The sequence below is a fragment of the Oncorhynchus tshawytscha genome, linkage group LG01 (genome assembly GCF_018296145.1).
Source record: "Oncorhynchus tshawytscha isolate Ot180627B linkage group LG01, Otsh_v2.0, whole genome shotgun sequence".
NCBI classification, from domain to species: Eukaryota; Metazoa; Chordata; class Actinopteri; order Salmoniformes; family Salmonidae; genus Oncorhynchus; species Oncorhynchus tshawytscha.
In genome coordinates this window covers 19,429,306-19,501,394 of record NC_056429.1, presented here as the reverse complement: position 1 = coordinate 19,501,394, position 72,089 = coordinate 19,429,306, and the positions used below count along the sequence as shown (strand labels likewise).

Genomic DNA, 72,089 nt, shown 5'->3' with positions numbered 1-72,089 from the left:
ACCCCCACATTGGAGCCTTGACAGATGGAAAACCTACCGCTAAGCAGTGTTTCCCAACTCCCAAGTGTTAAACAAATCAAAACATATTTAATATTTGAGATTCTTTAAAATAGCCACCCTTTGCCTTGGTGACAGCTTTGCACACTCTTGGCATTCTCTCAACCAGCTTCACCTGTAATGCTTTTCCAACAGTCTTGAAGGACTTCCCACATATGCTGAGCATTTGTTGGCTGCTTTTCCTTCACTCTGCGGTCCAACTCATCCCAAACCATCTCAATTCAGGCTCCCGAGTGGCGCAGTGGTCTAAGGCACTGCATCTCAGTGCTAGGGGCGTCACTACAGACACCCTGGTTTGAATCCAGGCTGTATCACAACCGGCCGTGATTGGGAGTCCCACAGGGCACTGCACAATTGGCCCAGCGTCGTCCGGGTTTGGCCGGTGTAGGCCATCATTGTAAATAAGAATTTGCCTAGTTAAATATATTTTTTTTTATTGGGTAAGGTTGGGTGATTGTGGAGGCCAGGTCATTGATGCAGCACTCCATTACTCTCCTTCTTGGTCAAATATCCCTTACACAGCCTGGAGGTGTGTTGGGTCATTGTCCTGTTGAAAAACAAATGATGGTCCCACTAAGCCCAAACCCGATGGTGTATCGTTGCAGAATGCTGTGGTAGACATGCTGGTTAAATGTGCCTTGAATTCTAAATAAATCAAAGACAGTGTCAACAGCAAAGCTTCCCCATACCATCACACCTCCTCCTCCATGCTTCACGGTGGGAACCACACATACAGAGATCATCCGTTCACCTACTCTGCGTCTCACAAAGACACGGCGGTTGGAAACAAAAATCTCACATTTGGACTGATCAGACCAAAGGACAGGTTTTCACCAGTCTAATGTCCATTGCTTGTCTTTCTTGGCCCAAGCAAGTCTCTTCTTATTGGTGTCCTTTAGTAGTGGTTTCTTTGCAGTAATTCAACCATGAAGGCCTGATTCACGCAGTCTCCTCTTAACAGTTAATGTTGAGATGTGTCTGTTACATGAACTGTGTGAATTTATTTGGGCTGCAATCTGAGGTGCAGTTAACTCTAATGAACTTATCCACTGCAGCAGAGGTAACTCTGGTTCTTCTTTCCTGTGGCGGTCCTCATGAGAGCCAGTTTCATCATAGCGCTTGATGGTTTTTGAGACTGCATTTGAAGTTCTTGAAATGTTCACAATTAACTGACCGTCATGTCTTAAAGTAATGATGGACTGTCGTTTCTCTTTGCTTATTTGAGCTGTTCTTGCCATAATATGGACTTGGTCTTTTACTAAATAGAGCTATCTTCTGTACCACCCCTACCGTGTCACAACACAACTGATTGGCTCAAATGCATTAAGGAAAAAAAAACACAAATTAACTTTTAACAAGGCACACCTGTTAATTGAAATGCATTCCAGGTGATTACTTCATGAAGGTGGTTGAGAGAATGCCAAGAGTGTGCAAAGCTGTCATCAAGGCAAAGGGTGGCTACTTTGAAGTATCTCAAATATAAAATATATAAAACACATTTGTTGGTTAATACATGATTCCATATTTGTTATTTCATAGTTTTGATTTATTCACTATTATTCTACAATGTAGAAAATAGTATAAATAAAGAAAACACTTGAATAAGTAGGTGTGTCCAAACTTTTGACTGGTACTGATTGTATTGCTATAGCTTCACCTCAAACCACTGTCCACTTGTACATTTGCACTGCCCTATTATTTATCTTCATTGATTCATTGACAGTCTGCACTTCAAATTCCCAGCCAGAATTCATATAGAACTAACTCAGTATTGAAGTAGCTGGTCTGTCATGCACATTTGCAAGCAAGATCCTTGAAAATGCATTGAATGTGGAAAAGAGGCATATTCTTCAAAAGATGTTGGAAGGCCAAATAGAGGAAAATAGGGATAAGGGGCACTCATATTACATTTCCACAAACAAATATTGAGTTTACTGAAATTCATTACAAAAAGTAAAGGCCAATGATTCAAATGAGCCTTTCCTATTTTCCCATGGTGCAATTTAATATCACATCATGTCATCTGGACAAATGTGCATGTTTGTAAGTGGTGATGGTCTGGAGCAGAGACAGGCTTGCATTAAAAACAAGCTACTCCCATCTTATTCTCTACTACGGTGTTATAATCAGTATAAACTGGAGAAAGTGTTAACACAAAAACTTAAATCTGACTCTTTCACAGTCCGCCAGCTTTATAAGAATTGTCTCTAAGGGCGCACATATTTGAACTTTCTATTTTTTTTAATGAAGAGTAGGCCGACAGTTCGACTCAACTATGTAATCAAAAGTGACTAAATCAGTTAAATATACAGTAAAGACGTTGTCATTTGCCACATACATTAACCACGAGGAGGAATATTATGTTGGTAACAATCTGTATACCTTTTCCATTTCATGCCCAATGGATTTTCATCAGTCTAAAATTAAAATTACCGAGGCACGGACACGGTAGTCCCAATGACTGTATGTGAATAGATCTGATTACGTAGCCTGCCTAGTATATAATCCTGTCTTTGTTCAAGCGCAGTGTGAAATTGATACACTGTAGCTACTGTACTTACCCACTACCACGCACAGCACGTCCACGAAGACATACAGCTTCTTTTTTCTAAAATCCGTCATTTTTCCTTCTGTGTTTGATTTAAAACTTTTTTCAAAACTTACTTTACGAGTGCCGTATGCAAACTGCCAACCTGTATCGCGAGTTCTTCCGGAAGGCTACTTCCCTACCTGCCCACAAATGCTGTTACCTTGGAATGCAATTTTGAAATCCCAAAGATGTCTTCCGAACTCAGACTCTAATCATCTCAATCGGCCACAGTGTTAAAACTATTACGCCCTTTGCCCGCATATTTTGGTTACGGACTGAAAAAGAAAACGTTTTTATATTAGTTGAGGCGTCTGACAAACCAACGCAACCCTCTCAGTGCACCACGCCACTGATCCCTCCTTCCCACTTCCTTACAGTATTTTATGCGGCGTTCAAAACAACTGGGAACTCGGAAATAGTTACTTAAATGTGCGAAATTTGAAAGGTAAGAATTGACACAAGCCAGGTTTCCAGCCAACCTTTTTATAGATATAAAGTACATGTCGGATAAAAAATGTCACGATGGTAATAGCAAATCAGTAAACTTTCCAAATGTTGACAAAACAAAATATGCTAGAAAAGGTGTGATTTGTTTGCGTCGGTAAAATAAATGATTCGAGAAATTGTGGTGGAAACGACATTATACTCAAATATTGATAGCCTATAGGCCTAATAACCATCATATCGTAGTACATTTTAGGTGACGCGATGACGTATGGTCTTCCCACTATGACTCGGGAAAGCATGCAGTTTAGAAGGCTGCAGCTGAAATAAATTATGAACTTTACAGGGTGGTGAAAGTGCACTGTGATGAGTTTAATGCTCCATTCCAATAAATATGGGGGATCTAATTCTGGTGACATGATCAATGCTTAATTGGCTCCAGTTTGAGAAATAAAAACGATCCCGCTCTTATCCATAATATCATAATGTAGGCTATACCAGCACTGTATCTGCGAGCTGTAGGCTAGAGCTCACTATCAAGACCAGACTGGGCACATTTGCTATATAATGCAACAGTTTGAGACAAAACCATCGGCAGAGTTGAAAACGCATGGAAACCCATTTAAAATGGATCCGACACTTTTTTTTTGCAATTTTCGCCTAAAATGCCATACCAAAATCTAACTGCCTGTAGCTCAAGACTTGAAGCAAGGATATGCATATTCTTGATACCATTTGAAAGGAAACACTTGGAAGTTTGTGGAAATGTGAAAGTAATGTAGGAGAATAGAACACATTAGATCTGGTAAAAGATAATATAAAGAAAAAAACATGCGTTTTCTATTTTTTTCATCATCTTTGAAATGCAAGAGAAAAGACATTATTACATGTCATGATTTTGGCCAGTAGATGGCAGCAGTGTGTGTACAAAGTTTTAGATTGATCTAATGAACCATTGCATTACGATTCAAAATGTTGTATAATGTGCCGAATTCGTCAATTCATAATTTTTCAAGTACACAACATAATAGAGAACATACAAAAATTATATGATAATACAACATTTAAGTTTACACACTCCCAGGAATGTCATAAATTATGGATAATTAGCTTCCCTACAGAAAAGACACCAACCTTCACACATCTAGATGGGGTGAGGGGGGCCAGACACAGCAGGGATTCAAACTGTAGAACCCAGTTCCTACATTTGAATATAAAAATAGATTTGATCAAACAAGACTATTCTACATTTTATCTCTGGGACCATCAGGATGACAAATCAGAGCAAGATTACAAAAATGACAAAAACGTAAGTATTTTATTTACCTTGAGAGGTCAAACCAGTTGCCGTGATAAAAGTTTTTTGTTGTTGTGCATTCTCCTCAAACAATAGCAAGGTATTTTTTTCACTGTAATAGCTACTGTAAATTGGAAAGTGCAGTTAGATTAACAATAATTTAAGCTTTCTGCCCATATAAGACATGTCTATGTCCTGGGAAATGTTCTTGTTATTTACGTCATGCTAATCACTCAACCATCCCGTGGTTCGGTGGGTGGGGGTTAGGGTTGGGGGGCGGACACCGAACCCGTAGAGGTTAAAGGAAAACTCCACACAAAAACTCTCGTAATATGAATTTCATTTTTCCATTGTTGATATTGTCTCAAAATGTTTTGTATCTCAGCAATTAAGTTTTCAAGATATGTAACTTTCAAAATACAGAAATACAGCCTCTATGATGCATTTTGAATCATATGATCATAACGGCTGTATTCTGTATTTTGAAAGTTTTGGGGTGGAATTTTCCTTTAACTTATATTTTTTATTTGGTATATGGGAATTTAACAGCAAAAATTATTTTTTGTGCACTACGTCATCATGCACATCCTTTTATTCACAACAAGTCAATGGAAATGATGGAAACATCTCTTGTGGGAAAATGCACATATTGTTGTTATGCAGATTTTTGAATAACTTGCATGAAAATCTGTTCCCAATTGGATGGAAACCTACTGTAGCTACTGACAGCAACAATAAAGGAAAGCAGAGCAGAAATCATCCTTGCGCTCTGAACCAGCCCCTGTCAGTCTTGCTGGTGGTAAAGCAGTTAGTTTCTCAGAGTAGTCTACAGTGCACACAGTGGATAGCATCTGACTATTGGGGAGTTGCCTGTGTTACTGACTGACTGTGTACATGTGCCATAAAACTTATGGGGATATTTTAGGGCATTTCCATAGATCAGTGTCTACTGGGATTTTGGGGGGAAATCCATGGCACTCTACATTAATGGTGACATATTGATAATAAAGACATTTTTATATATTTTATATGTTATATGATTAGTCTAAAGTGATCAGTCACAGAATTCAAGGCAAGTAATTATTTACTAAATATAATTCTAAACATTGTAATAACATTATCGTTACAAATTCAGGGGTAGCCCCAATCAGGACTCGAACATGGGTCCAGTAACTGTGTAGCCAACACCTTAACTGTGACACCATGAGGTCGTATACTCTTGACTAGCTCACTAGGTGTTAAGTTAAGGTCGCTACAACATGACATGACATCCATGACAACCAAACTCCATCCACTCGAGCCAGTAGGCTACAGACCTCAGCAGGCATCGCATGCAGCGTTTTCTTGTCCAGAGCCAATACTGCATTCTTGAAAAGCATTTGCATAGTTTACCATGCAGAGCCGGACCCTTAATTCAGTATGCAGTATTTAACAACATGCTATCCTCCCAAACTGTCAACCCCTTCTGTACCCGCTGTTGAAAAAGCAAAAAACACCAGGGATGCTGACTCACACATGACTGGGGTTGACCGGTTGACACTGGGTAGTAAAAATAAAATAGGGTTTAAATGTGCCATAAGTTGTGGGCATTATTCAAAGCTCTAAAAAAGTGTGTGTGGGCGTACTGGACTCAGTATGTGGAAAAATTAAAACTCTATGAGTTACAAAAGCAAAGGGAGTTTTATAAGTCCTGCTGGGACTGTAGAATTAACATCACCAAGCAACAGTAGGACTCAGAGGAACTGGGATAACTTTTTGTTTCTTCATCAGCACTAGACCTGGGGCTAGATGTTCTAGCCTGGTTTGACAGACTTATAGCCTCTCTTATAACACAGCAGCTCTTAAAAGAAACTGCAGTAAATACGTAGACACGCATCAGTAGATGATACGATATTACAGCATATAAAGGATATATATAGAACAGATGAAACATATATTACTTGAATTACTTTGCAAGTGGCCTTATTTTGACTTGCCAGGTCACAATGAAACTTGATTGGATAAAAACAATATTCAAAGTACTGTACAGATGCCAATGAAAACCTCACAGTGTGTTATAACATAAACAAATTCAGAACATATAACAGAAAAACAAAGAACAGGGTTCAGACGTCATAAGAAATTATATTACCACATACAATCAACATCAATAGTTTTCTGCCCCCTGCTGGGGGAGTGGGGACACTGGGGCTTTATTTGAAATGGTGTTCTCTCCTCTGAGATTCTGAAAAATAAAGAGAATAACTTAGAACATGTTTTTTTTGGTTAGACAAATAATATAGCATAAACGTGCAATACAGAGTAATCAATCAAACAAAAATGCTTCACTAAATTAGTCCTACTCTGTGTATTTTTATGTGGACTTCCAGAGATCTTCAATGAGATCATTGTCTACAGATATGTACAATAGAAATCTGTGTTTTTCCATTTTTTAGGGCACAGTCCAATTTTGCCATCGGGTATATAAAAGTATGCAATTGTGGATCCTTGTGACGTCCCTACTCTAAACCCTAACCCCTACCTGCATGACCCCTCTGACCCTCATGCAATGACTGACTTGGTGGCTCATTACAACAGTGAACTATCCTCCCACCTGGATGTTCTTTTCCCCCTTAAAAGGAGGGTGGTCTCCTTCAACATCCCAGCGCCATGGTACAATCCTGAGTTGCGTGCCATGAAAGCCACAGGATGACAACTAGAACGGCTCTACAAACGGAACAGGGCTCATTGTCCATAAGGAGGCCTACAAAGACCACATTCACAACTGCAAGGACTCACTTGCCACAACCTAATCTGCCTATTTCTCCAACATCATAAGGAATGAACATGGAAACCCAAGGAAACCCAAGAGAGCTCTTCTCAAACATCAACAAACTTCACCATCGACCTTTATGTCAGTTTTCTGGCCTCTTTTCAAAACAAAGTCGAGGCTATCTATCCAACAGCTGCAACAGTCTCACCCTTTCTTAATGGTACGGGACACCCAAGTGCACACACACATTTATTTTTATACTACAACAATTACAGGGTAGCTTACTCTGTTGACACTGACAAACAGATCAATAAAAACCATGTTGTCTGATCCATATAATCGGCCTACGAAAAGTGGCGACACGAATACAATATGACGTCCATCTAACCTGAAGGAGGAATTTATTGTCCAAAAAGAAACAAAAGTGGCACTGACCCAATGATAAAGACAGTGAATATGCACACTCACAGGGGATATGGCCGATGTTCTCCGCTGGTGCCAATAAGATAGGCTACTGTTTGCTCAATTAACTTAATCATTTTGATAACTAAAAGACAAATTGGAGTCTTTTCAATGTCATTTTTTTTTACAGTAATAGCCATTTGCTTTTAAAACAGTTTTTCCATTCATGTATTTTTAAATATTGTGATATGCCTGGCTGGATCTCTGCTTTTCACTGACAGTCATAACTCAACAATCATCTATTTGGTATTTGCAGCATGAGCTGCACAAATTGCGGGCCCTTCAGACTGTAGGTTATGTGATTTAAAACAATCCACATCTTTTTTTTATGAAGCTAATGATCCCCTGTGGCAAAATCATCATATTTTCTGGTGTAGTAGCCTATTTTTAAGGATTTTATTTATTTCTGTTTTCAGTGCATTCGGAAAGTATTCACACCTCATTACTTTTTCCACATATTGTTACGTTCCAACCTTATTGGAGGTCGGTAGCCTAGTGGTTAGAGCATTGGGCCAGTTACCGAAAGGTTGCTAGATCAAATCCCTGAGCTGACAAGGTAAAAATCTGTCACTCTGCCCCTGAACAAGGCAGTTAACCCACTGTTCCTAGGCTGTCATTGTAAATAAGAATTTGTTCATAACTGACTTGCCTAGTTAAATAAAGGTAAAAAAAATATATTTATAAAATTGATTAAATTGTTTTTTCCCCTCATCAATCTACACACAATACCCCATAATGACAAAGCAAAAACAGGGTTTTAGAAATTGTAGCAAATGTAAATATAAAAAAGTATTCAGACCCTTTAGTAAGTACTTTGTTGAACCACCTTTGGCAGTGATTACAGCCTCGAGTCTTCTTGGGTATGACGCTACATGCTTGGCACACCTGTATTTGGGGAGCTTCTACCATTCTTCTCTGCAGATCCTCTCAAGCTCTGTCAGGTTGGATGTGGATTTTTCAGAATGCTGTTCATTGACTACAGCTCAGCAATCAACACCATAGTACCCTCCACACTCATCATTAAGCTCGGGCCCTGGGTCTGAATCCTGGACTTCCTGACAAGCCACACCCAGGTGGAGAAGGTAGGAAACAACAACTCCACTTCGCTGATTCTCAACACAGGGGCCCCACAAGGGTGCTTGCTCAGCCCCCTCTTGTACTCCCTGTTCACCCATGACTGCGTGGCCATGCACGCCTCCAACTCAATCACCAAGTTTGCAGACGACACAACAGTAGTAGGCGTGATTATCAATAATGACGAGACAGCCTACAGAGAGGAGGTGAGGGCCCTGGGAGTGTGGTGCCAGGAAAATAACCTCTCACTCAACGTCGACAAAACAAAAGGAGCTGATTGTGGACTTCAGGAAACAACAGAGGGAGCACGCCCCCAAACACATGGATGGGACCACAGTGGAGCAGGTGGAAAGCTTCAAGTTCCTCTGTGTACACATCACTGACAATCTGAAATCGTCCACCCACACAGACAGTGTGGTGAAGAAGATGCAACAGCACCTCTTCAAACTCAGGAGGCCAATTTTGGGGGCTTGGCACCTAAAACCCTCACAAACGTTTACAGATGCACAATTGAGAGCTTCCTGTCGGGCTGTATCACCACCTGGTACGGCAACTGCCCAATGCTTCATCGGGGGCAAACTACCTGCCCTCCAGGACACCTACAGCACCCGATGTCACAGGAAGGCCAACAACCACCCGAGCCTCTGCCTGTTCACCCCACTATCATCCAGAAGGTGAGGTCAGTACAGGTGCATCAAAGCTGGGACAGAGAGATTGAAAAACAGCTTCTCAAGGCCATCAGACTTAAATAGCCATCACTAGGCGGCTTCTACCCGGTTACGTAACCCTGCACCTTAGAGGCTGCTGCCCTATATACATAGACTTGAAATCACTGGCCACTTTAATAATGGAACACTAGTCTCTTTAAAAATGTAACATATATACTATATTCTATTCTACTGTATTTAGTCTATGCCACTCCGACATTGCTCATCGTAATATTTGTATATTCCTTAGATTATTTGACTTTTAGGTTGTGTGTATTGTTGTGAATTGGTAGATATTACTGCACTGTTGGAGCTAGAAACAAAAGTATTTCGTTACACCCGCAATAACATCAGCTAAAGATGTGTATGTGACAATTAAAAATGTATTTAAGATCACCCCCAACGTGCAGGTTAATCTCAAGATTGAACCCAACATGGGGGGACTGTCATGACGTTGGCCTGTGGGTGAGGTTTATGACCCCACCCCATAAATACCTTTCTCCCTTTCCTCTCTCTTGACTCTACAGAAGGACTCTTGAAAAGCCTTTGTTAAACATATAGAGTCTGGGAACATCAAAAGGTGGGGGGAAAGGAACCATATTTCGGTAATCCAACCAGTTGAAAATATGCATTGGTACTTAATGAATATGATGCCAGATCAGGTGGCGTCTGAGACATTCTTACTAATGATAGGATGACATAAACTGTATCTTGGAAAGTCTACACATTATAGTTATCAGATTCACATGGAATTGTTGTGCAATTTAAATATTTAAATATGAAACTATTTATGAAAAGATCAAATGTAATTTTAGGTTAAAGCTCTGCTCACTCAGTGGCCCCACCCATGTGAAGAGACATTGGTTATAAACTATGAAACACGCCCTTCTCTCCCCTTCTATATAAAGTCCTTGACGAAAATGTAACTTTCTGATCCGAGGACGAGAGGACGACGGTCTCCACGTTGAAAGGGCTCAGATAATAACCTAATGAAATTAGCATTAGCACCTAACGAAATTAGCAAATTTCAACATGAAGACCCTGCCGCCACGGTTAGTCTGTCATCATGTTTAGTATTCTCCATGGTTAGTCTGTCATCATGTTTAGTGTTCTCCATGGTTAGTCTGTCATCATGTTTAGTGTTCTCCATGGTTAGTCTGTCATCATGTTTAGTGTTCTCCATAGTTAGTCTCTCATCATGTTTAGTGTTCTCCATAGTTAGTCTGTCATCATGTTTAGTGTTCTCCATAGTTAGTCTGTCATCATGTTTAGTGTTCTCCATGGTTAGTCTGTCATCATGTTTAGTGTTCTCCATGGTTAGTCTGTCATCATGTTTAGTGTTCTCCATAGTTAGTCTGTCATCATGTTTAGTGTTCTCCATGGTTAGTCTGTCATCATGTTTAGTGTTCTCCATGGTTAGTCTCTCATCATGTTTAGTGTTCTCCATGGTTAGTCTGTCATCATGTTTAGTGTTCTCCATGGTTAGTCTCTCATCATGTTTAGTGTTCTCCATGGTTAGTCTGTCATCATGTTTAGTGTTCTCCATGGTTAGTCTGTCATCATGTTTAGTGTTCTCCATAGTTAGTCTGTCATCATGTTTAGTGTTCTCCATGGTTAGTCTGTCATCATGTTTAGTGTTCTCCATAGTTAGTCTGTCATCATGTTTAGTGTTCTCCATGGTTAGTCTGTCATCATGTTTAGTGTTCTCCATAGTTAGTCTGTCATCATGTTTAGTGTTCTCCATGGTTAGTCTGTCATCATGTTTAGTGTTCTCCATGGTTAGTCTGTCATCATGTTTAGTGTTCTCCATAGTTAGTCTGTCATCATGTTTAGTGTTCTCCATAGTTAGTCTCCATGGTTAGTCATCATGTTTAGTGTTCTCCATGGTTAGTCTGTCATCATGTTTAGTGTTCTCCATAGTCTCTCATCATGTTTAGTGTTCTCCATAGTTAGTCTCTCATCATGTTTAGTGTTCTCCATGGTTAGTCTGTCATCATGTTTAGTGTTCTCCATGGTTAGTCTGTCATCATGTTTAGTGTTCTCCATAGTTAGTCTGTCATCATGTTTAGTGTTCTCCATAGTTAGTCTCTCATCATGTTTAGTGTTCTCCATGGTTAGTCTGTCATCATGTTTAGTGTTCTCCATGGTTAGTCTCATCATCATGTTTAGTGTTCTCCATAGTTAGTCTGTCATCATGTTTAGTGTTCATGTTAGTCTGTCATCATGTTTAGTGTTCTCCATAGTTAGTCTCTCATCATGTTTAGTGTTCTCCATGGTTAGTCTGTCATCATGTTTAGTGTTCTCCATAGTTAGTCTGTCATCATGTTTAGTGTTCTCCATAGTTAGTCTGTCATCATGTTTAGTGTTCTCCATGGTTAGTCTGTCATCATGTTTAGTGTTCTCCATGGTTAGTCTGTCATCATGTTTAGTGTTCTCCATAGTTAGTCTCTCATCATGTTTAGTGTTCTCCATAGTTAGTCTGTCATCATGTTTAGTGTTCTCCATAGTTAGTCTGTCATCATGTTTAGTGTTCTCCATAGTTAGTCTGTCATCATGTTTAGTGTTCTCCATGGTTAGTCTGTCATCATGTTTAGTGTTCTCCATGGTTAGTCTGTCATCATGTTTAGTGTTCTCCATGGTTAGTCTGTCATCATGTTTAGTGTTCTCCATAGTTAGTCTGTCATCATGTTTAGTGTTCTCCATGGTTAGTCTGTCATCATGTTTAGTGTTCTCCATGGTTAGTCTCTCATCATGTTTAGTGTTCTCCATAGTTAGTCTGTCATCATGTTTAGTGTTCTCCATGGTTAGTCTCTCATCATGTTTAGTGTTCTCCATGGTTAGTCTCTCATCATGTTTAGTGTTCTCCATGGTTAGTCTCTCATCATGTTTAGTGTTCTCCATGGTTAGTCTCTCATCATGTTTAGTGTTCTCCATAGTTAGTCTGTCATCATGTTTAGTGTTCTCCATGGTTAGTCTGTCATCATGTTTAGTGTTCTCCATGGTTAGTCTCTCATCATGTTTAGTGTTCTCCATGGTTAGTCTGTCATCATGTTTAGTGTTCTCCATAGTTAGTCTGTCATCATGTTTAGTGTTCTCCATGGTTAGTCTCTCATCATGTTTAGTGTTCTCCATGGTTAGTCTCTCATCATGTTTAGTGTTCTCCATAGTTAGTCTCTCATCATGTTTAGTGTTCTCCATGGTTAGTCTCTCATCATGTTTAGTGTTCTCCACTGGTTAGTCTGTCATCATGTTTAGTGTTCATGGTTAGTCTCTCATCATGTTTAGTGTTCTCCATGGTTAGTCTCTCATCATGTTTAGTGTTCTCCATGGTTAGTCTCTCATCATGTTTAGTGTTCTCCATAGTTAGTCTGTCATCATGTTTAGTGTTCTCCATAGTTAGTCTGTCATCATGTTTAGTGTTCTCCATAGTTAGTCTGTCATCATGTTTAGTGTTCTCCATGGTTAGTCTGTCATCATGTTTAGTGTTCTCCATAGTTAGTCTCTCATCATGTTTAGTGTTCTCCATGGTTAGTCTGTCATCATGTTTAGTGTTCTCCATGGTTAGTCTGTCATCATGTTTAGTGTTCTCCATGGTTAGTCTGTCATCATGTTTGGTTTTATACACTTACTTATTTTAATGTGTGATTTTATTGCCTTTAATCCTTCTGATTTTCTTGTGTATGTAAAGTGACTTTGGGTGTCGTGAAAAGCACTTAAAATAAAATGTATTATTACTCTAACCTTAACCATTTTAAATGTAAACTTTAATGGGGTAGGGACGTCCCGAGGATTCCGGATGGGAAGGATCATAAAAGTACTCACCCCCCCCCAGTGAAAACGACTGTGGTGTATTTAGTCTCTGTGTTCCAGGTGGACAGGCTACTATGTGCAGGGTCAGGGACTGTAGGCCAGAGATTCTGCTTGATCCTGCAGAGAACAGACACTGTTATCAGACTCACAGACTAAGTGGAGGCATCTGCAGTCTGCTGCTAATCAGCCAGGGATACATGTGGGTCTGGAAAAGTGCAGCAGGCTGTCAAGACATGGGGACAGTTCCACTTCAAGACCTCTACTAGTAGGCTTCCCTCTCTGTGGCTCTCTCACCTCTGTCTCCACTGTAGGCAGTTCAGCAGTATCATGACGGTGAGCATTGTAGGAATGCAACACCACAGGATGGTGTCCACCAAAACAACGCCCCCTAGATTGGAACACACACACACGCACACACACAAATGAATGAACAACTGTCCACTCCAATGGAGGTAGGTCAGTAGAACAGTTAAAACATCTCAGCCTGTATTAGTCCTCACCTACAGCCACATCAAGCATTGGACCAGGAGGACTCCCTCCTGCATCAGTGTGAGCCACCATGTGGATCCTGTACAGTCCAGACAAACCACTCAACTGGTACCTCAGGCTGTCTCCTGGCACCACTACAACCTCTGGAGTTTCTTCTTCACTCTGGATGTAGAGGGTGTAGTAGCGGATGAAGCCATGCCTCTGCTCCAGAGGAACAGGCTCCCACTGCAGGACAACAGCACTGCTGCTCAGCTCCTGCACCACTGGCTTGGGGCCAGCAGAGGGAGCTGAAGAGTCAGTGTAAAAGGGTGAGTAAAAAGGTGTACAACACATCCACATAAAAGGTTATTCATTATGGTGGCAGCTATTGACAAATCAATGAATTAGCTAAAGCCTAGGATATAAAGTAAGTTGTTGTGGTGTGTGTGTGTGTTTGACCTTCTTGCCTGGTGTAGGCTTCTACTGACAGCTCCTCCCCAGTCTCTGCATCATACTCAGGCCTCACAGTCACTTTGTAGCACAGTTTCGGCCACACGCCCTCTGACAACAATGGGTATTTGGTCGCACATTACTCACACCCATCGCCAGAATGTAATCCCATGCAACAAAACATACTTGTCTGTTAAGTCTTTGTAGATACAACATACAGTGCCTTGCGAAAGTATTCGGCCCCCTTGAACTTTGCGACCTTTTGCCACATTTCAGGCTTCAAACATAAAGATATAAAACTGTATTTTTTTGTGAAGAATCAACCACAAGTGGGACACAATCATGAAGTAGAATGACATTTATTGGATATTTCAAACTTTTTTAACAAATCAAAAACTGAAAAATTGGGCGTGCAAAATTATTCAGCCCCTTTACTTTCAGTGCAGCAAACTCTCTCCAGAAGTTCAGTGAGGATCTCTGAATGATCCAATGTTGACCTAAATGACTAATGATGATAAATACAATCCACCTGTGTGTAATCAAGTCTCCGTATAAATGCACCTGCACTGTGATAGTCTCAGAGGTCCGTTAAAAGCGCAGAGAGCATCATGAAGAACAAGGAACACACCAGGCAGGTCCGAGATACTGTTGTGAAGAAGTTTAAAGCCGGATTCAGATACAAAAAGATTTCCCAAGCTTTAAACATTCAAAGGAGCACTGTGCAAGCGATAATATTGAAATGGAAGGAGTATCAGACCACTGCAAATCTACCAAGACCTGGCCGTCCCTCTAAACTTTCAGCTCATACAAGGAGAAGACTGATCAGAGATGCAGCCAAGAGGCCCATGATCACTCTGGATGAACTGCAGAGATCTACAGCTGAGGTGGGAGACTCTGTCCATAGTACAAGAATCAGTCGTATATTGCACAAATCTGGCCTTTATGGAAGAGTGGCAAGAAGAAAGCCATTTCTTAAAGATATCCATAAAAAGTGTTGTTTAAAGTTTGCCACAAGCCACCTGGGAGACACACCAAACATGTGGAAGAAGGTGCTCTGGTCAGATGAAACCAAAATTGAACTTTTTGGCAACAATGCAAAACGTTATGTTTGGCGTAAAAGCAACACAGCTCATCAACTTGAACACACCATCCCCACTGTCAAACATGGTGGTGGCAGCATCATGGTTTAGGCCTGCTTTTCTTCAGCAGGGACAGGGAAGATGGTTAAAATTGATGGGAAGATGGATCAAATCAAATCAAATCAAATTTTATTTGTCACATACACATGGTTAGCAGATGTTAATGCGAGTGTAGTGAAATGCTTGTGCTTCTAGTTCCGACAATGCAGTAATAACCAACAAGTAATCTAACTAACAATTCCAAAACTACTGTCTTATACACAGTGTAAGGGGATAAAGAATATGTACATAAGGATATATGAATGAGTGATGGTACAGAGCAGCATAGGCAAGATACAGTAGATGGTATCGAGTACAGTATATACATATGAGATGAGTATGTAAATAAAGTGGCATAGTTAAAGTGGCTAGTGATACATGTATTACATAAGGATGCAGTCGATGATATAGAGTACAGTATATACGTATGCATATGAGATGACTAATGTAGGGTAAGTAACATTATATAAGGTAGCATTGTTTAAAGTGGCTAGTGATATATTTACATAATTTCTGTACTGACCTCGCCTTCTGGATGATAGCGGGGTGAACAGGCAGTGGCTCGGGTGGTTGATGTCCTTGACGATCTTTATGGCCTTCCTGTAACATCGGGTGGTGTAGGTGTCCTGGAGGACAGGTAGTTTGCCCCCGGTGATGCGTTGTGCAGACCTCACTACCCTCTGGAGAGCCTTACGGTTGAGGGCGGAGCAGTTGCCGTACCAGGCGGTGATACAGCCCGCCAGGATGTTCTCGATTGTGCATCTGTAGAAGTTTGTGAGTGCTTTTGGTGACAAGCCAAATTTCTTCAGCCTCCTGAGGTTGAAGATGCGCTGCTGCGCCTTCTTCACAATGCTGTCTGTGTGAGTGGACCAATTCAGTTTGTCTGTGACGTGTATGCCGAGGAACTTAAAACTTGCTACCCTCTCCACTACTGTTCCATCGATGTGGATAGGGGGGTGTTCCCTCTGCTGTTTCCTGAAGTCCACAATCATCTCCTTAGTTTTGTTGACGTTGAGTGTGAGGTTATTTTCCTGACACCACACTCCGAGGGCCCTCACCTCCTCCCTGTAGGCCGTCTCGTCGTTGTTGGTAATCAAGCCTACCACTGTTGTGTCGTCCGCAAACTTGATGATTGAGTTGGAGGCGTGCGTGGCCACGCAGTCGTGGGTGAACAGGGAGTACAGGAGAGGGCTCAGAACGCACCCTTGTGGGGCCCCAGTGTTGAGGATCAGCGGGGAGGAGATGTTGTTGCCTACCCTCACCACCTGGGGGCGGCCCGTCAGGAAGTCCAGTACCCAGTTGCACAGGGCGGGGTCGAGACCCAGGGTCTCGAGCTTGATGACGAGCTTGGAGGGTACTATGGTGTTGAATGCCAAGCTGTAGTCGATGAACAGCATTCTCACATAGGTATTCCTCTTGTCCAGATGGGTTAGGGCAGTGTGCAGTGTGGTTGAGATTGCATCGTCTGTGGACCTATTTGGGCGGTGAGCAAATTGGAGTGGGTCTAGGGTGTCAGGTAGGGTGGAGGTGATATGGTCCTTGACAAGTCTCTCAAAGCACTTCATGATGACGGAAGTGAGTGCTACGGGGCGGTAGTCATTTAGCTCAGTTACCTTAGCTTTCTTGGGAACAGGAACAATAGTGGCCCAAATACAGGACCATTCTGGAAGAAAACCTGATGGAGTCTGCAAAAGACCTGAGACTGGGACGGAGATTTGTTTTCCAACAAGACAATGATCCAAAACATAAAGCAAAATCTACAATGGAATGGTTCAAAAATAAACATATCCAGGTGTTAGAATGGCCAAGTCAAAGTCCAGACCTGAATCCAATCGAGAATCTGTGGAAAGAACTGAAAACTGCTGTTCACAAATGCTCTCCATCCAACCTCACTGAGCTCGAGCTGTTTTGCAAGGAGGAATGGGAAAAAATTTCAGTCTCTCGATGTGCAAAACTGATAGAGACATACCCCAAGCGACTTACAGCTGTAATCGCAGCAAAAGGTGGCGCTACAAAGTATTAACTTAAGGGGGCTGAATAATTTTGCACGCCCAATTTTTCAGTTTTTGATTGGTTAAAAAAGTTTGAAATATCCAATAAATGTCGTTCCACTTCATGATTGTGTCCCACTTGTTGTTGTTTCTTCACAAAAAAATACAGTTTTATATCTTTATGTTTGAAGCCTGAAATGTGGCAAAAGGTCGCAAAGTTCAAGGGGGCCGAATACTTTCGCAAGGCACTGTATACTGTAAAAGTAGGGCCCCAGAGGTTTTCCTGATCACGTCACCAAATATAGGCCATTTTATTTATTTATACTGAACAAAAATATAAACGCAACATGCAACAATTTCAAAGATTTTACTGAGTTACACTGCATATGAGGAAATCACATGTCTAGTGAGGATGCAGGTCATGGAAGAACGGGGACATTTTCAGCTTCCAGGAATTGTGTACAGATCCTTGCAACATGGGGCCGTGCATTATCATGCTGACATGAGGTGATGGCGGAGGATGAATGGCACAACAATGGGCCTCAGGGTCTTGTCATGGTACAGTATCTCTGTGCATTCAAATTGCCATCGATAAAATGCAATTGTGTTCGTTGTCCGTAGTGTATACCTGCCCATACCATAACCCAACAGCCACATTGGGGCACTCTGTTCACATCCTTGATATCAGAAAACCACTCGCCCTCACGATGCCATACACGCCGTCTGCCATGTGCCCAGTACAGTTGAAACCGGGATTCATAGTTGAAGAGCACACTTCTTCAGGGTACCAGTGGGCATCGAAGATGAACATTTGCTCACTGAAGTTGGTTACGATGCCAAACTGCAGTCAAGACCCCGATGACGAGCATGTAAATGAGCTTCCCTGAGGTGGTTTCTAAAAGTAGGTGCTGAAATTCTTTGGTTGTGCAAACCCACAGTTTCATCAGTTGTCCAGCTGGCTGGTCTCAGACGATCCCACAGGTGAAGAAGCCGGATGTGGAGGTCTGAACTGGCGTGGTTACACACGGTCTGCGGATGTGAGGCCGGTTGGACGTACAGCCAAATTCTCTAAAACGACGTTGGAGGCAGCTTATGGTACATAAATTAACATTGAATCCTCTGGCAACAGCTCTGGTGGACATTCCTGCAGTTAGCACACCAATTGCACGCTCCCTCAAAACTTGAGATATCTCAGGCATTGTGTTGTGTGAAAAAACTGCACATTTTACAGTGGCCTTTTATTGTCTCCAGCACAAGGTGCACCTGTGTAATGATCATGCTGTTTAATACGTTTCTTCACATGCAACACCTGTCTGGTGGATGGATTATCTTGGCATTGGAGAAATGCTCAAATACACGGATGTGAAATACGCTTTCTGTGCGTTTGGAATATTTCTGGGATCTTTTATTTAGGCACATGAAACATGTTGCCAACACTTTACATGTTGCGTTTATATTTTTGTTCAGTACATATTTTTAGGGTAGAAAAAGCAATGTGCTGCCGCACTCAAATGGGTAAAGACCAGTGGAGGCTGCTGAGGGGAGGACGGGTCATAATAAGTAGCCGGCTACCGCCCTGTTACTTGGCCCCATGTTACTCAACCCTGCACCTTAGAGGCTGCTGCCCTATATACATGGACATAGAATCACTGGTTACTTTAATAATGGAACACTAGTCATTTAAATAATGTTTACATACTGCTTTACTCATTTCATATGTATAAACTGTATTCTATTCTACTGTATTTTAGTCAATGCCACTCCGACATTGCTAGTGCTAATATTGATATATTTCTTCATTCCATTCTTTGACTTTTAGATTTGTGTGTATTGTTGTGAATTGTTAGATACTACTGCACTGTTGGAGCTAGGAACACAAGCATTTCGCTACACCAGCAATAACATCTGCTAAATATGTGCATGTGACCAATAGAATGTGAGTTGATTTGAATAATGGCTGGAATGGGGACAATGGAATGATATCTAACACATCAAAGACATGGTTTCCATTTGGTTGATACTACTCCATTGACTCCATTCCAGACATTATTATGAGCCGTCCTCCCCTCAGCAGCCTCCACTGGTAAAGGCTGTAAGGCCATTGGAAATTTGGTAGAAGGTGCTCTTTGCAAAAGGTGGACTATGACTGGCATTAAAACAAAAAGTATAATGTCCACAACTTAGCAAGTGAAAAATGTAGAAAAAATAATAATTGGGCTGACTTTTCACATCAAGGCATTTTTGAAGGGGGATGATGTAAAAAGCCTTTATTGTCTTGTCATTTTGGCTTGTCATGTTTTTATACGGTATAATAAAAAACAGAACCCGAAATGCCTAAGTGTTTGGGTTTGGTACAAGCCTTCATTAGGGTGTAAAAGGATCAACAAGTTCATCTCTCCGTTTTTTTTCAAGAGTGCCTTGATGAGGAAAAGTAAGACCCACAATAAATGTTCCGCCATTTTCAGTTTACTAAGTGGTGGATATTATCCATGGATATTGGCCATATTTTGTGGAGTATTTGGAAGTTATATTGACAGGTATAGGTTAGAATATGAGATGGGGAAATAGATAGGAGAGACCACTGCCACCAGGGGCATACCTGGTCGTGGCGGGGGCAGCAGGACAACCACTACAACATCCCCTGGCACACATAAGAGTAGGAGGCTCCTGTGACATGTGACCTGATCAGGGAAAACTCTGTATCCTAGTCATAGGCATGACAATTATCTAGCTGAATGATGCATACAATCAACCCATTTACCTGTGATTATAATTTTGCTTGCATTGTGGCTCAGTCTTTGCCAGTATGGAGTATAGCTAGCTGCCTCAGATAAAGCCCACCACTCCACCAGGAAGCTGCTTAGTGATGGGGACTCTAGAGCTGTCCATCGTACCTCCAGTCTGAAATCATCCAATGCTGTGACACTGACATCCACCAGAGCCTTGGGTGCTGGTGATCATACCATCAGTAGGTTATACTCTCATTTTACAGAGGATATGCATTGGACACAATACAACTAAAATGATGCAAAAGTTTCTGGGCATTTCTTCAAATTCATATCAATATATACACTGCCACACAATGCTATCATCTTAATATGTCGCAATGCTATTGACGTCAATGGTCAAATAGAGTCAGAGTCTGTGTACCTGTGTCCGTGGTGTTGGGGATTGTGATGGTAGCTGGAGGAGAGATGCCGGCAGGGTTGGACATGCTCAGTGAGCAGGAGCAGCGCTCAGGGGGAAGGGTCAGATGACAGGAAGTGTCAGACACACTAAGGGCATTGCAGTCCCATGTATGCAGTGCATTCTGGGAACCCTCAGTACAGCAGGATACGTTAAACCATGGGACTGAGCATTTCACTTGACTCCTGGGTGGGGACTGCAAGACACACAAGGACAACAACAACTCAAACTGAATGTTTATAGAAGAATATCCATATAGACACTACAATGGAATAGACCTGAGAGAGCAGAATAACTAGCCCTAGTGTCACCTCAGAGAAAGTTGGTGGGAGGAGCTATAAGAGGATGGGCTCATTGTAATGGCTGAAATGGAACTGAGTCAAACGTGGTTTTCATATATTTAATGTGTTTGATACCATTCCATTCCAGCCACTACAATGAGCCCGTCCTCCTATACCTCCTCCCACCATCCTCCTCTGTGCCACCTTACCTTCCACAGCAGAGTCACTCGTCTCAGGTCTGCTCCACCTACAAGCTGAACGGTCCTCCATAGCTGAGGGACAGTAGAGGGTGCTAGAGGGGAGAACACAATCAGATAGCGCAAACCTCACTAGTATCTAGAACACACTCCTAACCACATCCATTCAAAAACCTTGTCACACATGTAAGGTGATGTATAAAATATTCATGGACAATAATGTGCTCATTTAAGCAGACAATTCTGTTCTTATCTACATATGATTTATGGTCTGCCCAGACAACATTTCTCACATGCCTGTGCAGCCAAGGAGGAAGCACACTATGGCCAACTTGGCTTGGTTTTCATTTTCACCTAATGTGTGACTTTTAAAGGGGCAATCTGCAATTTAAACAATAACAAAGTGGTCACCCTGCTTTCATTAAACAATTGAGTGATGGGGCTGGAGAAACGTAACCAGTCTCAAATTCATAGACAAGAGTTATGGACTGACTAGAACCAATTTTTTTAATCATATTACTCCAGTGCTAGCCTCCCTACACTGGCTTCCTGTCAAGGCAGGGGCTGATTTCAAGGTTTTACTGCTAACCTACAAAGCATTACATGGGCTTGCTCCTACCTATCTCTCTGATTTGGTCCTGCCGTACATACATACACATACGCTACGGTCACAAGACGCAGGCCTCCCAATTGTCCCTAGAATTTCTAAGCAAACAGCTGGAGGCAGGGCTTTCTCCTATAGAGCTCCATTTTTATGGAATGGTCTGCATACCCATGTGAGAGACGCAAACTCGGTCTCAACCTTTAAGTCTTGACTGAAGACTCATCTCTTCAGTGGGTCATATGATTGAGTGTAGTCTGGCCCAGGAGTGTGAAGGTGAATGGAAAGGCTCTGGAGCAACGAACCGCCCTTGCTGTCTCTGCCTGGCCGGTTCCCCTCTTTCCACTGGGATTCTCCGCCTCTAACCCTATTACAGGGGCTGAGTCACTGGTTTACTGGTGCTCTTTCATGCCGCCCCTAGGAGGGGTGCGTCACTTGAGTGGGTTGAGTCACTGATGTGATCTTCCTGCCTGGGTTGGCACCCCCCTTGGGTTGTGCCGTGGCAGAGATCTTTGTGGGCTATACTCGGCCTTGTCTCAGGATGGTAAGTTGGTGGTTGAAGATATCCCTCTAGTGGTGTGGGGGCTATGCTTTGGCAAAGTGGGTGGGGTTATATCCTTCCTGTTTGGCCCTGTCCGGAGGTATCATCGGATGGGGCCACAGTGTCTCCTGACCCCTCCTGTCTCAGCCTCCAGTATTTATGCTGCAGTAGTTTATGTGTCGGGGGGCTAGGGTCAGTTTGTTATATCTGGAGTACTTCTCCTGTCTTATCCGGTGTCCTGTGTGAATTTAAGTATGCTCTCTCTAATTCTCTCTTTCTTTCTCTCTCTCTCTCAGAGGACCTGAGCCCTAGGACCATGCCTCAGGACTACCTGGCATGATGACTCCTTGCTGACCCCAGTCCACCTGGCCGTGCTGCTGCTCCAGTTTCAACTGTTCTGCCTGTAATTATTATTATTTGACCATGCTGGTCATTTATGAACATTTGAACATCTTGGCCATGTTCTGTTATAATCTCCACCCGGCACAGCCAGAAGAGGACTGGCCACCCCTCATAGCCTGGTTCCTCTCTAGGTTTCTTCCTAGGTTTTGGCCTTTCTAGGGAGTTTTTCCTAGCCACCGTGCTTCTACACCTGCATTGCTTGCTGTTTGGGGTTTTAGGCTGGGTTTCTGTACAGCACTTTGAGATATTAGCTGATGTACGAAGGGCTATATAAATAAATTTGATTTGATTTGACCATTAACGATATCAACATTATAGTTATAACCATGTTTTGAGGATATACAGTGTTTGTTTACAATTACATAGTTTAAGGAGTTAAACAAGCTTATATTTGGGGTTCTTATGGGGTTAGTTGAACTAAGCTCATGGGGCATAAGTTAAATTCGTAAAAAATCTCTGGGTATATAGCATTAATTTAAAATGCAGTTTGCCCCTTTCATGTGCTAAGGGGAAGCTACACTGCCACTACCTCCCTCTCCAACCAACGGTCATGAAATGATCATGAATACAACTCTTCAGGGGTTGTTGAATTTCCTCTTCCCTTCATTTGAATGTTTATGTTGACTTTATTTAACTAGGCAAGTCAGTTACTTATTTACAATGACAGTCTACCCCAGCCAAACCTGGATGACACTGAGCCAATTGTGCACCGCCCTATGGGACTCCCAATCACAGCCGGATGTGATGCAGCCTGGATTCAAACCAGGGACTGCAGTGATGCCTCTTGCACTGAGATGCAGTGCTTTAGACTGCTGCGCCACTCAGGAGCTAGAATGTACTAGAAGTCAACTTCTGTTCTAGCTTAACAGGTAAAATGATTCTACATGAGTAATTTGAAAAGCCACACAGATCTATATGAGGGGAATAGGAGGAATTGGGGTTTATCAACAGTTTTAGATTTGATGTGATAAAAGATATTCCCAGATCATTGTTCCTTGACCGTTTCATAGTCCTAGGAACAAAGCAGACTACGCTGACAATATAATGTTCTACTCTACATCCCTTCTTTTCTTTTTCTACTAGAAAGCACATCAAACTCTCTCATGTCACATGGTTTCCCTCTCCTCTCCTCGCTTTCTTTTTTTCTTTTTCCTAAAGGAATAGGGCATTGGAATCCATGCTGCAGCTGTATACAGTGGGCTCCAAAATTACTGGCAATGCACAAACAATACTTTAAAAAATATAAACAATATAATTATAGAGATAAACTCAAGATACCAACATGTGAGAATAGTGTACTTTATTAATGTTTCAATGGAACCCACCAAAATCAATTATTGGTTTAATAAAGAATCTATGACCTCCAAATCAAGGTTTCACAATTAATGGCACCCTTAAAGATTATTGTAAATAACATCTACCAAAATTAAACCTGGAATTAAATTCCACTTATTTAAGTTTATCTAAGTCTTAAGGAACTATATTGAGCCATTAAATCACTTCCTGTTTCACAAGGATATAAAAATAAGGTAACACACATGCAGTATCCCTCTGTCGTCCAACACCATGAAGAAAACAAAAGAACTAGCAGTTCAAAAGAGACAGATGGTCGTAGACCTTCATAAATCTGGTTATGGCTACAAGAAGATCCACAAACGATTGAATATACCACTGAGCACTGTCAGGGCAATTATTATTTTTAAATCTAAATATATGGAACAGTTGTAAACCTCACGGGTAGAGGATGCAAATGCATTTTGCCCCCCAGGATAGGGAGGAGGATCGTGAGAAAAGCAAAAAAATCCCCAAGAATCACTGTGAAAGAATTGCAGGCCTTAGTGGCGTCTGGGGTCACCAGGTTTCAAAAAGCACCATCAGACGCCACCTCCACAACCACAGGCTCTTTGGAAGGGTTGCCAGAAGAAAGACATTTCTGACCCAAAAACACAGACGCAAGCGCTTGGAGTTTGCCAAACGTCATTTAAATTATGACTGGAAGAAGGTGCTCTGGTCAGCAGACACCAAAATTGAACGTTTTGGTCAGATACAGCATCAGCATGTTTGGTGTCGAAACAGAGATGCATACTAGGAGAAGCACCTCATACCCACGGTGAAATATGGTGGTGGGTCAGTGATGTTTTGGGTGGGTCAGTGATGTTTTAATTCCAGAGGTCCAGGGGCACTGGTTAAGACTGATGGCATAAGGAATTCCACCAAGTACTAGGCAATTAAGGCTGGCAATCTGGTTGCCTCTGCCAGAAGGCTGGGACTTGGCCATAGGTGAACTTCCCAAGAACACAATGACCCAAAACATACCTCAAGATCCACACAGAAATGGTTCTGTGACAACAAAATCAATGTTCTGCCATGGCCATCTCAGTCGCCGGACATCAATCCAATCGGAAACCTGTGGGCTGAGTGGAAGAGGGCAGTTGATAAGCGCAAACCAAAGAATGTGAAGGATCTTGAAAGGATCTGCATAGAGGAATGGTCCAAAATCCCTCCAAATGTGTTCCTTAACCTTGTCAAACATTACAGGAAAATACTCCATGCTGTTATCCTTGCCAGAGGTGGTTGAACTAAGTACTAAATGAGGAGTGCCAATAATTATGAAACCTTGACTTTGGGGAAATGTATTTTGCATTAAATAATTGTATGATTTTGGTTGGTTCCATTGAAACATTAATAAATTACATTATTTTGAGTTTATCTCTATAATTATATATTTTAAAGTATTATTTGTGCATTGCCAGTCAGGGGTGCCAGTAATTTTGGATCCCACTGTATGTGTTTTCGGTCTGGAGGACACGGCTTAGACCACTACATCTCTCTCTTTCTCTCACACACTCACACACACATTGACACACTCACTCACTCTCACCTGCCACCTCTGTACACTGCTGTTGTGTTGGGCTCCAGTCGCTCCAGTGGCTGAGGGTACTATTGTATCGGTAACGCATCATCACTGTATATAGAGTGGAGGCGGAGAAGAGACACGTGGAGGCAGAAAAGAGACCCTGCTCTCTCTCAGGTCTCAGGTCCACCTTCACTGTCTTGGGCTCAGGCTGATGGCAATATATAGGGAAAAAACGGATAACAACTTAACGCCAAACACCCGCTGTAGATATACATATATTATACACATCACACTGTATACATTACATAGTCCTACAGTAACTGATAGATTGGAGATGACAGTGGGCCACACACCTGCTCCTCTGTGCTGTACTGCACCTGGAAGACCAGAGCACCATTGGAGATATGTTTTCTGGTCACCGGGAAGCTGGTATTGGTAGTCCACTGCAGCTTCAGGCATCTGGGTTTGCCTCTCACTGCTGACACATTGGAGAGGACAGGGGTGGGCAGCTTCACTGGGGGGAGAAAAAGACAAAGGGTTAGATGTAAAGTAAGATGTGTGTAAAACATGTGCGTACAGATGTAGGATCTTAATTTGAGCCAGTTTGCTACAGCAGGAAAATAATCCTGTAGCAATAGGAAATGTGAATTATTATGTGGTTTGTAATTAATGGACATTTTTGTAGGGGTTGATACATTTTTCATAAGGGAAAATCAACTCAGAAATTTAAAAACGGAACTTACAAACTTCAGAAGCCATTTTAAACTTAAAATAAACTACAAGGTTTACATTTCCAATATTCTCCTGCAACAGTGATAAAATTAAGATCCTTCATTCTGTATAGTCTATTGTATGACACTGTGCATTACCTGCGTCTATGGCATTGAGGCAGAGGCTGGGTGAGCTGGCTGTTGTGTAAGGGCTGTCGGCCAGGACCCTGATGCAGTAGCAGCGGCTCAGATAGGTCACGTTAACAGAGCAGTGGGTCTGGGTAACAGTCTGACACAGTTGGGACTGATGGATCACAGGGTCATCGCATCCGGTTCTGCAGGCACAAACACACAAAATAATTTTGTTTGTTTCCTGAATAGTTTCCTGCACAATGAATCTCCACTGTGTCAGCCTCAGAACAACCCAATCCGAACCTCAAATCACATTACACTGCAGTCAGGTGTTTCGCCTGATGTTGCCTGGTGATGAAATAAGATGATCTATATGTAAAGGTTCATGAGTACCAACTTTGAGAATGTATTATTCTACAGATCTGTGTAATAAACATGTTACAATGTAATTTTTAAGTACAAACCAGGGAAATAACCATTACAAACTCAAATATGACTCACACATAATGAAACACAATGATAAAGTTGAAACACCAGAATGGCTTTGGGTAGACATTAGGCAACTTATGCTGGGAGCTTTGCCATCAATATAACGAATGAACTCTATGAATTATATTTTAAATCTCCTCATTCAGCCTGTGGTCATGGAGAAAACAAAGGCATGCTGATGTCAAGGTGTAGTACTCTTTGAAATAGAACAGAGGAGGCTGGTGGGAGGAGCTATGGGACGGGTTCGTTGTAATGGCTGGAATGGAATTAATAGAACGGTGTCAAACACATCAAACATATGGAAACCAGATGTTTGACTCTGTTCCAAGAATTCCATTCCAGCCATTACATTGAGCCCGTCCTATAGCTCCTCCCACCAGCTTCCTCCGAAATGTAATGAATCATTCTGTGGTTGCGCAACTGCTGGAATATGTCAGCCTGCCTTTGTTTACTTCAGTCAGGGCACACTGCATGTTGAAGGATATATTGGCATTAAAGTACTGCCTCTTGCTCTGTCTAAGGGGCCTCATACAATCACAACCATTAACTTGTGCCGTAGATGTTGTAGCACGTGTCTTACATGTTGACCTGCAGTGTGAAGCGCGTGTCTGAGGGAGAGCCTTGTCCAGGTGTCCAGTAGCAGGTCACGTTGGAGTAGGCAATAAAGACACACTGAGGCTGGCTAGGGCTGACAGAGAATTCTGCATGGACCAGAGGGGAGAGAAAGGATACAGGTGATTCAAAGTGTGTAGAAATAATGTTTAATTAATGCTCACATATGGAAACAGCACATTCAAAATCATCTGCTTTGATCTATGTTATTGCTTGCCATTGGCTGAACAAACCAGTCTCAAATCAAATCAAATGTAATGTAATTTGACACATGCGCCGATTACAACAGGTGTAGGCAGCCCTTACAGTGAAATGCTTACTTACAAGCCCTTAACCAACAATGCAGTTTTAAGAAAAAAAAAGTGTTAAGAAAGTATTTACAAAAATAAACTGAAGTAAAAATGTTTTTTAAAATAACAGTAGCGAAGCTATATACAGGGGGTACCGGTACAGAGTCAATGTGCGGGGGCACCAGTTAGTCGAGGTAATTCAGGTAATATGTACATGTAGGTAGAGGTAAAGTGACTATGGATGGATAATAAACAGAGAGTAGCAGCAGCGTAAAAATGGAGGTGGGGGGACAATGCAAATAGTCTGGGTAGACATTTGATTATGCTGTTCAGGAATCTTATGGCTGGGGGTAGAAGCTGTTAAGGAGCCTTTTGGACCTAGACTTGGCGCTCCGGTACCGCCTGCCATGCGGTAGCAGAGAGAACAGTCTATGACTAGAGTTGCTGGAGTCTTTGGCAATTTTCTGTGCCTTCCTCTGACACCGCCTGGTATAGAGGTCCTGGATGGCAGGAAGCTTGGCCCCAGTGACGTACTGAGCCGTACGCACTACCCTCTGTAGTGTTTTGCGGTCGGAGGCTGAGCAGTTGCCATACCAGGCGGTGATGCAACCAGTCAAGATGCTCTCAATGGTGGAGCAATATAACTTTTTGAGGATCTGAGGACCCATGCCAAATCTTTTCAGTCTCCTGAGGGGGAATAGGCGTTGTCGTGCTGTCTTCACGACTCTTGGTGTGTTTGGACCAGAGGTCGACCGATTAATCGGCATAGCCGATCAGCATTTCGATTAATTCGGCCGATTTCAAGATTTCAAAACAATCAGGAATCAGCATTTTTGAATGCCGATTATGGCCGATTACATTGCAATCCACGAGGAGACTGCATGGCAGGCTGACCACCTGTTATGCAAGTGCAGCAAGGAGCCAAGGTAAGTTGCGAGCTAGCATTAAACTTATCTTATAAAAAACAATCAATCTTAACATAATCACTGGTTAACTACACATGGTTGATGATATTACTAGTGTAACTAGCTTGTCCTGCGTTGCATGTAATCAATGCAGTGCCTGTTAATTTATCATTGAATCAAAGCCTACTTCATCTTCGCCAAACAGGTGATGATTTAACAAAAGCGCATTTGCGAAAAAAGCACAATCATTGCACAAATGTACTTAACCATAAACATCAATGCCTTTCTTAAAATCAATACATATGTATATTATTGTAAACTTGCATATTTAGTTAAAATAAATTAATGTTAGCAGGCAATATTAACCAGGGAAATTGTGTCACTTCTCTTGCGTTCAGTGCAAGCAGAGTCCGGGTATATGCAGCAGTTTGGGCCACCTGGCTTGTTGCGAACTGTGTGAAGACCATTTCTTCCTAACAAAGGCCGTAATTAATTTGCCAGAATTTTACATAATCATGACATAACATTGAAGGTTGTGCAATGTAACAGCAATATTTAGACTTCGGTTTGCCACCCGTTCGATAAAATACGGAAATGTTCCATATTTCACTGAAGGAATAAACATTTTGTTTTCGAAATGATCGTTTCTGGATTTGCCCATATTAATGACCTGAGGCTCGTGTTTCTGTGCGTTTATTATATTATAATTAAGTCTATGATTTGATATTTGATAGAGCAGTCTGAAAAATCATAATCGGTCAACCTCTTAGTTTGGACCATGACAGTTTGATGGTCATGTGGACACCAAGGAACTTGACGCTCTCAACCTGCTCCACTACAGCCCTGTCGATGAGAATGGGGGCGTTCTCGGTCCTCCTTTTCCTGTAGTCCACAATCATCTCCTTTGTTTTGCTCACATTGAGGGAGAGGTTGTTATCCTGGCACCACACTGCCAGGTCTCTGACCTCCTCCCTATCGTTGTCTCTCTCAAGAAATAACAACAAATTATAGTCCTTTCTGATATACTCCTGGATATTACTGTGCATTCCTTACTAATCTAGTTATCTATTTAGCCTTATATATAATTTCTATTAAGTCATATTGAGATTAGCTAATCTATTTTTGAAATTAGATCTATATCCTGAAAGCCAATAAAATATTAAGAAACAACATACATAGTAATTAATCAAAAGGCAATACATTCCAAAAAATATTGCATTCCTCCACAACCAAGCTCTTAATTAAGGTCCTGAATTTGGGGTAGTTCAGGATTTTGGCACACCAAAAATACTGACCTTGATTGACTACTAGAGTGATGTAAATTTGGTATGCTACCTCTCCACACATGCTCTTGACACTGTTAAATATATCAGTGTAGGCTTGACCTCACTAACCAACCTGAAGTAGGTTGCAGAAATCTATGTTATTAGTTCTGCAGGGTATACTACAAAGCAGGAGCAATAAGTTAGCCAGATAACTTTGATAAATAGCGACAAATAATTGATGATTTTCCAGTTCAGTAAGAAAGCTAAACTTAGATATGTGTTTTTTGTTGTTGAGTCAATTAGAGATTGCCCATTTCAAGCTTATCTTTCAAAAATATCTGTTTTTCCCCCCAGAATATTTAGGCTAGTTAGCTGGCTAACTCCTTGATCCTGCTTTGTAGTATGCCAGGTATACTATACTATGAAGGAAGCTAGATCTACTCAGGGTTTTCTAAAGCTAGACAGCTTCAGTTAGCTTCACATTCCAGCTCAGGCACCCTCTCCGGCGCCAGTTGTCTCATCATTGGGGCGGCAGGAAGCCTAGTGGTTAGAGCGTTGGACTAGTAACCGAAAGGTTGCAAGATTGAATCCCCGAGCTGTAAAGGTTCAAATCTGTTGTTCCGCCCCTGAACAAGGCAGTTAATTAACTCACTGTTCCTAGGCTGTCAGTGAAAATAAGAATTGGTTCTTAACTGACTTGCCTAGTTAAATAAAGGTAAAATAAATAAATAAATACAAATTATGCGCACCTGTGCCTCATGACACTCACTTGGACTCCATCACCTTCCTGATTTCCTCCTCTATATCTGTCACTCCCCTTGGTGTTTTCCTCAGGTGTTATTGACTCTGTTTCTTATCTGTACGCTTTTCGTGTTTCTTGTTTTGTACTATGTTCTATTTGTTATTACATTTGCACTCCCTGTACTTGCTTCCCGATTCCCAGGGTATCAAATCAAATCAAATTTATTTATATAGCCCTTCGTACATCAGCTGATATCTCAATATGTTACACATCTGTATATGTTACACATCTGTACTACGACCGGTGGATACTGAACGCTGAACTCTTCATTAAGACAATGCTGAAACATGAATCCATGGGTGAGTCAGTGTCACATTTTCATTTGTGACTAAATAAAAATTAAAGAAAATGTATCTTGCAAATTCAGCAGGCTATGGTGTAAAATAGGATTTTAGAAGTGGCATCTTTATTTTAATGCCGGACATTTTCCCCTCTCCTATTAATAAAATAATTGTATTAAATCATACATATGTATTAAATAATACAAAAGTTTTACTGTGCGTGAAGTTCTAAATACATTTTGTCATTACTAAATGACAGCTGCACCACTGAGAGCATCTTGATTGGCTTCATCACCGCTTGGTATGGCAACTGCTGTCAACGTTGAAAACACTGTATATAAAAGTACTGTGTGTGAGTATCCCTAACCTTGCCAACAGACAAAGAGCTATGAACAGATTAGTGGTACACTAATCAGAGCCTTATTTGGCTCGGCAACAGAAATAAGGCTTGATGTGTGATGAAATAAACATTTTAAACATCAGGCGACATCCTTACAACAGGACACATGAATGTTCTTGCAACGTTAGCATGAAACATGTCTAGAACATTATCTTCTATTCAGAGAACATGGCAACCATGTTCTGTGTATGTTTGGTGGGATGTTGATTGAATATTCTCCTAATCCTCAGAACAAGCAACATTCCCATGAAACATGTCCAGAACATTAATATCTTAAATTCTGAGAACATGTTAACCACATTCTGGGTAAGTTATATTTTACATTATGGGAAAAGTCTCTGGAAACATTCCTTGCACATCAAATGAACATTCCTATGAAAACGTTAGTTAATGACCTAATGAGACTCAAAGGAACATTCTCTAAAATTGTGGGAATGTTTGTTGTTAGCTGGGTAGGTAGCAGCATGCCAATTATTACTTGACCTAGTATTTAATCAAGATCTCTTAAATATGTCGTTTTTAAAAAACTTTCATAAGAGAAACAAGACTTGTTCCAACTTCCAATGTATGTTGATAAAACACACTAAAAAGTTATACAAACTCTCACCTGTAGCAGTGCAAATATTTAGTCCAATGTAAAGAGCCACAAGTGCTAGACTCCTGTCGTCCATCCTCGAGTTACGATGAATTCCTATGCCTCCTCCTGCTGTCACTAACGGTGTCCTCGGAGTGTCACACAACAGAGCTCTGAATATACAGCGTGAAGACCTGTGACAGTTCCAGGAACATAGCTAGTATAACGAGCCCCTCATACCAGTTATGACGATGCTCTTCAGCAACCTCATATTTCAGCAACATGCGTGCAATCAGCCGCTAGCCTAAACGTGATTAACAATCAGATTAAAACATCATAACTGGTAGAGTTTATGACAGAATAAAAATGTATTAGGTCTACATTTGAAAAGTTAAATGACACATATTTATGACAATTTCCACAGAGATCATATTGAATTAAGATATTATATACGGAAATATATGATTAGGCACATACAAAAATGTGGAGGTCCTGTACAGGGAAGAAATGAGTTATACTTTCACCATTGTTCCTGAGTATCTTTAAAACAGGTTAACACGCCCCACAAACATTAAAACATGTTAGCACGCCCACAAACATTAGACAACTATACAGAAAGCCCTAACTTGCTGAAATAAAAAAATAAAATCAATGCTGAGAATAGTCAGATTAACCGATAACCGCTATGGACACGGGCATGGTGGTGTAGCGGACAGATTGAAGTGCCGGGAACCAAGAGGCTGTGGGTTCAAAAACCCAGGTGCGAACTGTTGAATAATAATACCTGTAGAAATGAACATGCACAAAGTAACAATCTTGGTCAACGTGTGTCACATATGTAAATTGAAAACACTATGTTAAAAGCGCAGAAATGTACAGTAGATCCAGGCAGGGACGTAGCCAGATTTATTTTGGTGGGGATAGGCCTAGAAACATTTGGATAGCAGAGTAACAATGATGCACACTCTAGCAACTCGTTCTGAATTTCGGGGCTCATAAGCGTGGCATTGCGAGGTAGCTCATTAAGCCTGTTTTGTATTTCTGAGTCATACTTTGAGATGAAATTGAAGATTTCTAGAAAGTGACCATTGTTGATTGCCTCTATTCGGTTTCTCTATGTCCTCTGAGTGGAATATCCCGCTTTGCACACATTAGGACCATATCTATGACCACTTTAACATGGGCACGGTTTCTTTCTATAAAATCCATGTTTGCATCACCATGTATTTGGTTCAACACAGTCCCACAACTTCTAGGCCCATGGCTCGCCTTGTAGGATTCAAATTTTGCAAGGGCACTAGCATGTCATTTGCTATTCTTGTGTTTGCAGCAAGCATTTTTGTGAGTTTCCAGTTTTTAAATCCATCTCATACAAATCTGAATTCGACATTTGTCCCAGGAAAGTACCTACAAAACTTACAATGAATTGCATCTTTTTCTTTACTATACTCAATCCACACGAACTGGTCATACCACCTTGAAGAGAAGCAGTGTGATTTGCCGTTTATCATACTTGAAGGGAACTTTGCTAGCTTTGGTTGACAGGCTGGTTCATCAACAGCAGGCAAATCTGTCGGTGGACCTACTGCAGGTTCACCCCCACCCGCAGCATCAAGACCGAGAGGAGACGGTGGGGTAGGCAAGCATGCCTGGCTCAACGTGGCATTGGCGGTTGTGATGGCGATTACGGTTGTTTCTATCCTGGGGCCACCTGTCTCATTCTGGAGGCTATCGGTAGATTAATCCAAATTATTTTCTGGTACACACTCTTTTTCCTCCAGATGTCTTTTTATTATTTTTTACCTAGCAATCGACATTTGGTTTAACATTGCTAGAACTACTAAATTACCTTAGCTGGTGAGTCAATTCGAGTAAACTAGCGTGGTAGAGCTTGCTAGCTTATGCGCTACAAAGTTTATCCACGCAACGTTGTTCAGGTAAACCACAGTATGATTTTTTATTTAACCAATAGTCGGAAGCCAACTTGATTGTTGCGGACTATTTCTTTGTTACATTATATTAAAATTACCCATAGAATAATACATATCACATGCGTTTCTTTTACATGTAATAAAATAAATACAAATAAAAATGGTATATTGAATAATACTAATAATAACTTTTTGGGGGTAGGCCTGAGATCAAATTGGCCTACCTGTGGCTATGCTGCTGGATCCAGGTGAATTTGAAGCCTGGTTATACCATAGGCATAGTAGAAAGGCCACTACTCTGGAGATCTGTTTGGGTTTTTCAGCTACTGGGTTATTTAGTATCGGTTCTATGTTAACCAAGTTGCTGCTGAATAACCTATACCCAAATGGTTATATACACAGTGGGTTATTCAACTACTATTATGGCACCACATAATCACAGGAATGATTTTTTTGTATTGCCTATGTGGGTATAATCTTGGTTAACCCAGAACTAGAAACTCTTGTAATTTGGTCAGATAAGTAGTCTGTCCATGAAGATTAATTTGGGTACAATGTTGTAAGTTTGATTCAAGTCTTATGTGCAGTTTTGCACACAAGACTATGATTCAAGTACTTGTGTGTGGTCTAACTTTACCATCCTTTTGGGTTCCAAAAGTCCTCACAAGGAAAAAGTGGGAACATTTCACATTCCCCAAAAGGAAAAATGCTATTTTAGGTTTAGGGGTTAGATTCACAGGAGGTTGGTGGCAACTTAATTTGGGAGCATGGGCTCATGGTAATGGCTGGAGCGGCGGATTAGTGGAATGGAATCAAATATATCAAACATGGTTTCCATGTGTTTTATGCCATTATATTTGCTCCGTTCCAGATATTATTATGAGCTGTGCTCCCCTCAACAGCCTCCTGTGGTTAGATTTAGGGTTACAATTACTGTAGGGTTAGGGTTACAATTACTGTAGGGTTAGGGTTACAATTAGGGTTACAGGCTGACTACACTGCTCGTGTCACGTGCGCGAACGTTGCAAAATACATTTTGAAATCTATATTATTCAATTATTGCACCCACCATGCTCGCGCACGCCAATGAGCGTCTGCGTTGCCAAGGGCTAAAATAGAAGTCAGTTCTATTTGTGACACAGATCGCGCTGCAAGTCCTGCCTCTCTTATCTCCTCATTGGTTATACCCACGTGGGTGACTGAAAGACGAACGAGGTCAGTGGTGGTAATGCACCTAGTTTATTAAAGTTGCCAATCGCAAAATAAAGTCAAGAGAAGAAAAAGCCTAGGAGAGATGACTAGAAAAGATTTGGTTGACCATTTATGTGTGGATTAATTGTCGGAGTAGAAGACCTTGTGCATTTCAGGCAAAGTAACAACTTGGTGTTTATATCACAGGACAAATAAGCTAGCAACAGTAAGCTAGCTAAATAGAACAAATTAGCTAGCAAGTGCAAGCTAGCTAGCTAAATTGCCATAAATGTTTTAATGCTTTCCGACATGTCCCCAAATTAATGTAATTGGTTCAGAGTTTATTTGATATTTTAACCTGCGTGATGTGATCGTGTTTGTGTGGGGACAAAATACATTTATGCACGATGGCGTATGCGCGCAGCCAGTTTGGGTTCCGTGTTAGGCATTAAGATTAGTGTTAGGAGTTAGGGTTGTGTTTAGTTTAAGGGTTAGGGGTTTAGGGAAAATAGGATTTTGAATCGGTATACATTTTTTGATCACTTTGATTGTAAAAAAAAAGTGTGTGTGTGTGTGCAATGACTTTCAATGTCAACATGTGTATTTTTAATAGCTTATTTTTTGTTTTGTTTTTTACAAAATATAATAATTATAATTACAAACCAACATAAACAGAAGAAGTACGATATAAATGCTAAAAAATAATAAACAAAAGCTGTGTTTCTACTCCCTTTCCTGCCCCGATAGTCAACATCCAGAACCTCCTGTAAACGGTTGGAGAAAACACAGATCTAGAACAGCTTAGGTCAGAGCAGGGAGTAGAGGATGACCCCACCTATAAAAAATAAATAAAGACATGGAGTTTTCCTGCTGTCAGGGCAGAGAGCACAGGGGACGTATTCTCTCAGGGCCCACCTGAGCAGGGGTATTGAAGCAGGCAGGCTTTCTTCAGACTATGTGACAGCCGAGATCCTCTAGTGGCAGGATACTGTAGAGCATCACTGAAACCTGGGGACTGTATAGCTAGCTATATATCACATTCTCCATCTGCAACATTGTTAATATTGCATCCTTCTGAACACACACGTTTTGGGTTGATGTCCTTCAATGCCATTGGGCTTTTTCAATGACTGTTACCCCCAAGGTTGCATGTGTGATTCAGGGTAATATCCAACACTTAATCACACAACAGGTGTTGAGATACATGGAAGAAGCCAGAGGCTACAAAACCTGAGTAACTGTGTATTCAGTGACTTACCTACAGTAACATGTACAATAATGCGCAAAACACAGGCTAACGTGCCTATCATGGTTGTCAGGCAATTGTGAGAGTTTGGTTCTGTACAAGACCTTTCAAATGTCAACATAAACTAGAAAGAACACAAAAGTACTCCCATCACAAACTCTGATTTCTTATTGCAAACCTTCCAAGACATTTCTGAACAACAAGGAACAAGAAAATAAAAACAGTGACAATCTCAAAAGCATTGTTTCATGGTATTCTTATACAGATCTTTTCTTATAAACAGACTGTATACAAAACCTTCAGTTTCAGTTGTGGATGTTCAAGAGGTGGAACCACAGTGAACTAGGGAGACTGATCCTACCTAAGAGGTCCAAAGTCAGAGTGGTGAAGAGACATACAAGTGCAGACTGAACACTGCTCATAGAAACAGCCTTATCAGATCTGATAGCGGGAGAACATCTCTTGTGGACATACTGCTATAATATGGCATCCAGGTCATGCTGTCTGTCTGCTGCTCAATGTTCCCAGGAAATGTTGGGAAATCAGTGAGGGATGTTACATCTGTCTCAAGTTCTGCTCTGGAAGAGGAGGAGGCCACTGCAAAGAACATCAGGACAGTTGCTTTGGCCTTGGAGCTATCAACAAGCCCACCCGCTTTTCCAGTACCAACATTACCTAAGAATTCAATAAGAACTGGGAACATCCCTGTAGAACGACTGGCCTTCCAGAACAGACAGGTAGGTAAGCCATTGTGCTTATGTGCAGTGGGAGTCCCCCCTAGTAAACACTATGATACAGGTATGCCCATCTCCCTGTAAAAACATAGTTTCTCTCCTGAGGAGTTTCACACCAACACATGAGTAAGCTCTGGTCCAAGTTTACTTCAACAGGCAATAATTAGAAGTACAGACAACCCAGGTGTTATTGGAATGTTCTCCAGAGTAAAGACACCCTTCTTCCTCCCCTTACTGTGTGAGAGAGCGGGGGTGCTGGACGGGAGAGGGGCACAGGGCTGAGGGACACAGGTAACTGCTGATGGCCCCAAAGTCAGAAGTGATAGAGACTGAGGGGGCAATGGCGGGTGAGGTCTGGGGGATGGAGGGCAGGGAGAAATCTATCTGCAACCCCTGGGAGTCCCCATCCTCTGGCCCCATGGACAGGCCATCTGGAAGGAAAGGCCCTAGCTGCAGCTGGTAGAAGCCAGAACCCAGGAGAGGAGGCTCCGCTGGGGGGCACGGGGAGCTGCAGCAGGGCAGTGAGGAGAGGTGGAGCTGGGCAGGAGGCGGGGTGGGACTGTGGCCCGGGCTGGAACAGTTCAGAGAGGGCTCCTGCTGCAGGTTCTCCAGAGGGGGGAGTGGAGAGAAGTGGCTGAAAAGCTGCTCCCTCAGTGGGCTGGGGCAAGGAGCGCCACACAGCTCCAACACCTCCATCCCCATCTCAGCATCTAGACAAGCAGGGAAGAATTACTAAAGAGAGACTCGAACAAGCACTACCTCAACGGTAACAGACAGAGCACATGTGGCACTAACAGGTTTCCATCCAACCATTTCATGCTGATTAATTACCTGACGCATTAAAAAAACCTGTTGACCGGCCTGATGGAAACAGCACATTTGCTGTGTAAAATTTCCCAATGTCGACAAAACAAAATACGCTAGACAAGGGTGGATATATGTTTGTCTGTGAAATAAATTATGCGACAATTGTGGTGGAAATGCATTTATGAGCAAATGTTACGTTGTACTACCACCACAACGTGGAAAATCAGTTAATAGGGAGATTAAATAAGTTAGGAACTTCATTAAAAAAAACTCAACCATCTAGACACAATACCACATAATGACGAAGTGAAAACATGTTTTAGAAAGTTTAGCAGATTTCTTGAAATTGAAATACACTACATGACCAAAAGTACACCTGTTCAAACGAACATCTCATTCCAAAATCATGGGAATTAACATGGAGTTGGTCCCCCCTTTACTGCTATAACAGCCTCCACTCTTCTGGAAAGGCTTTCCACTAGATGATGGAACATTGCTGAGGGGACTTGCTTCCATTCAGCCACAAGAGCAATAGAGAGGTTGGGCAATGAGGCCTGGCTCACAGTCTGCGTTCAAACCCCTCTTTTACGATACTGCTACTCTCTGTTTATCATATATGCATAGTCACTTTAACCATATCTACATGTACATACTACCTCAATCAGCCCAACTAACCGGTGCCTGTATATAGCCTCGCTACTGTATATAGCCTCGCTACTGTATATAGCCTCGCTACTGTTTATAGCCTCGCTACTGTTTATAGCCTCGCTACTGTATATAGCCTTGCTACTGTATATAGCCTCGCTACTGTTATTTTTCACTGTCTTTTTGACTGTTGTTTTTATTTCTTTACTGACCTATTGTTCACCTAATACCTTTTTTTGCACTGTTGGTTAGAGCCTGTAAGTAAGCATTTCACTGTAAGGTCTACACCTGTTGTATTTGGCACACGTGACAAATAAACTTTTATTTGATTAATCTCAAAGGTGTTCGATGGAGTTGAGGCCAGGGTTCTGTGCAGGCCAGTCAAGTTCTTCCACACCGATCTCGCCAAACCATTTCTGTATGGACCTGACTTTGTGCACGGAGATATTGTCATGCTGAAACCGGAAAGGGCCTTCCCCAAACTGTTGCCACAAAGTTGGAAGCACAGAATCGTCTAGAATGTCATTATATGCTGTAGCATTTAAGATTTCCCTTCACTGGAACTAAGGGGTCTAGCCCGAACCATGAAAAACAGCCCCAGATCATTATACCTCCTCTACCAAACTGTACCATTTGCAATATGAATCGGAGCAGACAGCGTTCTCCTGGCATCCACCAAATACATATTAATCTGTCGGACTGCCAAATGGTGAAGCGTGATTCATCAGTCCAGAGAACGTGTTTCCACTAGTCCAGGATTGAACCCACAACCTGCTATATCAACTGAGCTACAAGGGACAATCAGCTCTTTACAAAATGTTATGGTTTCAGACTCAAAGTACAATATAACAAAGCTGGTGAACATGGTAAGCACATCAAGGTAAAGTCTACACTTGTTGTATTTGGCGCATGTGATAAAAAACATTTTATTTGATCAGTTATGGAATTAGAATTAATAAAATAATTTAAATAAAATATTCATTAAATATTTTAGGTTAAACTATTGTGAGGAAGCCAAAACAAAACTTTAAAATCTAACCCTCCAATGAGACTTTTCATGAGCCCTAAGTTTTAATTATGGTTTGGTAGATTTCCTGCAACTTCCTGACCTAAGATGCATAATGCTTGTATTTGGTATTTAACCTTCTTATTTATTTACAATGACAGCCTACCCCAGCCAAACCCGGATGACACTGGGCCAACTGTGCGCCGCCCTATGGGACTCCCAAAACATTTTGTGTGAACTGGTTGAATCTGACTGCCTATTAAACACTGTGCACCCAGGACTCCAGTGGGGTTAGCATGTGCTAGGTAGGTCAGGCACAGTTTGAGTCTTTACCTGGTGGCTCGGCCTGGTCAATCTTCACCTGGTGGCCCTGCCTGGTTAGAGTCTTTACCTGGTGGCCCTGCCTGGTTAGAGTCTTTACCTGGTGGCCCTGCCTGGTTAGAGTCTTTATCTGGTGGCCCTGCCTGGTTAGAGTCTTTACCTGGTGGCCCTGCCTGGTTAGTCTTTATCTGGTGGCCCTGCCTGGTGAGTCTTTACCTGGTGGCCCTGCCTGGTTAGTCTTTACCTGGTGGCCCTGCCTGGTTAGAGTCTTTATGGTGGCCCTGGTGGCCCTGCCTGGTTGCCTGTCTTTACCTGGTGGCCCTGCCTGGTTAGAGTCTTTACCTGGTGGCCCTGCCTGGTTAGAGTCTTTACCCCTGGTGGGTGGCCCTGCCTGGTTAGAGTCTTTACCTGGTGGCCCTGCCTGGTTAGTCTTTACCTGGTGGCCCTGCCTGGTTAAAGTCTTTACCTGTCTGCCTTACTTTACCTGGTGGCCCTGCCTGCCTGGTTAGAGTCTTTACCCGGTGGCCCTGCCTGGTTAGAGTCTTTACCTGGTGGCCCTGCCTGGTTAGAGTCTTTATCTGGTGGCCCTGCCTGGTTAAAGTCTTTACCTGGTGGCCCTGCCTGGTTAGAGTCTTTACTGGTGGCCCTGCCTGGTTAGAGTCTTTACCTGGTGGCCCTGCCTGGTTCTTTACCTGGTGGCCCTGCCTGGTTAAGAGTCTTTACCTGGTGGCCCTGCCTGGTTAGAGTCTTTACCTGGTGGCCCTGCCTGGTTAGAGTCTTTACCTGGTGGCCCTGCCTGGTTAGAGTCTTTACCTGGTGGCCCTGCCTGGTTAGAGTCTTTACTTGGTGGCCCTGCCTGGTAAGAGTTTTTACCTAGTGTCCCCATCTGGTTAGATTCTTTACCTTGTGGCCCTGCCTGGTTAGAGTGGCCTGTGTGCAGTGAGCTCAGGGCTTTAAGAGTCTTTAAAGTCTTTACCTGGGGCCCTGCCTGGTTAGAGTCTTTACCTGGTGGCCCTGCCTGGTTAGAGTCTTTACCTGGTGGCCCTGCCTGGTTAGAGTCTTTACTTGGGGCCCTGCCTGGTAAGAGTTTTTACCTAGTGTCCCCATCTGGTTAGATTCTTTACCTCCCTCTGGAACTTTAAGAGAAAGCGGGGCCATGCCAACACAAAGGTACACCACAGGCAAACACACAAACCAATGGGAAAACACAGATGCACACAGGTGGGATAAAAGAATACATCAAAATGCTTCAAATCATATGTTCATGAATACAACACATCAAATTGAGGCAAACAATGTAATCAAGACAAATAATAATAAGACAAAGAGTGGGGTGGATATGAAATGGTGAGAGGGTCGATGGCATGTATGACTATTACTTATGTATCCAGCTAACTCTCGTTACCTCTTAAAACAAGCTGTAGTGTTAGTGGAGTGTTGGTTTCAGTTTTTTTTCTTTACAAACATGTTTTTTTAAATTATTTGTTATATTTTTCTCTCTCTCATCACTGCATTGTTGGGAAAGAGCTCTCAAGGTAAGAATTGCACTGTACTATACACCTTTTGTATCCTGTGCACATGGCGAATAAACTCTGAGGGCAGGGTCCAGGGCTGTGGTATTGGATTGGGGCTAGAGAAGGGGTTAAGGGCAGGGTCCAGGGCTGGGGTTATGGGATAACCAGGGAAGGGGTTACCTTGCTTGTCCAGATCTATGATTGGTGGATGTGAGGGGAGCTGAATCTGGGAGCACCCCTCCATCTCCCCAACCTCTCCATCCTGCTCTCCATCCTCCCTGGAAAACACAAAACAGAAGGAAACGGCTTGTGAAGGAAAAACCGTTCCAACTACACCTGAACTTGTCCAAGAAGAAAACTAATTTCCATTCTCAGATTCAAACCATTTTGTTATTGTTATGAGTACTGAACACGACCCAGGACTCCCAGCATGATATCAGCTAAACATATCAAACATCTCTAGTCTGAAAACAATGACAATGGGGATGTTATATTGAGATACACTACTTCTGCTTGTCTACACCTGTTATTTATTCTGATCAAGATGATCCTATTACATTCACCGTACAGTGCGTCTACACCTGGTACTAAAATGTGTCCGCTGTGTCCAGTGTCAGGATTTCCTTTTCCTGCGCTCTATTTAAATAAGCTATTATTCTGGGAATGATGCCAGGCTAAGGAGATGATCATGACAACAACTTGATGGTAGTGTCATAGTAGTGCCTGCAATTCTAAACTTGACTCAACTTGATGGTAGTATTTGCCAACTCAGCTGGCATTGAAATGGGGCTTGACTCTCAGGTCGAGACAGGGTCATATCTGCAGTGCTACTCACATGCTCCCTGACTGCAGACTGTACTTCTTGCGGCCCAGCTTAGTGGTCTGCTGGGTGAAGTACTCGTGGCGATCCGACTTCTTCCACATGTAGTAATACTCCACACACTCCCCCACCGAACGCGTGCGTACCTGACATATAAACACAGTGTGGTTTACTGTTTGCTATGGTATGAATCAGTGAGTTTTTTTGTCTGATCAATGGAGACAAGCAAGTTTGCACAGGCTATGCCAGTCTTGGCCATTACTTAAAAAAAGAGAATTTCAACTTTGTAGCAAATCAGGTTCGCCCCAAACCTGACGTTGGTAGTTTCTGTGCTGCTCACCTTATTAGCCTGAATGAGGTGGAAGTTCTTCCCATGAACTCGATAGCCATGTTCAAAGTTTCGACATTCCTCCTCGCTCCAGGCACACAGCTCCTCTGCACAGAAGACAACAGCAGTTGTCTCTGAACAGACTTAAATGAATTGTTTTGGTGTTATATTACAGGAGCTAACCACGTCAAGATGATTACTATTAATCCATTCACCTTTAGACCACCGCAGTAGGGCGGCGCACAACTGGCCCTGCGTCGTCCGGGTTTGGCCGGGGTAGGCCGTCATTTTAACTGACTTGCCTAGTTAAATAAAGTTTTTTTTTTTTTAAATCAAACAAACTCCTCTGACTGCTTGATTTCCATTATCTAGCTACACTAAATTACCAAAAGTATATGAACACCTGCTCGTCGAACATCTCATTCCAAAATCATGGGCATTAATATGGAGTTGGTTCCCCCTTTGCTGCTACAACAGCCTCCACTCTTCTGGGAAGGCTTTCCACTAGATGTTGGAACATTGCTGCGGGGACTTGCTTCCATTCAGCCACAAGAGCATTAGTGAGGTTGGGCACTGATGCTGGGCGATGAGGCCTGGCTTACAGTCGGCGTTCCAATTCATTACAAAGGTGTTCGATTGGGTTGAGGTCAGGGCTCTGTGAAGGCCAGTCAAGACCTTTCACACCGATCTTGACAAACTATTTCTGTATGGACCTCACTTTGTGCACAGGGGGATTGTCATGCTGAAACAGGAAAGGGCCTTCCCCAAACTGTTAACACAAATTTGGAAGGACAGAATCGTCTAGAATGTCATTGTATGCTATAGCATTAAGAAGTCCCTTCACTGGAACTAAAGGGCCCGAACCATGAAAAACAGCGCCAGACCATTATTCCTCCACCACCAAACTTTACAATTGGCGCTATGCATTGGGGCAGGTAGCGTTCTCCTGGCATCCGCCAAACCCAGATTTGTCCGTCGGATTGCCATATGGTGAGGCGTGATTCATCACTCCAGGGAACGTGTTTCCACTGCTCCAGAGTCCAATGGCGGCGAGCTTTACACCACTCCAGCCGACGCTTGGCATTAAGCCTAAACCCGCATTAAGCCTAAAACATAGGCAACAAATGTAAGTTGGTAGATTTGTCAGCCTACACTGGAGAGGGCACAATAGGCTACATTTTAACCTACACTCTAGAGCTCTGCTACCTGACCCCCGACATTACACATTGGGTTAAGGGCCAGGTAGGGGTTGTTTTTTCATCGATAACTAGGGTATGAGCAGGGCTCACATATCACTAAATTGATCACTAACATTTTGAAGCTGAGCCATTTGCTTGTGCTCTGCTACGCAGTACAGAGACTAAGATCATAACATGGTGTCAGAAGTGCTTCAACCTCGTCAAATATAAAACAGAAGACATTATTTAACAGAAAATAATCAATGTTCCTTGAGTTGTCTGAGTTTAGAGTGACGAAAAGTAGGTAACTGCGAACTGCTCTCTCATGACTCTTCATTGATGGCTGAGCCATTGCTATGGATACTCACAGACTCAAAGAGCCATGAGCAGAGCGAGCTGCGCGCAGGGAGCGTGTGACAGACAGAGAAGAGCAGCTAATGGATTTACTAACAGGCTCGGGCTTACAATGAATGCCCAAGCAGGGCTTTACTACACTTCCAGCTTGGATGTGTGCGGCAGAAATGCAGGATCAAAAACTATTTGTAGCGTTAGTCAAGATGACAGTAGGCCTAGGACGATACTAGTATCGCAATAACGAAGCAGAACTAACTCTCTGGTCCTTTAAAAACCTGCTGTATGTAAAATATTATGTGCTATAAATTGGAATATAAATTCATGTGATTCTGGATGACAACATTTATTTATTTATTCTGTTATTTTACCAGGTAAGTTGACTGAGAACACATTCTCATTTACAGCAACGACCTGGGGAATAGTTACAGGGGAGAGGAGGGGGATGAATGAGCCAATTGTAAACTGGGGATTATTAGGTGACTGTGATGGTTTGAGGGCCAGATTGGGAATTTAGCCAGGACACCGGGGTTAACACCCCTACTCTTACAATAAGTGCCATGCGATCTTTAATGACCTCAGAGAGTCAGGACACCCGTTTAACGTCCCATCCTACATAGGGCAGTGTCCCCACCGAAAGGTTGCAAGTTCGAATCCTTGAGCTGACAAGGTACAAATCTGTCGTTCTGCCCCTGAACAGGCAGTTAACCCACTGTTCCTAGGCCGTTATTGAAAATAAGAATTGTTCTTAACTGACTTGCCTAGTAAAATAAAGGTAAAATTAAATAAAAAATTAAATAAAAATTCACTGCCCTGGGGAATTGGCATATTTTGTTTTTAGACAAGAGGAAATAGTGGCCCTCCAACACCACTTCCAGCAGCATCTAGTCTCCCATCCAGGGACTGACCAAACCCAACCCTGCTTAGCTTCAGAAGCAAGCCAGCAGTGGTATGATGAACATAATGATGTTTGTTTCCAAAATTAGGGCTGTTTTCCCAAAGAAGTTCGTGATTTGTTTTCTTGCCATGACACTAACGAGTATCGCGATACTGGTATCGTCCCGGCACTAGATGACAGATTCAAAAAGGTTTTCAGAGTAGGACTGCTGATATGAATACGATTACAAACCCTGGGATTTAGCTGAAATATTTGACCTAGGCAAATATATAAGTGTATTTTTAAGTTGTTGGTAACAAGGGTTCGTGGTGGGTCTATCAAATAATTTAATTTCGAAGGGAAAGCAAAGATTAAGCTTCAAAGAAACCAAAGAAGTTCCACGGTCCCACACAAAATGTTTATTTTTAATTCTCTGAAATGTAGAATACTAGCATCATTCAGAGACTAAACAGCTGTAGAGAATTAACACACAGGGGTGGTTGAGTTTTAGAAACTGGGTAATTTGAGCCCTGGATGCTGATTGGCTGACAGCCGTGGTATATCAGACCATATACCACGGGTATGACAAAACATTTATTTGTACTGCTCTAATTACGTTGGTAACCAGTTGATAATAGCAATAAGGCACCTCTGGGGTTTGTGATATATGGCCAATATACCACGGCTAAGGGCTGTATCCAGGCACTCCGCGTTGTGCCGTGCATAAGAACAGCTTTAGCCGTGGTACATTGGTTATATACCACACCCACTCAGGCCTTATTGCTTAAGAAGACTCTACAGGGATTGTGGTTGCTTCACTGTCTGTCCTCAAATGTGAAATTCCAATTAATAATTCGATGCCGGTCTCACGAGTGGCGCTGCGGTCTAAGGCACTGCATCACAGTGCTTGAGCTGTCACTACAGACCTGGGTTCGACCGGGAGTCCCATAGAGAGGCGCACAATTTGCTTAGCGTCATCCGGGTTAGGGAAGGGTTTGGCCAGGGGAGGGTTTACTTGGCTCATCGCGCTCTAGTGACTCCTTGTGGCGGGCCGGGCGCTTGCAGGCTGACTTCGGTCGTCAATTGAACAGTGTTTCCTCCGACATATTGGTGCAGCTGGCTTCCGGGTTAAGCGGGCGGGTGTTAAGAAACGCTGTTTGGCGGGGAATGTTATCGGAGGCCGCATGAATCGACCTTTGCCTCTCCCGAGCCCGTTGAGTGTGCGGCAATGAGACAAGGTCGTGATTGGATCGCAATTGTATATCACGAAATTGGGGAGAAAAGGGTAAAATACCAAAAATATAAAAATTTGAATAATAATTTGGTGCCGTTAATGAGTCATTGATATGAGTTAATAGACTCTTGAAAGATTAGTCTAAATGAGGACTATAAGAGATCCTAATAAAAATTCAAAAGAGTTGTTGCCACGAGTAAGATGACATATAACCTACTATATATCAGTAATAAATGTGTTGTGGACGGTCTTACCGCTGAATACTTTCACATTAAAGCGCATTCGTCTTAGTGCCTCCTCTGCATTAAAGCTGCATTTCACCAGCTCATACAGAGCCTGAGAGATGGAAAGAAAGAGAAAAGAAAGCAAACAGTTGTGACAGAAGTCTGTGACCTCAACCACAGTATGAACTGTGCAGAAATCACTCGACATGCAAACAAAGTTAATAGATTTACATATGACGATCCAGCCCTACTAAGTCCCACTCTGTTTCTGCTTTACCACCCAGTTTCAAGTTCATTCAGTCGTATGTACAAGATACATATGGTATACACCATCCAACTAAATGATTACTTGCAGATTCCTCCTCGACAATGCAACAACAATAAGAAATACAGTTGAAGTCAGAAGTTTACATACACTTAGGTTGGAGTCATTAAAACTCCTTTTTCAACCACTCCACACATTTTTTGTTAACAAACTATAGTTTTGGCAAGTCGGTTAGGACATCTACTTTATGTATGAAACAAGTAATTTTTCCAACAATGGTTAGCAGACAGATTACTTCATTTATAATTCACTGTATCGCAATTCCAGTGGGTCAGAAGTTAACATACACTAAGTTGACTGTGCCTTTAAACAGCTTGGAAAATTCCAGAAAATGATGTCATGGCTTTAGAAGCTTCTGATAGGCTAATTGACATCATTTGAGTCTGTGTACCTGTGGATGTATTTCAAAGCCTACCTTCAAACTTAGTGCCTCTTTGCTTAACATCATGGAAAAATCAAAAGAAATCAGCCAAGACCTCAGAAAACAAATGCAGACCTCCACAAGTCTGGTTCATCCTTGGGAGCAATTTCCAAACACCTGAAGGTACCACATTCATCTTTACAAACAATAATATAAGCACCATGGGACCACGCAGCCATCATACCGCTCAGGAAGGAGACGCGTTCTGTCTCCTAGAGATGAATGTACTTTGGTGTGAAAAGTGCAAATCAATCCCAGAACAGCAGCAAAAAATCTTGTGAAGATGCTGGAGGAAAAAGTATCTATATCCACAGTAAAACAAGTCCTATATCGACATAACCTGAAAGGCCGCTCAGCAAGGAAGAAGCCACTGCTCCAAAACCGCATAAAAAAGCCAGACTACGATTTGCAACTGCACATGGGGACAAAGATCGTACTTTTTGGAGAAATGTCCTCTGGTCTGATGAAACAAAAATAGAACTGTTTGGCCATAATGACCATCGTTATGTTTGGAGGAAAAAGGGGGAGGCTTGCAAGCCGAAAGAAAACCATCCCAACCGGGTGGGTCTTCCAAATGGACAATGACCCCAAATGGACAACGACCCCAAGCATACTTCAAAAGTTGTGGCAAGGACTACAATGTCAAGGAATTGGAGTGGCCATCCAAAAGCCCTGACGTCAATCCTATAGAAATTATGTGGGCAGAACTGAAAAAGTGTGTGCGAGAAAGGAGGCCTGACTCAGTTAAACCAGCTCTGTCAGGAGGAATGGGCCAAAATTCACCCAACTTATTGTGGGAAGCTTGTGGAAGGCTACCCAAACCATTTGACCCAAGTTAAACAATTTAAAGGCAATGCTACCAAATACTAATTGAGTGTATGTAAACCTCTGACCCACTGGGAATGTGATGAAAGAAATAAAAGCTAAAATAAATCATTCTCTGTACTATTATTCTGACATTTCACATTCTAAAATAAAGTGGTGATCCTAACTGACCTAAGACGTAATTTTTTGTATGTAAACTTCCGACTTCAACTGTAATAAAAGATAAGAATACAAACATAAAGTAAATGACCCAACCCATTACATTACTTGTTCATTGTCTTTGATTATGTCCCCGTTGATGAGGGTGTCTACAGCCCCGTCCTGACCTTCCCGTCTCTGGGCACTTAGCAGGAACTCCTTTACAGCCTGGCCTGGCAACATGTCTGGGGTCCACAGGAGCTGGTCCTCATTCTCATAGACTGGAAACAGGAGAAGGAAAGATAGTGATAGAGACACAGGTATAAGGATGTGTGTGAGACTGAGGAAAAGTGTCAATACACTAATCCAAAATGTACACGGATTCTGAAAGGGTCAATTGGGGGTTACCTCTCTCCTGGTATGAGTATGGGCTGAGAGGAGGGATTTTGGCTTGGTACATTGAGCCCACCATGATGTCCTGGAAAAATAACAAACACAGTGTCAGTCACAAAGGCACTACAGAAAACAGGTTGTTATATTTCCCTAAATAGTAATTGTAGAATATTTGAGCTCTGTTCAGTAGGCCCCAGTGTCTCACCTTGCGTTCATCATTGGATGGAATGGAGGTGTTGTCGTCATCATCATCTGAGACATCTTCTGAGGAGCTGACGAAGGTGCCTTTGTCTCCATCTGCCATGCAATGGGCTGGCACATGGGAACATTTATTACATCAATATGTAGCATTCTCATAACACCACCAGTAAACAACTTCAAGGTACAACAAATTCGTTTTGGCATAAAGGGGCCCTCAGGCCATTTAAAAAATATATCGATGTGATATGATAAGGGGATTCTCCTGAGTGGTGAGCTGGGTGGGTGGGGGTCTGTTTACGGGAAGTGTTAGCTGTGCTCCAAATGTAGGAGTGTGTCATACCCATTATATAAAAGGTAACTGCCAAAAATAAAGGAAACACTTGAGTAAATGAGGGATACAAAGTATATTGAAAGCAGGTGCTTTCAATACAGGTGCTTTTCATTTTTGCCATTGAAAAAAATATTGCGATACTGGTATCGTCACAGCCCTAATACTCTATTTGACATTATTGGTCATACCTCTTAGGTGGCGGCGGAAGAGGAGGTCAGAGGCGTGGGAGGTGACAGAGAGAGTGAGGTCATCAGCTGATGACTCCTCTTCATCCTCTCCTGAGAACAGATCTTTAGCAATCTGGTCCTGGAAGAATGGAACAGTCCATTACTGTCTCAATGGAATAGTTCACTACCTTCTCTAAGCATCACACTCAGTGAAGTTAATGGAATTTATGATACATAAACGTGATTTTGTATTTTTCATGTTTTCTGAGTGTTTGTAGACTAGACAGGGCATCTAGAGCCCATCTTAACTCAATTCCTTAAGGGCCAAGTCGTAATTACTCATACAAGAATCAATAGACATCATGTCAACGCCAGAACATGTATCCTATAATGCTCTTGAATGCAGAACTGCACAGCTCCTCGACAATCACAGTGTACTCTATGCTGGTTTACCTTCTTGCCTTTTAACTAGTGATTGATTTCTGCTTGGAAAACCAGGTTGGTGCACCACTAACCAATTATACCACATCAGTCACCGGCTTCATTAATTAGTGCATTGACGACGTCATCCCCATCGTGACCATACGTACAATACCAAACCAGAAGCAATGGATTCCAGGAAACATCCCGCTACGCCCTACAACGAACCATCAAATAGGCAAAGCGTCAATACATGACTAAGATCGAATCCTCCTACAACAGCTCTAATGCTTGTCGGCTGTGGCAGGGCTAGCAAACTATCACGGATTACAAATGGAAACCCAGCCACGAACCGCCCAGTGACACGAGCCTACCACAAGAGCTAAATGAACCATGCATGAGAGCACCGACTGCGTGATCACGCTCTCCATAGCCGATGTGAGTAAGACCTTTAAACAGGTTAACATTCACAAGGCCGCAGAGCAAGACGGATTACCAGGACGCATACTCAGAGTATGCGCTGACCAGCTGTCAAGTGTCTTCACTGACATTTTTAACCTCTCCCTGACCCAGTCCGTAATACCTACTTGTTTCAAGCAAACCACCATAGTCCATTGTACCCAAAAACGCCAAGGTAACCTGCCTAAATGACTATCGCCACGTAGCACTTACATCTGTAGCCATGAAACGCTTTGAAAGGCTGGTCATGGCTCACATCAACACCAGCATCCCAGAAACTCTGGACCCACTCCAATTTGCATACAGCCACCAACAGATCCACAGACACCGCAATCTCTATTGCACTCCAAACTGCCCTATCCCACCTGGACAAATGGAATGCCTACGTTCCAGCGTTCAACACCATAGTCCCCTCCAAGCTCATCACTAAGCTAAGGACCCTGGGACTGAACACCTCCCTTTGCACCTGGATCCTGGACTTCCCGATGGGCCACCCCAGGTGGTGAGGGTAGGCAACAACACATCTGCCATGCTGACCCTCAACACGGGGCCCCTCAGGGGTGCGTGCTTAGTACCCTCCTGTACACCCTGTTCACCCACGACTGCGTGGCCACGCACCACTCCAACACCATAATTAAGTTGGCCACTGACACAATTGTGAAAGAATCTTCATCAATATACACACAATACCCCATAATGACAATGCAAAAACAGGTTTTTAGACATTTTTGCAAATATATTAAAAATAAACTAAAATACCTTATTTACAGAAATATTCAGACCCTTTGCTACGACACTCGAAATTGAGCTCAGGTGCATTCATCCTTGAGATGTGGTAAATTCAATTGATTGGACATGATTTGGAAAGGCACACACCTGTCTATCAGTGGCGGCTCCTCAGAGGAGAAAAGGAAGGACCATCCTCATCAGTGAATTTCATAAAAATAAAAATGGTAAAACATTGAAAAAGTTTTCCTTTTTAAATAAACCTATACTAAATATATTCACGTCACCAAACAATTGATTAAAACACACTGTTTTGCAATGAAGGTCTACAGTAGCCTCAGCAGCACTCTGTAGGGTAGCACTATGGTGTAGCCGGAGGACAGCTAGCTTCCGTCCTCCTCTTGGTACATTGACTTCAATACAAAAACTAGGAGGCACTTGGTTCTCACCCCCTTCCATAGACTTACACAGTAAATAATGACAACTTCCGGAGGACGACCTTCAACCTATCAGAGCTCTTGCAGCAATGAACTGACATGTTGTCCACCCAATCAAAGGATCAGAGAATGAATCTAGTACTGAAAGCATTAGCTACAGCTGGCTAGCACTGCAGTGCATAACATGATGAGGTGAGTAGTTGACTCAAAGTGAGAGAAAGACAATAGTTGAACAGTTTTCAACAAATACATTTCTTAAAAAATGAAGAAGAGAGAGAGAGAGAGTGTCATTTTTCTTCAGTTTCACTTACTTAGCTAGCAAATGCAGATGGCTAGTTTAGCTACTCAAACACCTGGCTCAACCAGAGGGATGCTATGTTAGCTAGCTGGCTATGACTATCCAACAAAACACTGGAACTCTTCCAAGTCAAGGTAAGCTTTTCGTTTTATTAATTTATTGCCACTGGGGCCCACCGGTGTAACTGCTTAATGACTATGCACTGCAACATTACTGCATGATTAGCTAATATGGGGACAACAATGTAGATGGTTTGGAACGTTTTTTTTTTGCCTGGTCACATACAGCTGATGTGTTGTTCATTGAAGTCCACAAACGAAGGGCAAAGGTGAGAGGAGGTGAGTGCATAGAGGCGAGAAGGAATAACAATGCTATGAACGTGAACTGCGTTTATGCGTGATCAGGGGTGTATTCATTCCACCGATTCTGTTGAAAAACATTTCTTAAACGGAAGCAATCGAAACAGGGATAAAAAATAATTTGTTAAATTTGAAACTCTCGTTTGCAACTGTTGGACTAATGATTACAACCTAGATAGCTAGATGCAGGCAAGAGTGTGCAAGGCAGTATTGAAAGTCACTTTCTGTCAATGTGTCACTGTCTGTCATCTCAAATTTCTCTTTGGACCTGTGTGCACCTACGTTGTAAAATGTAATTCATAGGCTAGGTTGTAGCAAACTCATGATGGGTATAGGGAAATTTGAGTATCATGTAGTAGCCTAAACATATCAATGCTACATTAAGCTGGGTGAATGGTACATGAATGACAGTCATCCAACATACTGTAATAGAAATAAGGCCATGCTCATGAAAATAAAAATCTTCCTCCCTCATCATAAATGGCACTGACCGCCACTGCTGTTTATATAAGGTCCCACTGCCATGAAGTCGAAGGAATTGTACATAGAGCTCAGAGACAGGATTGTGTCGAGGCACAGATCTGGGGAAGGCTACCAAAACATTTCTGCTACTATTTTTCCTTTAGTTTATTTAGCAATTTTTTGTACTTTTTAAAAAACTCTGCATTGTTGACTAAGGTCGTATGTAAGCTTTCGGAGCATATGACAAAGCATATGACAAATAAATTAGATTTGATTTACTAACATATTAATCAATTAAGTACTACGAAGAAACAAAACAAAAACAAAAATCAGCCAGACTGGAACTGGAGGGCCTGAGTTATTCACCCCTTCTGCAATGCTTTCCTGGCTGTGTTTACAGTTTTATCTGTGGATTACTCCAGTCTCAGGTATGTCTAGTTATACCCAGGTCTCACCTTGTCCAGTGTCATGTCAGGCAGACTGGCTGCTAGCTCGTTGGGCTCCCTGTCCTGCTGCAGGAGGGGATCAGACACCTCATACCCACACAAAGACAGCAGGTCCTCCAGGGGAATCTCACTGCCCTATAGAGAGAGACAGAGAGAGAGAAAGCGAGAGAGCAATTATTTTTCATGGAGGGCCACATTAGAATATATTTTTTCCATTGCGGGCCAGAATCATATTACAGGATTGTACATCATGTGTATGACTGTGTTGATATATATATCTACTGTAAATCACATCCAGATATGCTACTTATTTAACTTCTTTTTTTTTACATGCACACAAATAAACCACATCCATGTTCTCCTTTTGTAGGCATTTTCATTATTAAACATGCAATGAACTACACGGAGGGAAAAGTACATTGTGCATTCAGCACCACGGACAGAACTCTTGTTAACGGGTATCACACTCTAGTGACTGGTGGGCCGGGCGCATGCACGCTGACACAGTCGCCAGGTGTACAGTGTTTCCTCCGACACATTGGAGTGGCTGGCTTCTGAGTTAAGCAGGCATTATGTCAAGAAGCAGTGTGGCTTGGTTGGGTCGTGTTTTGGAGGATGCATGGCTCTCAAGTTGCTGCGATGAGACAAGACTGTAACTATTAGTGTTAAGTCTGATTGGCATTGACTAGAGCAGTGAAGTCATGTATAGTTTCTGATGTTGCTATATGCAGGATTGCTGAGAGGTGAGAGTCAGTAAGAGATGATCTGTGCCTTGACTTGTTATATTTCATCACTGAAAATGTCTGTTCATGGGGGTGGCGCAGTGCTAGCTGTGCCTCCTGACACTCTGGGTTCGAGCCCAGGCTCTGTCACAGCTGGCCGCGACCGGGAGGTCCATGGGGCGACGCACAATTGGCCTAGCGTCATCCGGGTTAGGGAGGGTTTGGCCGGTAGGGATATCCTTGTCTCATCGCGCACTAGGGAATCCTGTGGCGGGCCGGGCGCAGTGCACGCAAACCAGGTCGCCAGGTGCACATTGGTGCAGCTGGATTCCAGGTTGGATGCGCGCTGTGTTAAGAAGCAGTGCGGCTAGGTTGGGCTGTTTTTCGGGGGACGCATGGCTTTTGACCTTACGGGAGTTGTAGCGATGAGACAAGATAGTAACTACTAACAATTGGATACCACGAAATTGTGGAGAAAAGTTTTTTTTTTTTTTTTTTAATATTTAAAAAAAATGTCTGTTCACATACATAGGTTGACCCAAACAGTACAAACATCTTCTGAGCATGACTCCTCCTTTGGAAAGTTTTGTTCATCGAGAGATGCATAGAACCTCGACAGTGATATTGTTTTGAATAGTTCTGCAATCTCTGCATCAGACTGAAGATCGATAAGCTCAAGTTGCAGGTCAGTGGGAGCATTATCCACATTAAAGGTGGAAGGAGAGGAAACCAACAGCATGTCATTTTCCAACGTTCTGATCCTCAAAATGACGAGAATTCTCACCGTTCAAAGCACGCCACAGCGATGTATACTTCTCCTGCTGGTCATCTGATAGGGAACAGACTAGTAGTGTCGGAAGGTGGGTGAGATGTTGTCATCTGATAGGGAACAGACTAGTAGTGTCGGAAGGTCATCTGATAGGGAACAGACTAGTAGTGTCGGAAGGTGGGTGAGATTGTTGTCATCTGATAGGGAACAGACTAGTAGTGTCAGAAGGTCATCTGATAGGGAACAGACTAGTAGTGTCAGAAGGTCATCTGGTAGGGAACAGACTAGTAGTGTCAGAAGGTCATCTGATAGGGAACAGACTAGTAGTGTCAGAAGGTCATCTGGTAGGGAACAGACTAGTAGTGTCAGAAGGTCATCTGATAGGGAACAGACTAGTAGTGTCAGAAGGTCATCTGATAGGGAACAGACTAGTAGTGTCAGAAGGTCATCTGATAGGGAACAGACTAGTAGTGTCAGAAGGTCATCTGATAGGGAACAGACTAGTAGTGTCAGAAGGTCATCTGGTAGGGAACAGACTAGTAGTGTCAGAAGGTGGGTGAGATTGTTGGCTTCTACTTGGCGGGTCAGGAGGAGTCATTTTCCCTTGAAGGCTTTTTACAAGGTTGTACATCTGATGTGCAAAAAGGCCCTTCCCTTGTAGTTGGGAATTTAGCTAATTCATGAGGGCCATGATGTCCACGGTGAAGGCAAAATTAGCCAACCATTCTTTATCTTGCAGTTGAGGGAAATCCACATTTACCTTGTCTTTCAACTGTTCTTCCATATTCTCTACGATGTCCACAACACGCCGTGTCACTGTTTGTCTTAACACGGAAACATTTTAAACAGCTCTTTCTTGTCGGGGCAAAGTATTGCTGCAGTCAATTAAACATTATTTAATGAATTTGCCCTCAGCGAATGGCTTGCTATGTTTAGACATTTTGTGGGACTATTTTAAAAAACCAATATATTTCACCTTAATTTAACCAGGTAAGCCAGTTGAGAACAAGTTCTCATTTACAGAGTTACATATGGGATAAACAATAGTACAATCAATAACACAATAGAAAAAATATATATACAGTGTGTGCAAATGGGGTAAGATTAGGGAGGTAAGGCAATAAATAGGCCTTAGTGGCGAAGTAATTACAATTTAGCAATTAAACACTGGAGTGATAGATGTACAGAAGATGAATGTACGAGTAGAGATACTGGGGTGCAAAGGAGCAAAAAAAATAACAATATGGGGATGAGGTAGTTGGATGGACTATTTACAGATGGGCTATGTACAAGTGCAATGATCTGTGAGCTGCTCTGACATCTGATGCTTAAAGTTAGTGAGGGAGATATAAGTCTCCAGCTTCAGTGATTTTTGCAATTCGTTCCAGTCATTGGCAGCAGAGAACTGTACGGAAAGGCAGCCAAAGGAGGAATTGGCTTTGGGGGTGACCAGTGAAATATACCTGCTGAAGCGCGTGCTATGGGTGGGTGCTGCTATGGTGACCAGTGAGCTGAGATAAGGCAGAGCTTAACCTAGCAAAGACTTATAGATGACCTGGAGCCAGTGGGTTTGGGACAAATATGAAGCGAGGGCCAGCCAACGAGAGCATAGAGGTCGCAGTGGTGGGTAGTATATGAGGCTTTGGTGACAAAACAGATGGCACTGTGATAGAATGCATCCAATTTGCTGAGTAGTGTTGGAGGCTATTTTGAAAATGACATCGCCGAAGTCAAGGATCGGTAGGATAGTCAGTTTTACGAGGGTGTGTTTGGCAGCATGAGTGAAGGATGCTTTGTTACGAAATAGGAAGATGATTCTAGATTTAATTTTGGATTGGAGATGCTTAATGTGAGTCTGGAAGGAGAGTTTACAGTCTAACCAGACACCTAGGTATTTGTATACAGTACAAAGATAGCTCTCGCAATTCCGTCGTATGCTGAATGCAGTTTTGTGAAAAGTCCTTGCTGCTTTTGCAACTGTGAAAGCAACTCTTTCGATACACTTGCCCTCTGCTCAGAAGACATATATTCCTATATTTCTCTACATGCTTTGTCTGGAAGTGTCGGGAGAAGTTGTAGTCTTTCAAGACAGTGATGCTCTTTGCACACTAAGCACACCGCTTTCCCTGATACCTCAATAAATACATATTTAGATGCCCACTCTTGCTGGAACACCCTACATTCATTGTCTACTTTCCTTTTTTTTTTTATCTTTGAAAAAAAATGTTTGCACAATTTCTAGCTAGCTACTATTTGTAACTGTGACGTGTGTCAGCCTGTCAGTCACTGTCTGTCCTTGTGCAGTTGTTATTTATACGTGCCTTCAAAATAAATGTCCCACAAGCGGTGTGAGTTAAATAATGACACAAACGCGGGTATTCATTGGGCTTTTAATTTGAATAACAAATATATTTTTTAAAACGTTACTATAGCAAATTCTTCATGTGATCTGAGCATGATTCCTGCAGGCTGTATTGAATCAGGCCTGCACGTCCCTTTGCCCTGCATTAATTCATCACTTTATGGAATAATTGACAATCTATTACATAGAATAATATTATTCACTCCTGGTCTAGAGGGATGCAGTGAGGTCAGGCTTTTGTCCCAGCCCAGCACTAAAGTTGTGGTTGCCTACTGCTGCCTCTAATGGGTCAACACACCACACCAGATGCCAGAGGAGCTGTACTCACATTTTGGGGACGTGCTGCCATCTTCATTGGGCAGCCCTGTGACTGCGAGGCCCCCAGGCTGTTCTGCAGCTCCACTAGGGCCCTGGATTCCTCATAGCCCTGCCTCAGGATCTCCACTAGGCTGCTTCTGTGATCTCCAGAGCCCATCGAACTAGCTAAAACACACACACACACACACACACACACACACACACACACACAAAGGGTTACCATTGTGGAGGACCAGTAGGTGCTTGATCCCTGTTCATTCCATTATGTACTGAACAACAATGTACATGCAACATGCAAAAATTTCAAAGATTTTAATTAGTTACAGTAAATATAAGGAAATCAGTCATTTGAAATAAATAAATAATGCCCTAATCTATGGATTTCACATGACTGGCAGGGACGCAGCCATGGGTGGGCCTTGGAGAGCATAGGCCCACCCACTTGGGAGCCAGGTCGACCCACTCGGGAGCCAGGCCCAGCTAATAAGGATGAGTTTTTCCCTACAAAAGGGCTTTTATTACAGACAGAAATTCTCCTCAGCACTCCCACCCCTCCCCCTTGGACGATCCCGCAGGTGAAGAAGCAAGATGTGGAGGTCCTGGGCTGGTGTGGTTAAACGTGATCTGCGGTTGTGAGGCTGGTTGAACGTACTATCAAATTCTCTAAAACAACATTGGAGGCGGCTTATGGTTGAGAAATACATTAAATTCTCTGGCAAAAGCTCTGGTGGAAATGCAGTCAGCATGCCAATTGCACACTCCCTCAAGAATTGAGACATCTGTGACATTGTGTTATGTGACAAAACGGTGTAATGATCATGCTGTTTAATCAGCTTCTTGATATGCCACACCTGTCAGGTGGATGGATTATCTTGACTAAGGACAAAATGCTCACTAACGGTGATGTAAACAAATTTGTGCACAAACAGTCAAGTGTCAACTCAACATGGCTTTAATTTAGTCAGGATCATTATGCGATTATAATAAAACATTATAAGGCCTGTCATACATGCTAATGACTAGCCCTACAATGCATTATAGCAGTATAATTAAGCGATAAGGCCCAAGGGGGTGTGGCATATGGCCAATATACCACAGCTAAGGGCTGTTCATATGCACGAGTGCCTGGATACAGCCCTTAGCCGTGGTATATTGTCCATATATCACAAAACCCTGAGGTGCCTTATTGCTGTTATAAAATGGTTACCAACATTATTAGAACAGTAAAAATAAATGTTTTGTCATACCCATGGTACACGTATATCTGATATACAATGGCTCTCAGGCAATACATTATAGGCTTACCTGCTGTTGTGTAAAGTGTTACAAGTCTTTTTACTTGTTCTGTAATTCAAAGTCACCTTACGACCACTCATGAATTAAAGAATGGTTGAAGTTAATACAACAGTGGACACTAATAGTATTAGAAAAACTGAATTAGACTTTTTGTCAAAATAGAACATCCATTAAAATAGAGTTGACCTATGAACCAACAGTCAAGAGTTAGTTTTCACCTCAAGCAAATACAGCTGTGGTCTACTTAAAACTCTTTTGGGCGAAAACTCTCACAAACAATACATTAGTGACAGGTACGTTTATGGCCATTTTAACTTTGAAAAGCTTGGTCCACTCCACTTCAGGACGCAATGACCAGGGCGCTTTCCTGTAACTTGGTGCTGAACGTTCCTTCCTCTGACTCACAAATGGCACGCGAGAGAAGGAAATAGTTCTGGCTATTGCGTTTCCACCCGAAAAGACACCGACAGAGTATCTGAAATAATTCGGACTTCTCTCAAAGTTTGCAGTCAAAATACATTACTAACGGAGCACACCGGGACCATTTCTTCAGCACCACCGTCGAGGTGGTCTCGGATTGTGTTCTATAGCGCACTATCCGGCAAATTGGGAATGGCTCTTTAATGCGAAGAACGCGGAGAGGCGAGCCTGGGACAAAATGCCCCCATTTTACTTCCTTAATTATCAACACATATTACATTCACAACCTTCTGTAACCCGTTGATACGATTGTAAACATCGATAGCTACCGTCTTGGACGACAGAGGCTCTCAAACTCAGAGCTGTTCCAGTATCATTTAGTCCTCACATTCCTACCCAAGCCCTTTTGCTCACTTACCTCCGCCATTCCGTTTCTGCGCAGGCTGAGGAATGCCCGGATGTTGTAGCGCTATGGCTCTATTCTACAGTATGTACAGCCTACAGACCTAGTTTACTGCCGCAACGTTTCAGCAACAATGATGACAGTAAACTACATGAAAAATTCTGAAATGAGAGAGTACGCCGTGTACTATTCACGTCTGGTATTGGTACAGGCTTTCATAAACTTGCCATCCCTCTAGCTCTTTGTGAAAATAACTAACAAAGGACAATGATTGAAGTTCAGATGTTTGTAAAGTTGCCCTTTGAACTTAATATCACATGTTTGTTCACCTATGACCCTGAATAGTCATTGTAGCCAATCTGATTGTCATGGTCTAGGGGAGAGTGGGGTAAATTTAGCTGTTTTTTAAAATAACATTCAGCATCACTATGTCAAGGGAAATATAGTATTGTTTCTAACAAATCTATCTACATATATTTCAGGATGTTGTGTATCCCTGGAAATAATCAGAATTCATGGAATCATAACAGTTTTGAAAACATACAGTACCAGTCAAAAGTTTGGACCCCTACTCATTCAAGGGTTTTTCTTTATTTGTACTATTTTCTACATTGTAGAATAATAGTGAAAACATCAAAACTATGAAATAACACACATGGAATCATGTAGTAACCAAAAAAGTGTTAAACAAATCAAAATATATTTTATATTTGATATTCTTGAAATAGCCACCCTTTGCCTGATGACAGCTGTGCACACTCTTGACATTCTCTCACCCAACTTCACGAGGTAGTCACCTGGAATGCATTTCAATTAACAGGTGTGGCTTGGTAAAAGTTCATTTGTGGAATTTCTTTCCTTCTTAATGTGTTTGAGCCAATCACTTGTGTTGTGACAAGGTAAGGGTAGTATACAGAAGATAGCCCTATTTGGTAAAACACCATGTCCATAATATGGCAAGAACAGCTCAAATAAGCAAAGAGAAACGACAGTCCTTCATGACTTTAAGACATGAAGGTCAGTCAATACGGAACATTTCAAGAACTTTTCTTGAAAGTTTCTTCAAGTGCAGTCACAAAAACCATCAAGCGCTATGATGAAACTGGCTCTCATGAGGACCGCCACAGAATAGGAAGACCCAGAGTTACCTTTGCTGCAGATGATAAATTCATTAGAGTTACAGCCTCCGAAATTGCAGCCCAAATAAATGTTTCACAGAGTTCAGGTAACAGACACATCTCAACATCAACTGTTCAGAGGAGACTGCATGAATCAGGCCTTCATGGGCGAATTGGAAGAAACCACTACTAAAGGACCCCAATAATAAGAAGAGACTTGCTTGGGCCAAGAAACACGAGCAATGGACATTAGACCCGTGGAAATCTGTCCTTTGGTCTGATGAGTCTAAATTTGAGATTTTTGGTTCCAACCCGCTGTGTGAGACGCGGAGCAGGTGAACAGATGATATCCGCATGTGTGGTTCCCACTGTGAAGTGTGGAGGAGGAGGTGTGGGGGTGCTTTGCTGGTGACATTGTCTGTGATTTATTTAGAATTCAAGGCACACTTAACCAGCATGGCTACCACAGCATTCTGCAGCGATACGCCATCCCATCTGGTTTGGGCTTAGTGGGACTATGATTTGTTTTTCAACAGGACAATGACCCAACATACACCTCCAGGCTGTGTAAGGGCTATCTGACCAAGGGGAGTGATGGAGTGCTGCATCAGATGACCTGGCCTCCACAATCACCCGACCTCAACCCAATTGAGATGGTATGGGATGAGTTGTAAATTTGTGCATTTTTATTAGGTTTAACGCCATAGCGTTAGCTAATCTTCCTGGGGTCCAACACCAATGAATAAGACATTACAAACAATTACAAATTAAGACTTTACAAAAATTTAACAAATAAACAATACAGACAATTAAAATACCTGATAGGAAACACATTAAACATTCAGTTGATGCTTTCTATTTCCTGTCCAGTCATATGGTCTTATAGGATTAGATGTGTTTTGCCTGAGAAATATGGATTGGTAAAGAGTTCCATTCAGCTATGACTCTATATAAAACTGTAGATTTAAGGTGATTTGTCCTTGGCTTGGGCTGTCTTAGATGCCCTGATCATATTGATCATATTCATATTCATACGGATAGAGCAATGAAGACCTAATCTGGCAGCCCTGTTTTGAGCCATTTTGAGATTTTTTGTTATATCATTCTTTGCTGCAGATTACCTTATAACTGGACAGTGCTCTAAGTGTGATAGAACCAGGGAATGAATCACCTGATTCAGAGTACTAGATATACATACTCTGAACATTTTCTTGTAAAAGCAATTCCCTTACCCATCTTAATAACAATATTATCTATGTGTTCTGACCATGATAAAGCTGCGTCCAACAAGACACCTAGTACTTTTGTTTTTTTCACTTGCTCTACATGCATTCTATTCATCGCAAATTCAATTGGGGATCATTAGCAAGCATATACAGTGGGGCAAAAAAGTATTTAGTCAGCCACCAATTGTGCAGGTTCTCCCACTTAAAAATATGAGAGAGGCCTGTAATTTTCATCACTTCAACTATGACAGACAAAATTAGAAAAAAAATCCTGAAAATCACATTGTAGGATTTTTTATGAATTAATTTGCAAATTATGGTGGAAAATAAGTATTTGGTCAATAACAAAAGTTTATCTCAATACTTTGGTATATACCCTTTGTTGGCAATGACAGAGGTCAAACGTTTTCTGTAAGTCTTCACAAGGTTTTTACACACTGTTGCTGGTATTTTGGCCCATTCCTCCATGCAGATCTCCTCTAGAGCAGTGATGTTTTGGGGCTGTTGCTGGGCAACACGGACTTTCAACTCCCTCCAAAGATTTTCTTTGGGGTTGAGATCTGGAGACTGGCTAGGCCACTCCAGGACCTTGAAATGCTTCTTACGAAGCCACTCCTTCGTTGCCCGGGTGGTGTGTTTGGGATCATTGTCATGCTGAAAGACCCAGCCACGTTTCATCTTCAATGCCCTTGCTAATGGAAGGAGGTTTTCACTCAAAATCTCACGATACATGGCCCCATTCATTCTTTCCTTTACACGGATCAGTCGTCCTGGTCCCTTTGCAGAAAAACAGCCTCAAAGCATGATGTTTCCAACCCCATGCTTCACAGCAGGTATAGTGTTCTTTGGATGCAACTCAGCATTCTTTGTCCTCCAAACACGACGAGCTGAGTTTTTACCAGAAAGTTCTATTTTGGTTTCATCTGACCATATGACATTCTCCCAATCTTCTTCTGGATCATCCAAATGCTCTCTAGCAAACTTCAGACGGGCCTGGACATGTACTGGCTTAAGCAGGGGACATGTCTTGCACTGCAGGATTTGAGTCCCTGGCGGCGTAGTGTGTTACTGATGGTAGGCTTTGTTACTTTGGTCCCAGCTCTCTGCAGGTCATTCACCAGGTCCCCCATGTGGTTCTGGGATTTTTGTTCACCGTTCTTGTGATCATTTTGACCCCACGGGGTGAGATCTTGCGTGGAGCCCCAGATCGAGGGAGATTATCAGTGGTCCTGTCTGTCTTCCATTTCCTAATAATTGCCTATTGCAGATTCAGTCTTCCCAGCCTGGTGCAGGTCTACAATTTTGTTTCTGGTGTCCTTTGACAGCTCTTTGGTCTTGGCCATAGTGGAGTTTGGAGTGTGACTGAGGTTGTGGACAGGTGTCTTTTATACTGATAACAAGTTCAAACAGGTGCCATTAATACAGGTAACGAGTGGAGGACAGAGGAGCCTCTTAAAGAAGAAGTTACAGGTCTGTGAGAGCCAGAAGTCTTGCTTGTTTGTAGGTGACCAAATACTTATTTTCCACCATAATTGGCAAATAAATTCATTAAAAATCCTACAATGTGATTTTCTGGATTTTTTTCTTCTCATTTTGTCTGTCATAGTTGAAGTGTACCTATGATGACAATTGCAGGCCTCTCTCATATTTTTAAGTGGGAGAACTTGCACAATTGGTGGCTGACTAAATACTTTTTTGCCCCACTGTATCTTGAACCAAATACAATACATTTAGTTTTAGAAATGTTCCACACCTGTCACGAGTCCGACCGAGGGTGTTTCCTTTTCCCGGGCGGGTGGCGCTCGGCGGTCGTCGTCACCGGCCTATTAGCTGCCACTGATTGTTTTTCCTCCCCCTCCTTGTATGTTTAGTGGTAGCACCTGTGTAGGGTTAATTAGTTTGTCTTTATTAGACAGCCGGCCCGCCTGGTTGTTGTGCGGGATTATTTCTATGTAACCTTCGGCTCTGTTGTGTTTGGAACGTTACTTTTGTGAGCACCCTGTGGTGTGTTAAGCGCTATTAAAAGACGCACAGCATTGAAATTCTGTTTCCTGCATTTGACTCCACACCCACGACACCCGGAGCATTACAACACCAATTTGTTCATATCAACCCACTCAGACACCATACTTAGTTCACTACTCAGTACATCTGTTAGCTCATTACATTCTAATGCTGCGCTATACATTGTAGAGTCATCAGCATACATTACCACTCTTGCTTTGTTCATTACTGAAGGTAAATCATTAGTAAATATGGAGTAGAGCAGTGTGCCTAGGCAGCTTCCTTGAGGAACATCACAGTGTATATCTTTACTGTTTGAAAAGCTACCATTAAAGAACACTTTTAGCCCATTCCTGGATAGATAGCTTTCCATCCAGGATAGAGCTGCAGACTTAAAGCCATAACATTTGAGTTGACCTAGTAACAGTTCATGATCAATTACATCAAAAGCAGCACTGAAATCTAGCAACACTGCACCAACTAACTTCATGTCATCCATACTCTTTAACCAATCTTCTGTCATTTGTGCTAAGTACATATTCGAGAATGCCCTTCTTTGTATGCATGCTGTAAATCCGTTATCAGACCATTACATTAGAAATAATCCTTGATTTGTACAGATACAGTTTTTTCCAATAATTTACTTAACACAGGCAGCAAGCTTATAGGACGATTATTAGGACCATTGAATGTAGATTTTTTGATCCTTAAGTAGTGGAATAACCTCAGACTCTTTCCAGACTTCTGGGCACACCCTATACATCAAGCACATCTTCAAAATATGAGAGATTGGGGTAGATATTTGGTTAGCTGTAACTCTAAGCAATTTGGCATCAAGATTATCTGTACCAGGTGACTTGTCATCCGAAATACAACAGCATCCTTTCTACCTCTTCCCTTTCTACTTGGTGAAATTCGAACATGCATTGCCTCTCCTTCATGATACAATCTTTTATAAGGGCATATGACATGGAGCTATCAGTTGGAATCATAGCATTCCTCAACTTTTCTACTTTGCCTGTAAAATATTAATTCAAGTAGTTTGCGATGTCGTGTGGTTTTGTAAGAAATATACTCCGTGATTAGTTTTGTAAGAAATATACTCCGTGTTTAGTTTGGTCACAAGATTTCTTTATTTACAATAACTTTGCTTATCAAACAGAGTGCCAGATTTATCTGCTGCTTTTTTGTCATCATAACGCTGAATCATTACATTTCTCAGCTCATCATTAATCTATTAATCTATCTACCGTTTGATCTCACAGTGCATTTTCTTAAAGGGGCATGCTTATCAGCTATACTCACAAATAATTTCATAAACAAATTTAGTGACATTTCATACTTCTAACCATTGCACATTCTTAATCTCATCCACAAATAAGTCCTGATTGAACCCTCTGTAGGACGTTCGATAGATTACCTTAGTGGCAGCCTTTACTATTTTAGTTTTCCTAGTGAGTGCAACCAAGTTATGATCACTACAACCTCGTGCCACTGATACAGCATTAGAACAATGTTCAGGCATGTTAGTAAAAATGTGATCGATACAAGTTGATGATGTGATACCGGACCTATTAGTGAACGTTCTGGTTGGTAATGTCATAACTTGGGTCAGGTTACATACGTACATTGGCAACAGAAATACATTTCTTTCTGATTGGATATTGGTGTTAAAAAAATCTATATTTATATCTCCCAAAAAATATATTTCCCAATTTTCATAAGATACCTTATCCAACATTTCGCAAATTACATCAAGATATTTTACATCAGCACTAGGTGGCCTATAGCAGCAACCAACTAGTATAGGTTTCAAATGTGGTCAATGCACCTGTACCCATAGCGCCTCTAATCCATTCAACATTAAGTCCTTATGTTGTTTTGCTGGAAAATGACTCTGGATGTAAGAGTCCAAGTGAGTCTCTGATATGGCCAATATATGAATATTGTTCGACTGCACTAGGCAGCATATTTCAGGAAATGTGTTCCTTAAACTGCATATATTCAAGTGAGCAATTTGGTAGATTTACAGTATTTACATGTCCAAACATGAACCAGCAGTTGGAATCTGAGAGCGAGATTCTCAGTCAGTGTGTGTGTGTGTGTGTGTGTCTGTGTGTGTGTGGGGGGGGTGAACAATATACAATTTGTGACTGATAGCGCCTATGTTTTAGATTTTAGATTCTTCAAAGTAGCCACCCTTTGCCTTCATGACAGCTTTGCACACACTCTCTCAACCAGCTTCACTTTGAATACTTTTCCAACAGTCTTGAAGCAGTTCCCACATATGCTGAGCACTTGTTGGCTGTTTTTCCTTCCATCTGCGGTCCAACTAATCCCAAACCATCTCAATTGTGTTTAGGTTGTGTAATTGTGGAGGCCAGGTCATCTGATGCAGCCCTGCATCACTATCTCTCTTGGTCAAATAGCCCTTACACAGCCTGGATGTAAGTTTGGGTCATTGTCCAGTTGAATAACAAATGATAGTCCCACTAAGCGCAAACCGGATGGGATGGCGTATCACTGCAGAATGCTGTGGTAGTCATGCTGGTTAAGTGTGCCTTGAATTGCAAATAAATCACTGACTGTGTCACCAGCAAAGCACCCCCACAATATCCCACCTCCTCCTCCATGCTTCACGGTGGGAACCACACATGCGGAGATCATCCGTTCACCTACTCTGCTTCTCACAAAGGCACGGCGGTTGGAACCAAACATCTCAAAAGGACAGATTTCCACTTAATGTCCATTGCTTGTGTTTTTTTGGCCCAAGCAAGTCTCTTCTTATTATTGGTGTCATTTAGTAGTGGTTTCTTTGCAACAATTCGACCATGAAAGCCAGATTCACACAGTCTGCTCTGAACAGTTGATGTTACTTGAACTCTGTGAAGCTGCAATCTGAGTTGCAGTTAACTCTAATGAACTTATCCTCTGCAGCAGATGTAACTCTGGGTCTTCCTTTCTTGTGGCGTTCTTCATGAGAGAACGTTTAAAACCGAATCAAGTTTTATTCATCATTTGCGCTGAATACAACAAGTGTAGACCTTACGGTGAAATGCTTACTTTCAAGCCCTTAACCAACAATGCAGTTTTAAGAATAAATAAATAAAATAAAAAGTGAAATATAATAAATAATTAAGGAGCAACAATAGAATGACAGTAGCGAGGCTATATACAGGGGGTTCCGGTACAGAGTCACTGTGCGGGGGCACCAGTTAGTCGAGGTAATTGAGGTAATATGTATATGTCCAGTAGGTAGAGGTAAAGTGACTATGCATGGATAATAAACAGAGACTTTGCACTCTGGTACCGCTTTCTGTGTGGGAGCAGAGAGAACAGTCTATGATTAGGGTGGCTGGAGTCCATGGCATTTCTTTGGGCCTTCCTCTGACACCATCTGGTATAGAGGTCTTGGATGGAAGGAAGCTTGGCCCCAGTGATGTACTGGGCTGTACGCACTACTCTCTGTAGTGCCTTGCGGTCGGAGGCCGTGCAGTTGCCATACCAGGCGGAGATGCAACCAGTCAGGATGCTCTCGATAGTGCAGCTCGCACTTTGCCTGTTTGATAGTTAATCGGAGAGCATAGCAGGATTTCTTATAAGCATCCGGGTTGGAGTCCCACTCCTTGAAAGCAGCAGCTCTAGCCTTTAGCATTCGTGTGGATGTTGCCTGTAATCCATGGCTTCTGGTTGGGGGATGTATGTACGGTCACTGTGGGGACGACATCAGCGATGCACTTATTGATGAAGCCGGTAACTGATGTGGTGTAGTCCTCAATGCCATCGGAAGAATCCCGTAACATATTCCAGTCTGTACTAGCAAAACAGTTATGTAGCTTAGCATCTGCATCCCCTGACCACTTCCTTATTGAGCAAGTCACTGGTACTTCCTGCTTTAGTTTTTGCTTGTAAGCAGGAATCAGGAGGATAGAATTATGGTCAGATTTGCCAAATGGAGGGCAAGGGAGAGCTTTGTACACATCTCTTTGTGTTGAGTAAAGGTGGTCTAGAGTTTTTTTTCCTCTGGTTGCACATTTAACATGCTGATAGAAATTAGGTAAAACGGATTTAAGTTTCCACTTTAAAGGCCATTAAAGGCCCGGCTACTAGGAGCACCGCCTCTGGATGAGCATTTTCCTGTTTGCTTAATAGCTCGTTGACTGCCATCTTAGTGCCAGCATCGGTGTGCAGTGGTAAAAAGACAGCTACGAAAAATATAGATGAAAATTCCCTTGGTCAATAGTGTGGTCTACAGCTTATCATGAGATACTTGTGCAAAAACCTTGTGACTTTCTTAATAATAGATTTAGCGCACTGGCTGTTAGTCACAAGGATATCCTTGATCGGAGCTCATTCATTTTGTTCTCCAATGATTGCACGTTGGCTAATAGGACTGATGGTAGAGGGGGTTTACTCACTCGCCGACAAATTCTCAGAAGGCAGCCCGACCTCCGCCCCCTTTTTCTCAGTCTTTCTTCAAGCAAATGACTGGAATTTGGGCCCGTTTCCCGAGAAAGCAATATATCTTAGTGGTTGATGGTTTTTGCGACTGCACTTGAAGAAACTTTTCTAACCCCTTTTCTAAAAACACCATTTCATAAAATACCTAAAAAAAAGTGTCAACTGTAGCCATTTATTTATCTTTAAAGTGTATTCGCCTTCATCCACAGACTGTAACCTCCACTCCTGCTCCCCCTCTCAGGCGCTCAACGTCACCGGTCTCCCAACCACTGGTCCTGGCAACCCATCCTTACGCACACCTGGCAACCTTCATTTGCGAACACCTACACCTCATTAGGCACACCTGGACTTCATCACCTCCCTGATTAGTTCCCCTTTATATAGTACTCCGTTGTTATCAACCACCAGGCAATATTGTTTGTTTCCATGTTTAGAACCTTTTCTTGTTTTGTATTGTTCAATTTCCTTTGTCATTAAACTCACAAAATTGCACTTGCTGCCTGACTCCCTGCATCTACATTACACAATTACACGTACCAAATTTTGTTCAAATATTGTTTTTTTGTGTCAGCAATTAGACATTGTTCTTAGGGGTGGCTAGATACCCCATATTAAATGTTTTGCTATTGGATTAACTGGTTGTTAAAATAACTACATAAATTGAGAAGTTATCATTATGATGTGTTTTGGTGATTAAAGCAAATGTACTCATTATATTTCACAGTACAAGTATAATTTGGATGAATAGTTGTGTGGTGAAAGATGTCTACGATTTCTAAGTGCCAACTTACGAAACTCAAAAAAAGAAAAAAAATAAACTTCCTCTCGCTGTCAACTACGCTTATTTTCAGCAAACTTAACGTGCAAATATTTGTATGAATATAACAAGAGTCAACAACTGAGACATAACCTGAACAGGTTCCACAGACATGTGACTAACAGAAATGGAATAATGTGTCCCTGAACAAAAGGGGGGTCAAAATCAAAAGTAACAGTCAGTATCTGGTGTGGCCACCAGCTGCATTAAGTACTGCAGTCCATCTCCTCCTCATGGACTGCACCAGATTTGCCAGTTCTTGCTGTGAGATGTTACCCCACACTTCCACCAATGCACCTGCAAGTTCCCAGACATTTTGGGGGGGAATGGGCCTAGCCCTCACCCTCCGATCCAACAGGTCCCAGACGTGCTCAATGGGATTGAGATCCGGGCTCTTCGCTGGCCATGGCAGAACACTGACGTTCCTGTCTTGCAGGAAATCATGCACAGAACGAGCAGTATGGCTGGTGGCATTGTCATGCTGGAGGGTCATGTCAGGATGAGCCTGCAGGAAGGGTACCACATGAGGGAGGAGGATGTCTTCCCTGTAACGCACAGTGTTGAGATTGCCTGCAATGACAACAAGCTCAGTCCGATGATGCTGTGACACACAGCCCAAGACCATGACAGACCCTCCACCTCCAAATCGATCCCGTTCCAGAGTACAGGCCTCGGTGTAACGCTCATTCCTTCGACAATAAAAGCGTATCCGACCATCACCCCTGGTGATGTCTGGTGACTCGTCAGTGAAGAGCACTTTTAGCCAGTCCGGTCTGGTCCAGCGATGGTGGGTTTGTGCCCATAGGCGACATTGTAGCTGGTGATGTCTGGTGAGGACCTGCCTTACAACAGGCCTACAAGCCCCCAGTCCAGCCTCTCTCAGCCTATTGTGGACAGTCTGAGCACTGATGGAGGGATTGTGCGTTCCTGGTGTAACTCGGGCAGTTGTTGCCATCCTGTACCTGTTCCGCAGGTGTGATGTTCTGATGTACTGATCCTGTGCAGGTCTTGTTACATATGGTGTGCCACTGCGAGGACGATCAGCTGTCCGTCCTGTCTCCCTGTAGCGCTGTCTTAGGCGTCTCACAGTACGGACATTGCAATGTATTGTCCTGGCCACATCTGCAGTCCTCATGCCTTCTTACAGCATGCCTAAGGCACGTTCACACAGATGAGCAGGGACTCTGGGCATCTTTCATTTGATGTTTTTCAGAGTCAGAAGAAAAGCTTCTTTAGTGTTCTAAGTTTTCATAACTGTGACCTTAATTGCCTACCGTCTGCAAGCTGTTAGTGTCTTAACGACTGTTCCACAGGTGCATGTTCATTAATTGTTTATGGTATATTGAACAAGCTTGGGAAACAGTGTTTATACCCTTTACAATGAAGATCTGAGAAGTTATTTGGATTTTTACGAATTATCTTTGAAAGACAGGGTCTTGAAAAAGGGACATTTCTTTTTTTGCTGAGTTTATGACCAATCGGGATCAGACAGGAATCAGCAAGTCAAAAATGTCCAAGCAAAACTTTTACTACGTGCTAAAAAGAGAGAGGGAGCGTGAAGAGAAACATGCTGAAGTAGACAGTGTATTGTACGTGCTCTGTAAAGGGACAAAACAGAGAGCAATGGGGGAGAAAGAAAGGGATTTCAAAGAGAAAGAAAGGTGTCAATGTGCATGTATTCTCAATCTTTTTCTACATTGTTTTCCTTGTGCAGTGCGATCAAAATTGCAGCATATAGGACAAGAATTCAATCGATAAGGATCAGACAAGATTTTTCTTAATGTACTGTGATAACTCAATCATTTTAATCTTAATTTAGTCAATTGTCTTGCACACTGTGACATACCCACAGAATGTTGTGTGTGGTGGCCACATGCTGCCATTTGTCACTGTGACAGGTGCTGACATAAGGGTTAATCTATAGAGCTGCTGAGACTATATTGCCCATGGAATAGGGTCACAGTGACACACACACACACACGGTACAATTAATCCAGACAACTACACAAGGGGTTAATTAATCAGGAGTAAAATATGTTTCTCATTCATTTATTTGTGCTTTACAAGATACCTGCAGATTACACTGCTCTGTCAAATTGCTATGTATACAAACGTGAATAAATCATAACAAGTATGTGGTCCCTCTCCCATCCCTCCCCTCAGTCTCATTGCCCCTGCAAACGGCTTTCATCAGTAATGAGAAGGACACAGGAGATAAAGGATGAGGAACAGAGACATAGCCAAACATCTGCTGCCTTCATTGATATACATACACTACTGGTCAAAAGTTTTAGAACACCTACTCATTCAAGGGTTTTTCTTTAGTTTTACTAGTTTATACATTGTAGAATAATAGTGAAGACATCAAAACTATGAAATAACTCTTATGGAATCATGTAGTAACCAAAAAAGTGTTAAATCAAAATATATTTATATTTGAGAATCTTCGAATGGCCACCCTTTGCCTTGATGACAGCTTTGCAAACTCTTGGCATTCTCTCAACCAGCTTCATGAGGTAGTCACCTGGAATGCATTTCAATTAACTTCTTGGATATAGGGGGCGCTATTTAAATTTTTGGATGAAAACCGTTCCCGTTTTAAACAAGATATTTTGACACGAAAAGATGCTCGACTATGCACATAATTGACAGCTTTGGAAAGAAAACACTCTGACGTTTCCAAAACTGCAAAGATATTGTCTGTGAGTGCCACAGAACTGATGTTACAGGCGAAACCCAGATAAAAATCCAATCAGGAAGTGCCGCATTTTTTGAAACCGCCTCATGCCAATGACTCCTTATATGGCTGTAAATGGGCCACGAATGAGCTTAGGCTTTCTGTCGCTTCCCCAAGGTGGCGACAGCATTGTGACGTATTTGTAGGCATATCATTGGAAGATTGACCATAAGAGACTACATCTACCAGGTGGTCGCTTGGTGTCCTCCGTTGCAATTATTGCGTTATCTCCAGCTGCAGTATTTTTCCGTTTGCTTCTGATGAGAAACCAACTGTCACAACTGATATATTATCGAATAGATATGTGAAAAACACCTTGATGATTGATTCTAAACAACGTTTGCCATGTTTCTGTTGATATTATGGAGCTAATTTGGAAAAAAGTTTGGCGTTGTAGTGACTGCATTTTCCGGGCTTTTTCTTAGCCAAACGTGATGAACAAAACGGAGCTATTTCGCCAACACAGATAATCTTTTTGGAAAAAATTTACATTTGCTGTCTAACTGAGAGTCTCGTCATTGAAATCATCTGAGGTTCTTCAAAGGTAAATTATTTTATTTGAATGCTTATCTTGTTTTTGTGAAAATGTTGCCTGCTGAATGCTAGGCTTAATGCTATGCTAGGCTATCAATACTCTTACACAAATGCTTGTGTAGCTTTGGTTGAAAAGCATATTTTGAAAATCTGAGATGACAGTGTTAACAAAAGGCTAAGCTTGTGTTTCAATATATTTATTTCATTTCATTTGCGATTTTCATGAATAGAAAAAGTTGCGTTATGCTAATGCATTGTAGTTGAAGTATTTTTCTGTCGATT

The 72,089-nt window shown here is 42.1% G+C and overlaps 3 protein-coding genes and 1 long non-coding RNA gene across 4 annotated transcripts in view; all 4 read right to left on the bottom strand.

Moving 5' to 3' along the window:
* LOC112235933 (phospholipid phosphatase 2) overlaps positions 1-3,025 on the bottom strand; it is a 31,720-nt gene extending 28,695 nt beyond the window's left edge. Inside the window, exon 1 of the mRNA XM_024404519.2 lies at positions 2,619-3,025. Coding sequence (XP_024260287.1) covers positions 2,619-2,679 — 61 coding nt within the window. The 5' untranslated portion in view covers positions 2,680-3,025. The remainder of the gene's footprint in view (positions 1-2,618) is intronic.
* Positions 3,026-13,198: 10,173 nt separating this feature from the next.
* Positions 13,199-34,627, bottom strand: LOC121840864 (interleukin-6 receptor subunit beta-like). The gene is made up of 12 exons (XM_042306322.1): positions 31,839-34,627; positions 27,257-27,377; positions 26,215-26,390; positions 25,699-25,859; positions 25,370-25,553; positions 20,957-21,039; positions 20,431-20,662; positions 20,042-20,230; positions 14,121-14,222; positions 13,694-13,969; positions 13,488-13,581; positions 13,199-13,310 (listed from the first exon to the last, which is right to left on the bottom strand). Exons 1-12 carry the CDS (start codon positions 31,900-31,902, stop codon positions 13,202-13,204), a joined length of 1,791 nt encoding a protein of 596 aa, XP_042162256.1. The 5' UTR covers positions 31,903-34,627; the 3' UTR covers positions 13,199-13,201.
* Positions 34,628-35,518: 891 nt separating this feature from the next.
* Positions 35,519-59,189, bottom strand: LOC112235791 (mesoderm induction early response protein 2). The gene is made up of 12 exons (XM_024404420.2): positions 58,926-59,189; positions 56,802-56,956; positions 52,630-52,755; positions 49,035-49,152; positions 48,520-48,626; positions 48,330-48,399; positions 48,051-48,202; positions 46,243-46,324; positions 42,361-42,455; positions 42,036-42,166; positions 41,381-41,478; positions 35,519-37,617 (listed from the first exon to the last, which is right to left on the bottom strand). Exons 2-12 carry the CDS (start codon positions 56,946-56,948, stop codon positions 37,139-37,141), a joined length of 1,605 nt encoding a protein of 534 aa, XP_024260188.1. The 5' UTR covers positions 56,949-56,956; positions 58,926-59,189; the 3' UTR covers positions 35,519-37,138.
* LOC121840850 lies at positions 39,725-40,582 on the bottom strand. Its single transcript, XR_006080000.1, has 2 exons — positions 40,410-40,582; positions 39,725-39,786 (listed from the first exon to the last, which is right to left on the bottom strand). It is a non-coding gene; the product is annotated as an uncharacterized LOC121840850 (long non-coding RNA).
* Positions 59,190-72,089: the final 12,900 nt, after the last annotated feature.

Bases quoted from the DNA above. Each gene is read 5' to 3' on its own strand.
- LOC121840864 (XM_042306322.1), bottom strand. From the start codon at position 31,902: ATGGACGACAGGAGTCTAGCACTTGTGGCTCTTTACATTGGACTAAAT. The intron at 27,378-31,838 runs GTGAGAGTTTGT...TGGTCCATGCAG, and splicing joins AAATATTTGCACTGCTACAG to AATTCTCTGTCAGCCCTAGC. The intron at 25,554-25,698 runs GTGTGTGGCCCA...TATTGCCATCAG, and splicing joins AGTACAGCACAGAGGAGCAG to CCTGAGCCCAAGACAGTGAA.
- LOC112235791 (XM_024404420.2), bottom strand. From the start codon at position 56,948: ATGGGCTCTGGAGATCACAGAAGCAGCCTAGTGGAGATCCTGAGGCAG. The intron at 52,756-56,801 runs GTGAGTACAGCT...CTCTCTCTATAG, and splicing joins TGGCAGCACGTCCCCAAAAT to GGCAGTGAGATTCCCCTGGA. The intron at 41,479-42,035 runs GTGAGTAGCACT...TGTGTTTTCCAG, and splicing joins AGTCTGCAGTCAGGGAGCAT to GGAGGATGGAGAGCAGGATG.